Raw genomic sequence first — 72089 nt, forward strand, 5'->3', positions numbered from 1 at the left:
AAACCCCAAACAAGCACTCTTACAATTTTAAATAGCTTCCAAGGTGTTGTTGAACCTTTACACTCTCTAAGACTCATATTCTCTCACTAGAAATGTCTAGAAACTCAAGAGTGAATCTCTCGTTTACAATATGAAAACGTTTTAATAGAACAATAGAAAACTTTCTTAAGTGTTTAGCCCAAAGAAACCTAATCTATAAAGATAAAAGTGTGCAACAAGGGTTTGTGTTAGAATATGAAATTTGCAATTGAAAGTTCTAAAAGATTGTTTGATTGCTTTTGCTTTAAAAGATGTGAAATTTGAGAGCCTACAAAGTTGTTTTGAAATGGGTTTGGTTGAGTTTATATAATACAGTCGTAAAATATAGTCGCTAGAAGAAATTTCAAGATTTGAAAACAAAATATTATCACAAATTAACAAATCTTTCACAAGAAAAAAAATCCCAACATAAACTGATTTTTTGAACAAATTAAAAAACATTTAAATCTAAATCTAATCTTCTATACTAAACATCATCTAAGTCAATAAAAAAATTTCAATATTGCATCTCACTCCAAACATTATCTAAAACTTGAACACAAATTTAAATTAATCCATACTCCTAATCAAAGTAAACACGCACTTAATAATATATGAATCAAGGTAACACCCATTTTCTGAACTCCAAGTCTTAATCAAATTTGCTGAACGTAATGAATAGCACCCACTGTCCTAACTCCATGCCTTAATGAAAGTAAGAACCGGAACTCAGGCAGTTAACAATTGCTTTTGCGTGTGTGTGTGTGTGTGTTTTTTTTTTTATTAATTTAAAAAGAAGAAATCAAGAGGGAAGGAGGAAGTGAGAATAGAAGAAAAGAGAAGAACAAAATAGAGAGGGAAAAGGAACAAAAAAAAAAAAAAAAAGATAAAATGAAGAAAAGAGGGAGAAAGCCGCTGCTACCCTTTCTCTCTCTTTGTAAATAGAAGGTAAGTAATAAAAGAAAAGAGAGAGGAAGAGAAAAAAAAAAAGGGAAGGGAACTGAAGAAAAGAATAAGGAGACGTTTGGTTCAGAGAATGTTATATTAATAGGAAGATATTTAGCCTTGAAGAATACTGAAAATCTTATTAAAAATATGTTTGGTTAGATAAGATTAAATTGAAGAGTATGTTATATTGATATACTTGATTGGAAGAATAAATTTGTGTGTATGTTATATTTTAGGGTTAGATTACTAAATTGTCCTTATATTTTAATATTAATATTAATTTGGATTTTATTATTTAATCCCAGCATTTCAAATTTAGCTAAAACACCCCAACAACCAAAAAAGTTTAAAACTTAACAAAAACACCCCAGCCACCTTCATAGGACTGCCGGCCGCCAGCCACCACCATCGGCCGCTGTCGACAGTAGTCTAAACGGCAAACGATCAATCGGATCTAGTCGGTCATGCATCGATAAGATTGTTTTCGGCCATGGATCTATGATTCATGGCCGGAAACGATCGTATTTGGCCGTTTCACGACCACTTCTTTGGTTGTGAAACGGCCATAGATCTTGTCATTTCGTCACGGCCACAAATATGGCCGTGAAACAACCATAGATCTAGCCTTTTCACGGCCAAATCTGTGGCCGTCCGATCATAAATCACATATCCAAAGTCGAAAACGGTCATTCCAATGACTGATGGCAACGACCGGTAGCCCTCTTAGGTGGCTAGGGGTGGCTGTGGTCTTGGTATTTTGGTTGAAGTACAAGGTTAATTCTATCTTAAAAATTTTGAGTATAAGGCTAAAATTTTCCATAAAATTCTTGTAAATTATTTAGATAAAAAGGGCATTACTGTCCTAAAATTTTACTAATAAGGGGTAAAATTGTAACAAAATTAAGATTACCAAGTAATTTTAAAATACCTAAGAAAATAGAGATAATTAGATTACCACCTATATAACCAACAGTAATTACCATTGGTTTTGGAAGATTACCGAAATGTTATATTACTTGACAACCAAACGTAGTAATCTAAGTAATATAAGATGACATTATCTTAGTACTGGGGAATTACCTCCAACCAAACACACCCTAAGAGAGATGACAAAGAGAGAAAAGAGAATTTACTTATTTTTATTTAGGAAAAGACCATAATATCCATATATTTCGGGTTGTAGATATTTATTCTAGCAAAATGACCAAAATGCCCTTGTTTTCGTTGACTTTTTAAAAAAATGTTTTAACATAAGGGGTTATTTGATACCTTTTTATTAAACTGGTCCGCTTAAAATTAACTATCTTTCATAAGGGTGGATAAAAAAAACCTAGTTTCATTGGTAAAAAATTAACTGAAAACAATGTTTATAAAAAAATTTATCAAATAAAACCAATAATAGAATAGGTTTGTGAATTATAAGGGTCATTATTTACCAAAAATGTAGCTAATTTTCATTTTGTTGCTTCACTTTTCTTTCAACTATTTTAAACAAAAGACTAACAATGATAATAAGGGTTTGTATTTAAAAAAACCCCATAGTTTTCACGAACTCGTAAAAAACATCTGCTAATATCAAAAATAGAAGGTTAGCTCCTGTTTTTGTTAACAGAAAATAATGTTTTTACCCTTCTAACCCTAGAACCTCTTCACTATTACCCCTCTAACTCTAAAAATTGAAAAATTCACTCCCACCTACGAAGATGCAAAAACTAGTAATGCCATTAGAGTGGCACAAGGCCAAATTAGGCCTCATTGCCCTTCTTATCAAAGGGACGAGGCCAGATTAGTCCTCATTGCTCGACTCACTAAAATCATTGCTCACCTTGTCGATGGCATAATCTAAAAAGGGTGTTCATCTAAAATTTTTATCCTTAATCCAGTTATAAAATACTATTACACAATGACTATTTCTCACATATATAAAAATAATAAGATTCATTTTCTAATGAACTAGAAAGCGTGAAGATGTTTTCTAAATATTATCACTACAAAAAATACATACATAAATCCACATTAATTCTCTCACTGAGACAGTGTATGCAACCCTCTCGCCAGCTTGACGTCTCCCGACAGCTACAATCTAATACCTGCAAAAATAAAGAAAGCAACAGGGTGAGCTATAAATACCCAGTAAGTAAATCAAACCTAACTGTGCTCTTACTCTACTGTCCCATTTTCGCTGTACTGCTTCTAAATTTCGGCTTGTTTTCTCTCTTTATTCTCAGGCGTCCTACTTAGTAGTCTTCTATTTTTTCTCAAATCTTTCTAAATCTTTCTAGTGTTGTGTCATTCTTTATCTTCTCTACTAGATTACATCTTTCTATTTCCTTCTCTGCTCAGTGAATCGCTAAGTTTCCTTGCTATTTGTCATGTTTCTAATTTTATATTCTTTTCTAGCATGTATCTAATTTCTGTTCTTTTCTTGTATATCTTTAATTTCTTTTCTATTCTCGCAGGCTTCTATTTTCTTTTCTTCTCCATTCTCATGGGCTTCTATTTTATTTTCTTTGCTAATTGAACACGCAATGATAAAATAAACTCTTTAACCTATGCATAAATGCATAAAATGCAATGCACATAAAATGTCTGATGCATAGGCAAATGATCATGTTTGTATTCTTTCTAAAAATTCTTTTCTAATTCTTTCTTAAATTCTTTTCCTTTCTTTCTGAAATTTTTTTTGTTTTCTATTTCTTATTCTATTTTTCTTTCTTTTTCTCTTTTATATTCTATTATGGTTTGCCGATCGGACTAGGTTGAGGCATGGATTTGGAACCCTAGCCGTGTGAGCGTATTTTGAAATTCTTTCTAGGTACACTCCTAATCCACATGCACTTCTAGCAGACTGTACAATTTTGTTTTCTATTCTGAGGCCGCTCACTGATGGTGGCGTGCATGTGGGAAACTTTTGCATCTCTGTCACTACTAACTAACACAGCGAATGCTCCAGGTTCCCCATCGCAACAGCCCTCTGAAAACATGCTCTGTAAATCTGAAAAATAACTAGCTAGACATTTTACAACAATTTTAAAATTTCTGAAATGCATGCTATGCTATGTCATGTATTTATATGTTGTCTATGCATGATCCTAAAATACGTGTCTGACTCTGGCATGTATTTTATTAATTCTAAGGCTTTTATTTCTATATTTTTCTGGAAAGCCTAAAGTTCTATTCTAATAACACGTTTAACTTAAACATTTTCTGTGTTATTCTTTATTTCTGAATTCTATGCATCGTGTGTACGTACGCGATTCTATAATTTCTAAATAATTCTGTAATTCTTCAATTCTATCATGCTATGTAAAATGTACACGTACACAATTACATTATCTCTCACAAATTCTAGTCGTCTATAATTCTATTAGTGAGATATTAAAACGGCACAATTCAACTAGGGAATGAATTCTACATTTTGGGCAATCTAATTTTTTCTATAAAAATCTATGCCACAACTTATATATTAAGTCTACTAACTTGCCCAATTATGCTACAAGATTTTCTCAAATTTATATATATATCACATAACCATGTTATTAAACTACTCTCTAATATTTTCTAATGTTACAAACATGCCTTGTACAACTTTCTAAATACAAATTTTAATGCCATAAATTTGCATTCTCTTAACATGACCATCAACATTGTTATATATACCCTTCTTTCTTCTTTTCTTTTGGCTACATTCTATACATTAATCTATATTGCCATATTAATCATTGTAAATACAATCTAACATATGACACAACATATATACTTTGGCTAAATTCTAATTTCTTTCTGACATTCTTAACTAAACTTTTGGCCAATACAAAATATTCTCAAGATCTTCTAGCACAATTCTATAGCTTGTAATATATAATAAGGCATGAAAACTATACTCATACCAATCAATTTCTAAAATGGTCATGTATTTAATACATAAACCAAACTTCTATTTCTTTGAAGTTTCTTTTGATATCTATACTTGGGAAAGTTTTTCTATTCTTTATACAATAAAATCACTTATTACATATTGTTTGTAACTAATCTCAAAACAAGAAACAACAATATACTTATTTGGCTAAGCCATTATTTTGATGATCTTTCTAATTTTAAGCACGCAAGCTTGACAACTTATTGTGACATATTGTAATTTTATAATATAATCACCTATCTTTTACTATCATCAATACTACACTATTGCAACAATTTAATATGCAATTCTTGCCATCGCTTTTCTAAAGTCATAGGTTTCAAAACTCATAATTCAATGACTATATACAATATTTCATTCAAACTAATGCTAAAAGTTCAAGCAACTTGAACCATGCACTAAAGGCCATTCATTTCATTAAACTAACACAACCAAGTGTTATTCGAAATTTTGGCATAACAAAATGCACTCTTAAACACTTAAAACTTATACTTGGTCAAGTCTAATACAACCTTTTAACATCAATTCTTTCCTTTCTCAAACAATATCTTCAACGATATTCAACAAATTTATGCATGCATTTATTTTTGAATTTTCATCAAATAATTTACATGCAAATACAAGTACTTGGTTGGCCACACTTCCACATCTCTCCAAATACCTCAAAATTGGAACAAAACTCACCAAAAACTCAACTCCTAATCTGGCCGAATCATCATTCCAACATTCCATCAATACTTCTTCCATATTTCATCTATAATTCGCCAAATCATCACATACAAATGAACTACTCTTCATGGCTGAACTTTTTCACATCATTCAAGCATTTAAATGGCTAACAATTCTCACCATACATCATATATAACCATACAATAATCAACAATTACAATTATGGCTCAAAACAAGGCTTAAGTTTGATTCACTTACCTTTTTCTTGCAAGAATCCTTTTCTTTGCTTCCTTTGCTCACTTTCTCCATTGATTCATGCTAAAACACATAAATTCATGAGAACTTATACTTATAAAGCAAAAATCATAAACTTTTGCTAAAATTCTTACCTTAGAAAGCCATAAAATGAACGTATATTCACTTAGGCATGAATTCTCATGTAATTCTCTTAGAAGACTTTGAAGAAATGGAGGAGAAATGGAGGAAGAAGGTGGTTGGCGTTTTTGGTGTGCAAATGGTTAGGGTTTTATCAATTGAAGTCTTATAATTAAATAAATATATATATTCCCATTTTGCCCTTGCACTTTTATGATAATTTCAATTATGCCATACATGCATTTACAGATATACCATCACCTTCAATGGATTTAATACATTTTCTTGGTCATTTTCACTTCCCATCATAAACTCTAATTATGAGTGAAAAGACCATTTTACCCTTATTCTTTAATTTCTTCCTATTACTTTACAAACACGTATTTATCTCGGCATCAGATCACGTGTATTTTCCATAACCTTTCTACCACTCTATTCTTATGGCTAGCACACTTAATACATTATATTTATCATAGTCACTTTTCACTTGAACACGTGATTCTATGTGAAATGACCATTTTGCCTCTATTGAAACTTTTATAGAATTCTTCTCTAAAACTAGTTAAATATATTCACTATGACTATAAAATAATCCCTACCATATTTCTGAATGTGGGTATTACATTCCCTCCCCCCCATAAGAATTTCGTCCCCAAAATTCAAGCACTTATCTTGGGAACATATTCTTTCATCTCTTGCTTTACCCATTGCGTAGCCTTCTCTACTTTGTGATTCTTTCAGAGGACTCTCATTAGTGGAATATTCTGGTCTCAGACTTTTATTATCTTTTTGTCCAGTATCTGAACCAGTTGCTCTATATACACTAGATTCTTTTCTAATTTCCACTTCATTGTTCTCGATACATACGAAGGATCACTCACTAACTTGCCAAACTACACAACATGGGATAGATCAAGTATCATATCTATACTTAATGATACAATAAATCTACAGGTTCCTTTGTCCATTCTTTGCGATATCTCAATTGGGCTTAAATTTCTTATAATGATTTTCTCATTTATGCTGAATCTTAAGGCATATTTATGGGGGCAATTCTTAATAAAAACTCTGTTACCCACTTAGAATTCCACATTTCTTCTTTTAAGTTTGCATAACTCTTTTGTCTTTCTGGGGCTTAACGTATCATTTCCTTGGGTATATCGGATATCTTGACTATCCTTCTGGTGTATATTTGGGCTAACCATTCTTATCTACTTCTATGGTCACTCATAGAGTAATATATCTCTTTTGCACTCGCCAACTTATTATCTTGTGTCATCACTTGTGAACTAATTATTCCTCTAAATTCTTGGCACCACTTCTATTTATCCATATGAAGCCATGGGAATTTGATTCTTTCCTCGTCATCTTATTCTGCTTTCAGGGGGTCCATACACATCTGGAGTGATCCATTATTTATTTATTTTTTTCTACTAAATAAGATTGGTGCACCCTAGGGAGACTGGCTGGGTTAGAGGAAACCCTTACTTAGAAAATTATTAGAAATACTCCTTCAATTCTATTGGGGCCACTCAGTACGGAACCTTAGGAATTGGTGCTATCCCAGGTGCCAGTTTACTGCTAAACTCTATCTCTCTCTCTCTCTCTGGGAACCAACCTTGGTAACTTATCCGAGAACATGTCTGAAAACTTCTGGACTACTAACACATCTTTGATCTCTAGATTGGGAACCACCCTGCTATGCACCATCTGGGCAAAAATACTCCATACATCTTTTTTTCAATTGCTTTCTAGCCCTCATATTACTGATCATCACACTTAACTGATAACCCTTTCTAAAACTGAACTTATCACAGTAATCTAAATTGAATCTCACTCTTCTCTAACGGCACTCATTCTCTATTTCATGTCTCCCTAGGAAATTTATACTCAAAATAATCCTCTTAATTGGGGATATTTAATATAACTAGATTCATACTTACCTCTCCCCGTTTTAACAACTTTATCGGGATCGGTTAACTAACCATGGTTCTCTAAAACCCCACAGATCTGTAACTAATGTTAGTGTCTGGCACGGTACCATTCTCAAGTGCGAGTTTCTTACTGTACCATATCTCTAACAAGCTACCATTCTCTTTGAACCACTATGCAGGCCTTGCACCCATTTACCTTCAAGTTTTTCTTTCTAGGGTTAACTTCCCAATGGGTTTGCAGTCATTGAATGCCTCCCCAATGGTATGAGGCTAGATCTATCCTTATTAGTTGCTAGTAAAGTGACGCAAGGCAAAACATTTATTGAATAAAACCTTCTCTTGCAAAGGGGACAATTGCCCTGGGCAAAAGACTTACATGGGCAACACCTCAGCACCATGCACATACAAGGTAACACTTAACACTTAAGAAACCTGACCATAAATTAGAGCTCACAATGGAGTCTAAGGTAACTTTTTTTAGACTCATTATAGATGCTAAAATCTACGATTACGGAAATAGGGTTTGATCTCGTGAGGTTAAGGCCACTGACAATCTGTTGGGCCTGCACACACAAAGAGACAAACGTAAAGCTTACGGGAAACACCGGGGTGATGTTTTCCGTAGGCACTTCGACACTCAAGTTAGTAAGGTTGACCAGGACTACGGTGTAGGTGTATAACTCTTAGGAGTAGGTAGGTGGTTTTGAGTAGTAGAGAATGAATATCCTCCCCTCCCCTCGCGGATGAGAGGGTCTGTCTCTATTTATATAGTGAACCCAAGGGGTTGGAATCCTAGTAGCACACTTAGTCCTACTTTGGGAGATAATCCCTATCAGGAAAGAAAGATGATTTCTTGTCTTTATCAGATTGAGTTTACTAGTTTCAGTAAGATTCGGGATCTCAGTAGAAAAAGAAATAGAATGAGATTTTGATTTCCTATTTATGGATTGTTATAGGCTAATGGGCCAGAACCCAGTTTTAGCTTAACTTGTAGGATAGCCCAACTCATAGAGTAAGCAGTTCACAAGGTGAATTTAAGTGTAAGCCCAACAAGAATTGGGCTAAGGCCATGACATGTTTATTTTGTTATTGGGCCCCATCAAGCCTAAGACGATTTTTTTCCCTTACAGTTAACCTCCTACTCTCTAAGTTAAAGGGTATTTAGCTTAGAGAGTAGATTTAATTGAATAAGTGTAGATTGAGTGGATCAGTGCTAGTAGCTTGTCAGGTTAGATAGACTGTTGTTTAGAATGTGAAAGCTCGCTCGACCAACCTGAGTTGGGAGGAGTTTGGTTGACCAACCTGAGTTGGGAGTATTTGAGTATCTTGGAGAGTATGTTGTTCCTTCCGTAAGTGTAAGAATGTGTCCTCACTCGGTGCATCGAACTAAGTAAGAGGATATAAGACACATCCTATGAAGGTGTCCCACTCAGTGCATCGAACCAAGTGAGAGAATGTGACACATCCTATGATGGTGTCATACTATGGAGGCGTGAGATGGAGTGAAGTTTACAAGTCCATGAAGGTGTTTTGGCTGAATGGAGATGCAAAGTGCCAAATAAAAGTGCTTGTATGGAAATGGTCCTTGAAGCTGGAGGTTGCGCACATGAGGCTGTCGATGGTCGTTTGAAGGTGACTTTTCCTCTTCAAGTGTTGCCACCCATGCTTGTTGAACTGAGTGGAGCATTTGACTTGGACTTTTGAAGAAGTGATACAAAAGTATCATTAGTCCACTCGACAAAACTCACACAACCAGAATGAAGAAGTAGCCCCAACCTTGAATAAAGATGTTCTAAACAGAGGTAGAGTTGTAGTCCCACTAGAATGATCGCCATCATTCAGCTCCAAATAATCCTCATGTGTACTCATCTAGAACAAACCGAATGGAAAAGAAAAGACCAAATGGAGAAATAACCAATGATCACATGGTGTTATGCATGGCATGCGTGTCAACAAGTTGAATAAGCCAAATGGAGAAACAAAGAGTCGAATGGAGAATAAAATGAATGGGATGCATGTGCTAGGCAATAAGCCAAATGAAGAAACAGAGAGCCGAATGGAGTAAAATGCATGGGATGCATGGGTTGGGCAATAAACCAAATGAAGAAACAGAGAGCCCAATGGAGTTGATCTGAGTGAAAGTGTTGAGCTGAGTCACACAATGCTGGGTAGTGTTATGCCCACTAGTTCACTCAGCTTGTGTGGCCCAGTGGAGATCATAGCAGCGAAGGATCATATTGGTCCACTCAACTTGTCCGACCGAGCGGATATTACAACGTTGAATGTCTCAATGGGTCTACTCGGCTTGTCCCGCTGAGTGGAGATGAATGACTCGAATGGAGGTGACCGAGCCATATGAGACGATAAATGACTTGATGTTACTCTTGGGAGTCCATGCTGTGCTGAGTTAAGAATGTGGATTTGTTCACCTGGTGAGGTAAATGCTGTCGTGGATCAAATATATGCAGAAGCCGGAGGAAAAGAGGTTGTGTCTAATGGAGATTACTCTTTTAGTACATTGACCGAGTGGACGATTGAAAGAGTGACCGAGTGAGTGGCGGTTGCCGCCACATTGTATCCGCAAATACTCACTCGGTTATTAATGCCAAGTGGGGTTTTTGATGGTGTTGATAACCCTCATTAGCCGAGTAAAGTTGGTTGGAGCCGATTCGAATGCAGATCAGTATCAGGTAGGTAGATATTTCTATATATGCTCCAGTCAGTGTGCAACGCCGAATGACTAGTTATTCATGCAGGCAGGAGTCTTTTACGATAAACGCCCTTCCATCACATGAAATACTCATATATCTATACCTAGAAGAATCTTTGATGGATACCGTATATCCCCAAGTCAATGCAATGTTGCGAACATTTTGGGAAGGCCTTCGTGAGTTTGGAAGACACCAACTGATGGAGGTAGCATATTTGAATTTGACTTGAGGGGATTAATATTGGCGGTAGCATAATAACTCCACTTTGTGATGAAAAAATATTCATGTTTGCTTGTAGAGGAGTACCCACATGCTGTTGTTGCTGTTGTTCTAGCTTAAGGACCAATTGTGGGTGTAGTAGAGTCATGGATTATGTTGGATTGTCGAACGGATAACTACTAGTTCTGCTGAAGACTTTAGAGAGAGGTTGATTGGGTCAAAGAAAATCGCATAACAAATGATGATTGCATATCTGATTTCTAAGAAGACTACGATAATCAGGCTATAAGTTTTTCTGCCGCCGTTGTTGCTGTGAATGGTAGCTTACTTTGTGTGCTCCTTCCGTCTTTTTGTTACTCTCTCACCAAACGTTAGAGAGAAAGAAAAAGAGTCAAAAATTTGAAGAAGGGAAAGAGAGGGTTAGGGCATGAGGTGTTTAATGATGGCATGTGTCCCTTCTAGCCATTCTTGCAGAAGATTACTAAAGAAAGCATGCAACAATGAAACTATGTTACCAATGGCTGTTGACGTATTATTTTGAGCAGCCCCTGTTGGATCCAACAAAGCATAGCCAACAACACAGTTTAGTTCAACCAGCAACCCTTTCCCATCGGCAAGCCACTAACTATCTTTTATAACACATGATGCCTCCGTACAAAGTTGTAAGTGAAATTCTTAAGGAAGCTGAGCCAATAGGAGTTCGCAAGCTTGAATTAATAAGTAAGACAATCGTTGGCATGTGTAACAGCTTATGGCAACAACGCTGGAGGTGTTAATCTCTGAAACTGAATGAGTTGATCTGCTTGCACTCAAGGAATCTGTATTATCCCCCGAAAGGAGATTCCGGTAAAACTAAACCTTGTCCCACACTACTTAAAACTCCACGCGGACCATTGCTCAATGATTGTTGTTTCCAGAACCAACTGAGTATATGTTCCAGGATCCTGAATTTGATAAAAATACTCCTTTGACTCTCATAAGCATTTGTTGGTCCTGAGTAAGATGTTGTTAGAGTCTTGTTATGAGTAGCACATACTGAAGCATCTACCATTAACCTAGACTTAAGAGTTGCTATATAGGTATACCATTATTCACAAGACCCAATAAGAGAGTAGCAAAATAGTCCAGGGTGGGCACATGGCAGGATTTAGTGAACTAATAATTTGCAAATGACTCAAAAAAAAGGAATTTTTTTAGACCAAGCTGAGCCGAGTGGTAGAAATGGCTTGCCGAAAAGTGAGTGAAACAATGAACTTGGAAGGGGCCAAAAGAGATCCATAACTTCAATGGATGATCCAATGGAGTCGTATGATCCGATTGGAAGCACATGGCCAATTGGAGAAAATGCATGAGTAAACAACTTCGATTGTTTACGTGAGTGCTATCAGGGGCACCAACAGGAGAAATAAACAAACTGTAGTTGGCAGCAGAGGGGGCAGAGGGTTTACACGCGATAGGGAGAGTGAGGCTTTTGTGACAGGTGTGCTAGAGATTATGGCAACAAAAGAAGCCGAAGTAGCTTTGCAAAAGCTAAGTGAAGGTTGAGAAACTGGTGTTCCAAATGATAAGCTAGAAGAGTTCGCTTGTGATGAAGACGATGTAGGCGAAGATTAGGCTTTGATTAGAATAGAATGTTTGATCGACTGGTTTTTTAAGAAGAAGAAGAGGAATAGACGGAGAAGTTGGTTAAGTTTGGTTCAAAAGAAAGAAAGAGCAAAGATGGAAGGAGAGAGAGAGAGTGAATAATGATAATAATAAAGACTAAAGGGAGAGAGAGTGTGTGTGTGTGTGTGTGTGAATGAAAATATGGATGGGATTGCAAGAGGATGTTGGTATCGATAACAGAAAGTGCATAAGCGACTCATTTTCAAAGGGAGAATAGATGGCTGCCATGTGGGCGCAGTAGTAGGTGCAATGGAAAGGGTTCTCTATGCTTGTCATTCACCAGGAGTGCCAACTTTCATCTTGTTTTTGGATGGTGGAGAAAGGGGTAAGTGGTTTGTGGTTGTGTTTGACGGTTTCTAGTACTTGGCTTCTAGCGGATTTTGAGAAGGTTTACAAAGGTTTTTCTTGTTTTTCATTCTGGCTTCCTGAAAGAGTGGATTCTATTTCTCATAAAGTGGATTTGATATATCCAACCTTTCTATTTGAATCTTTTTTGCTTGGATACTATGGTGGGACCGAGCAATAATTTCTAGTAGGTGGGGTTTCTTTGATCTGCTAGTCCATCTTGAAGTGTTGATGGAGTCGAGTGAAACCCCTGGGCTGGTTTCCTGAATGTTGGTTTAGTGGTCAGAGTTGAGAAAAGTAAAAGACTCGATTGCCCAACTTAGTTGGTTGAGCCGAACAAGTTTACTAAGGTGCAGGAATTGAGCAGACCAAAAGGATTGGTCAAATCACATGTTGAGAGTAGAGTGCTTGGTGAAATTTGGTGGGCTTTTCGTTAAGGGACAGACACGTTTCAGGTGCTCTCTGCTTGATTCGACTTGGCGACGTTAACAGAGTCGAGTCACACTTGTTGGGTGAGTCATTTTGAGCGGTGCTAAGTGGTCTCAATCAACTTGGGATAGAGACTGAGCTAAGTGGATTTTTGTTTTCTTTGGATTGGCTGTGAAAGTCGGTGGACTTCCAGACAAAAAAGTGTACTTTCTGCTGTGCACGACAGAGTTGAGGAGCAGGTGCGACCGCCGGTTGTGGATCTGGTTTTGTCCAGCAACGACGATAAAGTAGACAGATGAGACTAAGCAAGCCATTTGTGGTTCGGACCATGTGTCCCCTTGAGATTTGCTGTATTTAGATTGTTTATTTATGAGACTTATTCCTGTATATTTGGCTGAAGTTTTCCGTTGTCCTTATTGTAGTTGTTTGAGGGGTTGGTCTTTATGCAGCTTTTGGAGGTGTTTTGACTCTTTTCACGTTGATGGCGTCTTTAACGCCAGTGTTGATCCTTCCTCTAGGGGATGAGTCTGCTCACCCTAGTGTTGAGTTGAAAGGGGCTGAGGTAGGACCCATCATCTCGGGCCACTCGGATCACTTTACTCTGCTCGGCTTACACAGTTCGTCTTCTTTGGCCGAGTGGATACGTCTTGAGTGGGAAAAGGTTTGAGTGGTAGCTAGCATCTTAATTCATCTAATTGGACAGAATGCCCCTAGGCCGAGTGGTGCATGTAATTGTCATGGAATGTTGGTGGCTTTTTGTATTGACTCTCAAGGCTTTGGATTGGATCGAGCCGAGTAAAGGTATGGTGACCGACATGTTCCACTCCTGACCCACATTGATGGCTGAGGGGTGAGTGTTGCTTGACAAGGCTGGTAGAGTCGAGCCAATTATATAGGATGATCGGAGGTTTGGATGACCGGAAGAGTGGTGATGATCAACGATGTTGGTCGAAGGGAGTTATGTGCCTCTTCTCATGTTGTAAGTCGTTTGTGGATGGATGATTGTCAAGGCCCCACGATGGGCACCAAACTGTAGATGTTAAAATCTATGGTTACGAAAATAGGGTCTGATCTTATGAGGTTAAGGCCACTGACAATCCGCTGGGCCTATACACACGAAGAGACAAACGTGAAGCTTACGGGAAACACCAGGATGGTGTTTGCCATAGGCATTTCGATGCTCAAGTTAGTAAAACTGAAAGAGACTATTTAATAAGAGTTAAAGGAAAAAAGTATTACATGGAGTTTTGTCAGAGGCCAAGACTACAACGTAGGTGTATAACTCTTAGGAGTAGGTAGGTGGTTCCCTCCCCCCCCCAAAGGGTTTGCCTCTATTTATATAGTGAACCCAAGGGGTTGGAATCCTAGTAAGACACTAAGTCCTACTTTGAGAGATAATCCCTATCAAGAAAAAAAGATGATTTATTGTCCTTATCAGATTGGGTTTACAAGTTTCAGTAAGATTCAAGATCTTAGCAGAAGAGGAAATAAAATGAGATTCTGACTTTCTATGTATGGATTGTTGTAGGCTAATGGCCCAAAACCCAGTTTTAATTTAACTTATAGGATAGCCCAACTCATAGAGTGTGCAGTTCAAAAGGTGAATTTAAGCATAGGCCCAACAGGAATTGGGCTAAGGCCTTGGGCCGTGACATATTTATTTCGTTATTGGGCTTCGTCAAGCCCAAGACGATTTTTTGCCCATATACTCATCCACCTCTTGATTTGAAATATACATCGTTTAAGTCTTTCTTTTTACATTTTAATACAAAAAAGGGTAAGACTTTGGACCGGCGAGTCCAAGGCCAACGATGAAAGTCTGTAGTCGAAGAAAGTAATTCAAAGTTGACCTTTAGGATGAGGAAAAGTTCAAATCTAACTTTAGCGTTGAAGGGTTTCACAATGGCACCCCTACTGGCACCCTTTTGACTTTATGGTTGCACTATAGAGTCCAGGTGGCTGTAGAATCCCAAGCCAAGTGAAAGGACAATATTCCTGTGGACGAAAAATTAAATAACTACTGTTGTGTTTAGTAGAGTATTTATAGGTACGTGTGGTTTATTATTTTGGATAGGATTTTGGGGATAGTATTAGATAGTTGAATAGGGGAGTATTACAAGATAAAATTTAAAAATTTATGAAAAAGCCCCCAAGGTTTGCTAATTTAATAAACACCCCAATATATTAAAATATTGTAAAATGACAAAAACACCCCTAACACCCAAAGTGCCAAATTCTGGCCACCACCGTCGGAATCTGGCCGAAAAATTGGATAACCACAAAATCCGGTCGGATCTGGCAGGCATTCGATCGCTATGGCCTTTTCCAGCCATATCCACCACGGATCTGGCCGGAAAAGGCTAGATCTAAGTCAGGATGTGGCCTTCGATGGTCGGAAAAGGCCAACTTTGGCCGTCAGCGATGGCCAAAGATATGGCCATCGTTGACAATCAACGCCGGCCATTTCTTTGGCCGTTGCTGATGGCCAGATCTGGCCTTTTCCGGCCAAATTCGTGGCGGATCTGGCCGAAAAAGGCCAAATCTGGCCATTACCGACCATTTTCGGCGGTCGTGTGACTGTTGTGACAGATTTCGGCTACCACTGGCGGTGGTTGTCGGAATCTGGCAAGTATTGTGGGTGGGGGTGTTTCTGTTAGTTTTTAAACTTTTTTTCTGGGGGGTATTTAATGAGATTAATAAACTTATGGGGTCTAAAAGTAATTAAAAAAATAGACTAATATTTTGGGAATAACGTGCCAAACAACATTTGAAGAATAGGATTGGGAATATAGATAAAAACAATAAGCCAAACGTACCCAGTATTTTTGAAAAAGTTGAGCTGGGTTGTTATTATGAGAAAAAGATTTGAATTTGAAAATGTGTTTGGTAAATTTTTGGAAAACATTTTTTGAAAATATTTAGATTATTTTTTAATCCCCTACATTTTTTAATTTAGCTAAACACCCCTTACAATAAAATATTGAAAATTAACAAAAACAACCCACCCATTAAATGTTGGATTTGGCCGATCGTGCATCGATCTGGCTCGAAAAGGCTAGATCTATGCAGGACCACAACATTTAGCTAGTCGTGCGCCATTCTAGCCACCTTTCGACGGTAATGGCCGCCTGTCAGGAATATGTGGGTGGGTAGAGGTGTTTTTGTCAATTTATAAACTTTTATTGTTTGGGTTGTTTAGTTAAATTAACAAACCTCATAAAAAAATTAAATATTTTGAGTTGAATAGAATATGATTGAATTTTGAGAATATTGAAATAAATAGGTATTTTGGGTAGGATTGGATTGGAAAAAATGAAACAAACACAACTACACTTTTCAAATTCTAAAAATCTCTCAGAAATCATTTTAGTCTTAAAATACTAATATTTACGGCTCAAGCGGCAAAATTATTGTATTACCCTCTAGAGACCCCATATAATGTGTTTTTTGTTATATATATTTCATGTACTTAAACACATGTATATCTACAATTCCAAATTTCACATTTTTAACATGCATATTCTATTTTATACAAAAAATTTAATATTTTTGCATATACAAAGTTTTTACGTTCTTCAAAATTCTGATTTCAAATATTTTTTAGGCATGGCCCGAGCCTCCCAAACTATCAAACAAACCCTCTCAAAGGTTTTATTTCCATTAAAGTCATTTTGGTTAATTAAACAATTAATTGAACTTTGTCCATATGACAATTTTACGTATTTACCCTGCATGAAATATTAACAATTTGAGTTGGGTAAACTTATCGAAATACCCCTCTAAGTTATATCTTGATCCCATGAGTTACAATTTCTTGTCTAATAGATAATTTAAGATTTAAATATATTTAAATGTCAATTGATAATGCATATCAATTTGTTTGGTCAAAACTGTTATCCAAGAACCAGGAAAATACTACATAGGATATTTTCTACTTATGAATTTCATATTTATGAATCAAAGCTCTCCTCAATTAGGGGTGTAAACGAGCCCAGTATCACCCTAAACGAGTCTGACTGAGTTGAGCATTAGACGAGTTTGAGTCGAGTCACGAGTCAGGAAAATTCAACTCGTGACTCGACTCGTTTATAATCGAGCAAGTTTGTGACTCGACTCGAAAAGCTCGATTATGACTCGATTAACGTGAGCTCGAATTGGCTCAATTACGGTTCGTTTGACCCTTTTTTTTATATATAACTTGCAGATCTTGTTTTACACAAATCAGATCCAATTTTTGGTAAATTTGCATCCAAATCAACATAAACAATGTATTACACAACAAATTATTCAATCCAATCAAAAAAAAAAAAAAAAAAAATTGTGTTTGCAGTTGTCAGCGATTGGGTAGTTCTTATTTTTGTGGGTGGCTGGGTATGATTTTAGGGAAATCGTTTTGGGGGAAATCGGGGTTTCTTGATGATTAGTAATGTGAAAATAGGGTTTATGATTTTGGGGTAATCATTTATGCAATTTGGGTAAGGGTTAATTTGCAATTTTTTTTAACCTTTTGCGTGTCAAATTACAAACATACCTAAAACTTGTATTTTTTGCAGAAAAACCCTAAATGAGCCACTATTGACTCGCGAGCCAAATCGAGTCAAGTCGGGGTAGACTCGAACTCGGCTCAATACCTAATTCGAGTCTTACTCGAGCCTGCTCGGCTCGATTAAACTTGAGTTGAGTTCGAGTATTTAACGAGTCGAGCCGAGCTGACTCGGGAGCGTCTCGGCTCGGCTGAGACCCCTATCCTCGATCATAAACATATTCTCCCAACTAGTTGAGTATGTCAATCAACGTCAATCAAGATCTCACCATTTATTCTAATAAAAAAGAACATAACATAATCAAAAATTCTTTATTCACTCAGGATTAAGGTCCATATACCTTGTTGCCAAGGTGTGAAATTTTAAGCTTTAGTTTCGATATTTGCACATAAGCTTTAAATTTCATGCGATCCTATTCAATGCATTCCAAATACACAAGTGTGTTTACCCAAACTCAACCCCTTGATGACTTGAGACTAGTGACTCCCTTAATTGAAGTAAACGACACACCACCCTCCTTATAAAGTGTCCAACTTTATTTATAGGTTTTGAACCCTTTCGGACTTTAATTAAGAACTATATCTCCCTTATATGAATCTCTCATATAAATAGTTCCTATCATTATTATAAGTTCTAGAACCTTACGATATGGCTTTATCAATGCATAAATGAATAATGTCTTATTTATCTATATTTATCATATTTATGGAAAATGAATCTGCTTGTAAAGCATAAATCCAAACAATATATGTGTGAAGAAAAAGAGAATAAGAGAATGAAAAAGGTTTTAGAATTCTAAATTTTTTATTGGATTAATGTTTACTAGAAAGAAGATCCTTATTACATAAATTCATAATGAAAATATTTTCAACAATTACCAAGCTAACTGAACACTACTACACATAATTTCAACAGATCAACAAGTATCCATCAATGTTTTAGAATTTTTGTTCACATTGATGTGGCGTAAAGAACGGTCATAACAGTGAAAGAGAAATTATTTTTCTTTCATTAGTTGTAGTTGGGCCTTTTTTTTTTTTTTTTTTTTTTTTTGATGATCAAGGTGTCCAGGCCAGCTTGCGCGCATCTTGACTAATCCTTGTGATCTATTGAATACCCTACAAATCTAATATTCTAAGGTAAGTCACATTTGTGGTAGATGCCCCAAGGTTCAAACATGGAAAGAGAAATTAATTTGTTTTCATTATTTGCGGTTGGGCCATATTGCCCAAAATCTTTTTTGCATGCTTATCAGTTAATTACATTATTTTTTTTATTATTTTCATGATGAATTGGGATATGGTAAAAATATGGCTACGTTTGGTACACTTTTTTAAATAGGATTTCTAAAATCCTATTATGAATATATAGGCGTTTGGATCATATAATGTTTTATTATAGAGAAATGTTATATTAATAGAAATATAGATTACTTTGAAAATTACTAGGAATGTTTAGGAAATATGTTTGGTTGGTTCGAATAAATTGGTATGTAATATGTTTGGTTGAGAAGATAAATGAGTGGGTATGTTATATAGATTATTAAATTGTTCTCCTTTTTAAATATTAACATAATATTGTTTTTTTATTATTTTTGGGATCATTTTTTTAACCCCCTACATTTGAAATTTTGCTAAAACACCCTAACCATATAAAACTTTAATTTGTAGCAAAATCAACCCCACCCACCCCAAGCCACTGCCAGCAGCCAACCACCACCAGCTGCCGCTGACAGTTGACTGTATATGGCTGGTTGTGCACCGGCAAAGCCATTTCCTGCCATAGATTATAGAACCATGGCCGTGAAACAGCCACAGATCTGGGTCATCTAGCCGTGAAAAGGCCAGATCTTTGGCTGTGCAACGACCATATTTCTAGCCAGATTTGGTTGTTTTTGGCCATGGATCACAAATCCATGGCCGAAAACAGCCTTATCGGGGCACGACCGGCCAGACCCCGCAGGTTGTGCGCCATTACAGCAACTGTTGCCGTCAGCTAGTGGTGGTGGCCGACGATGGTCTTGGGTGGCTGGGGGTATTTTGTTAACTTTTAAACTTTTTTGTGGTTGGGTGTTTTAGCTAATTTCTCAAATGTAGGGGGGTTGGGTAATTGTTATTTGGTAGACATTTTAGAGCAATTGTATCGAAATGGCATTTAATTAAGGGCCAAATAGGTATAAAAATCATGTTACTCGGTAATATTTTAATAACAGCCTCTAGGAGGGTATCTGATTACCCCCTACATTACCAATAGTAAACACTATTTGCAATAAAAGATACTCGTAATATTTTATTACTTGCAAACCAAATACAAGAATCTTGCAAAGTAAATGAACATTACCTTTGTTATCTTATATGCCCCGATCCAAACTCATGTGTGTTTGCTTCAGGGAATGTTGGATTACTGTGAATGTTATATTAATGGAAAGTTAGATTACCTTGAAGATTACTGTGAATCTTTAGGAAAATGTGTTTGGTTAGTTGGAATAAATTAGTGGGTTATATAAATGACTAAATTGCCCTCATTTTTAAATATTAATATAATATAATAATTAATTTTTCAATAATTTCTTTTAACCCCCAATATTTCAAATTTAGCTAAAACACCCCAACTTTATAAACTTTAATTTGTAACAAAATCACCCCCACCCACCTCAAGCCACTATCGACGGTGGTGGTATGCAATTTGTTTTAAATATAAGGGCATTATTGTCCAAAAACTTAATCAAATAGGGTAAAATTGTAATGGCAGATTAAAGTAAATTGTTTTTAAAACAAGGACATTATTGTCCAAAAATTTTATTAATAAGGGGTAAAATTGTAACAAAAAAAAAATTACCAAGTAATCTTAAAACACATAAGAAAATGAACGTAATCAGATTACCTCCTATGTTACCAATAGTAACTACTATGGTTGCGTTTAGATTAGGGGCATATAAAGGTGGAAAAATAACCCGCCCGGCTCGGCTCGGCTCAGCCCGTGGCGGGTTAAGCAACCCAGCCCACCTCTTGGCCAAAAGGGTTATCCCAGCCTAGCCCGCCAACCCTAACCCGGCGGGTTTTGGTGCAGGCTGGCCCGAATTTTTTTTTTTTTTTATTTCTTTTCTTTTGTGTAATTTTTTTTAGCTAACTTTTCAAATATCAATAATTCAATTAAATTAATTTTTTTTGTAACATTTGAAATTATTTTTTTTTACCTCCTATGTTACCAATAGTAACTACTATGGTTGCGTTTAGATCAAGGGCATATAAAGGTGGAAAAATAACCCGCCCGACCCAGCTCGGCCCGTGGTGGGTTAAGCAACCCAGCCGGCCTCTTGGCCAAAAGGGTTGGCCCAGCCTAGCCCGCCAACCCTAACTTGGCGGGTTTTGCTGTGGGCTGGCCCGAAATTTTTTTATTTTTTTTCTTTTGTGTAATTTTTTTTAGCTAACTTTTCAAATATCAATAATTCAATTAAATTAATTTTTTTTGTTAACATTTGAAATATTAATTCAATTTTAACACAATTAAATTGTAATATGAGAAAAATTAGATTTGTTCATTTATCAAAAAATAAAATAAGAAATTACAACAATTATTGCCTCGTTAAAAACCTTACCAAGAAAAACCCAATTGGGACAAAAACTTGGTAAGGAAAAAAGAGTGCAATAATTAACAATTAATTTACAAATTACAAAGTTACAATTTACAAAACAACTAATTTGAAGGTTCAGTAGGACCTCCCTCATTTGTATCATCTATATTACAAAATTGAAATGATTCTATTAAAGTATTGTCGACAACCTCGTATTGATCCTGATGGTGCGACTGTTCCCAATCTCGAAGACATGTGAGGACTTCAATCATTTTTTGTGAAAGTTTAGTCCTCCTTTCATTTAAAATTCTTCCACTTGCACTAAATATTTATTCGGATGAGACTGTTGAGCCAGGAACTGAGAAAACATCCAAGGCAAGTCTTGATAATACCGGAAAAATACATTTTCTGGTTTTCCAATATTCTAAGACATCAAAGTTGGCTCTTTGTTATGGATCTGCTGGTAGCACGTTGGGGGTTCCCAAATATTGGTAAAGCTCATTACTCAGTAGCTACATGGAGGACAATACATTCATTGTTGATGCTTCTGAAGAGGAGGCTGTGTTTCAGGTTCGGGTCCTCTTCGGCCTATTAAGTGCACTCCAGGAGTCGAAGTCTTCATTTGTTTCTACTGATGCTACTTGCTCAGGTATTTCGCTTTTTCGCTAGTTCCCATATATTTTCATATTGCAAATATGCCTCTGCAAGACACTCTCTTATCTCTCCTAGTTGATTGGCATATGCTTCGTCTCGTAAATTTTCACTTAACATGTCTAGACCATTTTCTAAACGTGCTAATTTAATTCTAGGATCAAATATGGCAGCTAAAGAATAAAGAAAATGAATGGGTTTCCAATATTTTTTAAATTTTAATTCCATTGCCTCTATTGATCCCGCTAAAATTTCATTGTTTCTGTTTTTTTAAATAAATATGAAATTTTTATAATTGTATGTATTACTAATGGACTAATAGGATAATACACATCATAAAGTTGTAAGGTGGATTGATAAAAAATTTGAAGGAAATGATGAAATTTTTAAGCTATATGCCAATCACTGTCTACCAAATAATGAGGACCCCTATTATTTGTTACAAAATAACTAATTAAATTTGCATAAGGTAAACATGAATCAAACATTAAATAAATACTATTCCATCTAATAGGCATGTCTAATGCAAAAGTTCTAGAAGACATATTTGATTTTATATAAGCATCTTGAAATTTAGTACTTCTTCTATTACTACTAGTAATCCAAGCTAAAGAATTCTTAATTCCATCAATATTATTTCTAATTTTTTTTATATCACTTTTCGCAATTAAATTAATAATATGACATGCACAGCATTGGTGAAAAAACTTCAAATTGTCATAAAAAATAAAATTTATTTTAAAAAAATCTATAGTTCTACTATTAACACTTGCATTATCTAAAGTTAAACTAATCACTTTGTGAACAACATCATAATCTTCTAAAACTTCAACAATTTTATTATAAATTTGTTGACCACTATGATCCACATCCATTAATCTAAATCCCAATAAAGAATTATTTAATTTACATTCGTTAGAAAAATAATGACTAGTCATACAAATATAATCTTGTTTAGCTCTACCACTCCAAATATCGGCGATTAGAGCCACACTAACATGACAACTATGTATTTTATTTTTTAATTCTAATTTCATTTTCCCAAACAATTTTATTAAATCATTTCTTGTTGCAGTTGTAGAATAACTTTTAAATACTGGAAAAAATGAATGTTTAATAAATCTTTCAAAATATTTATCTTCAGCCATATTAATAGGTTGATCAATTGCAGCAATATATAAAGCTAATTTTTCCCTATATACATCAGAATTATAATGCCAAGTAGTACCCATATTAGTTATTTGAGTTTGATTGATTTCTCTATTTCCATGTTAAGTAATATGTTTATTAGCATGTCTTTTTAAAGTACTAGTATCATTACCTGCATCAGCTTTATAAATATTTCCACAATACTGGCATCTTACTTTCTTCACTAAACTCCATTTTTTATCTCATAAAACTTATTGAAATGCACCCAAATGTCTGATGTGTGCCTGTCGTCAATTTCGATTGCAGTTGATGAACTCGCTTCTGCTTGAGATAGAGTTGGACGAGGACGACGATTACGAGGATGACTTCTAGAACCACCGGGTGCTGTAGCAGCATGGGAAGGAATGGTGGGGATATTATGAGGTGTATCGGATTCCAAGAATGGGATAGCGGGACTATTTAAATCTACTACATTTACGTTAGTAAATTCATGGGGACTAGGATAATTTCCTTTATCATCGAAATTGATGGGATGGAAATATCTATCCATTCTAGTTTAAAAAAAAATAATAATAAATAAATAAATAAATAAATAAAATTGGATATAGAAGAAATAAAGAATTAAAGAAGGAGAATTGGAATTTGGAAATATGAATTGAAAATTGCAAAAACTAATAAAAATTAAAATGAGAGCAAATGGACAACAAAGAGAATAATTGAGAGATTTCAATAGAGAGAATGAGAGAATTTGGGATGTGAGGAAATATGAGAGTTTAGGTCCTATTTATAGAAAAAAATGGGAAAAGAAAATGACCAAAAAGACCTCTCCAACTGCTAAAAAACGGCTATCTTTCAAGGGTAAAATGGGTATTTGCAAAAAAATTAATTTAATTTTTTTTAATTGTTTTTGTACAACCTACGGGTCAACCCGACGGGTTGGACGGGTTTTTAAAAAAAAAAAATATATATATATATATATAACCCATCGGGTTGCTGGGTTGGCCTATGAAGGCCCAACCCGCCCCGCGGGGTATACATGGGACCGGTTACGGTTGACCTGCCTAACCCGGCCCATTTGTTCCACCTTTAGCATATAAGATAATAGGGGTAATCTTTGTTTATTTTGCAAAATTCCTGTATTTGGTTTGCAAGTGATAAAATATTACAGGAATCTTTTATTACAAATAGTGTTTACCATTGGCAATGTGGGGGCTAATTCGATACCCTCCCCTAGGGGTGTTATTAAAACTTTACTGGGTAATCTGATTTTTAAACCTATTTTGCCCTTAATTAAATACCATTTCGAACACAATTGCCATCAAAAGTCTATCAAATAACAATTACCCAGCCCCTCTACATTTAAGAAATTAGGTAAAACACCCCAGCCACAAAAAAGTTTAAAAATTAACAAAATACCCTCAACCACCCAAGACCACTACTGACTGTTACTCACCATTGTTGGCTGTCAGCGTTAATCGCCGTAATGGCGCACGACTGGCGAGATCTAGATGGTCGTACACTGATAACGCCTTTTCCAGCCATGGATCTATGATCCATGGCCATTTTTATGCCGGTTCATGACCAAAGATGTGGTCGTGAAATGGCCAGATCTCTAGCCGTGAAAGGGCCATGGATTTGTGATCCATGGCTGGAAATGGTCAATCTTGCGTCGATAAGGCCTTTTCCAACCATGGATCACAAATCTATGGCCGAAAACGGCCAAATATGGCCGTTTCTATGGTCGTTTCACGACAAAAGACGTGGCCGTGAAAAGGCCAAATCTTTGGCCATGAAACGACAATGTGATCCATGGCTGGAAATGGTCGGTCGTGTGCCGATAAGGTCTTCTTCGGCCAAATCTAGCAGTTTCTATGGTCGTTTCACAACCAAAGATGTGGTTGTGAAATGGCCACAAATCTAGTCGAGAAACGACCATGGATTTGTGATCCATGGCCGAAAATAGCTTTGTCGATGCATGGCCGACCATATACAGCCAGTCGTGCGCCATTCCGTCGATTGCCGGCGGCAACCAGCAGTGGTGGCTGGCTGCCTACAGTGGCTTGAGGGTGAGTGGGGGTGATTTTGCTACAAATTAAAGTTTTATATGGCTAGGTTGTTTTAGCAAAATTTCAAATGTAGGGGGTTAAAAGAAATGATTCAAAAAATAATATTATATTAATATTTAAAAGGAGAGCAATTTAGTAATCTATATAACATACCCACCCATTTATTCTCCCAACCAAATATATTATTCACCACTTTATTCGAACCAACCAAATACATTTCTTATACATTCCCAATAATCTTCTAGGTGATCTATCTTTCTGTTAATATAACATCCCCTTATAATAAAACATTATATAATCCAAACGCTTATTGGTTTTAGAAGATTACCGGAATCTTATATTACTTAACAACCAAACATGGTAATCAAGTAATATAAGATAACATTACCTCAGTAATTCAATATTACTTCCAACCAAACACACCCTTAGAATCTTAACTCCATCCAACCTTTGATAAATTCAAAAGGGTATAATCGTATTTTCCCTCGCCTATATTCTTTTTTTCTTTTCTCCCCCTCTTTTTTTTTTCCCTTTCATTCTCTCCCTCACCATTGAATTACCATCACAACATTTGAACCAAAAACAAAAAAACTATAGCTGCGTTTGGTACACTTTTCATACTCTATTATATTCTATTATCTTATCCAATCCAATGAAAAACGTGCTTATTTTAATATTGACTATTCAATTCAAAATCCAATCATATTCTATTCAACTCAAAACATTTAACAATTATCTTTCACAATAAAAGTTTATAAATTAACAAAAACACCCCCACCCACCGAAGCCACTATCACTCACCAACAGCCACTACCACCGCTGGTGCCGGAACGACGCATGACCGACTGAATCAAGCCGATCGTGCATCAATCTTTCCTTTTCCAGCCAGATCCACCATGGATCTAGCCTTTTCCGGCCAAATCCATCGACTAGATTGGTCGGTCGTGCGTCGATCTTTCCTTTTTCGGCCAGATCTACAGTGGATCTAGCTGTAGATCTAGTCAAAAAAGGCAAGATCGACACATGACCAATCAAATCTAGCGGGTCGTGTGCCATTCCAATGACTGACGACCATTGTCCGATGATGGTGGCTGACTGCCAACAGTAGCTTGCGTGGGTGAGGTGTTTTTGTTAATTTATAAAATTTTATTATGCGGGGGTGTTTAGCTAAATTAACAAATATGGGGAGTTAGAAAATAATCTAAATATTTTTAGAAAATGTTTTCCAATAATGTACCTAACAAATTCTCAGAATCTATTAAGGGATAATTGATTAATTTTTGAAACAATTGGGAGAGTTGTCCGTGAGGGAGGATTTGGAAACTATAGGGGGCAAACTGATTTTTAGTCTTAAAGAAAGCATGGTGACATCACATCCAAATTTCCAAATCTTAGAGGCGTGTCAAATGTTCAACTAGTTGAGTGTTGTGTCGTGTCGGCTTCCCCTTACCAATGGTTTCAGTTTGTGTTACTATCCATCCCACAATAGAGTAAAAAGAAAAATCATCTGACAAGTAATCAAGTTGTTTCAAGAAATGGAAAATGAAGAGAAATTTTACAATGAGAGGCGAAGCTTGATAGGAGGCAGTAATAAAACTTTGAAGAAATCTTGTTTTGCCCTAATAAACAACCTTGATGATGGCTGCCTTATGCATATTTTTAGTTTCTTATCGCCTATTCCAGGTGAATTCTCTTAACTTGGTTTAAATTCTAGCTTATTTGTCTTTAATTAAGCTATTTATGTACTGGGAATTTTCGAGCTAATTGTTTGTTTTCTAGCATGTATGGTAGGGTTTTCTGTTGGGAATGTGATTTTGGAAAATGGGTTTTGAAATTTATCTTCCTTTTGAAGATTTTGTAGTTTGAGGATGATATATATTTGATAATTATGTATTCCTCCTGTATTTTAAGGGTTGGAAGAAATCTAAATGTATATGTTTGAATGGGTTTGTGGTAAAAGTTGTTTATTCTAGGGCACTAAGCTTTTCAGGTAAAAACAAAAAATCTGTCTCATATACTGCAAGTTTTGAAGTTCTAGGAGCAGTGAAAGTATTTTAGTTGTTTAGTTGATTAGTGTGACTTTGTTATTAATTATATATTTTTCCCATTACCTTGAGTATTTTAATGGGTGCTGCATTAGTATCAGGTTCTATCTTGGTGCGTTTAACTTCTACGAAAGATAATAGCTTCAACATTTCTGTGATTGAATAAAATACTGTTGAATCTGTAATATGATATGTTTTCACTGCTGGGATGTAAGATTGGTCATTTAAATTGGAGGAATCTAATCCAGTAAAATAACTTCATACTGAAAAAATCAATACCATATATTTATAATTTTGTTATGCAAGTGTGCTTGTGATGATTGTTTAGCATAAGATGTGTGTTTTGAATGTTAATATGGTAAAATCCCTATCTCTTTAAATTGTCTAAATCAACTTCATAACTCTGAAATTATGTATAGCATCATTTTGTGCAATCCCTTTCACAAATTACTATGGAGCTTTGCAGATCGATATAACACCGCCCTCGTTTGCCACAGATGGCATTACTTGGCGTGTCATCCTCGCATGTGGCTGCGAGTAGATCGGTTCATTAAAGATTTATCAGAGCCCGGAGTTTTCCCAGATCTACAAAAAGCTGTAACTGCAGCAAGGTTTGTAAAGCTGCAAATTGCCTCTGCATGATTCTTGAGATATAATAGTCTAAAATAACTTGTTTATCACATTGTTCCTCTTAGACCTGGCGACACCATTTTAATTTCATCAGGCGGCAGTCATCTTGCCTGTAATATTCAGATAAGAAAACCACTGTGCCTGGTATGTTACTAGTTTATTTCTTCAAAAATGGTTTCATGTTTGTATTTTTAAAATAAAATACAGTGTGGTTCGTTTCCTATAAAATTTTTAGAGCAGGTTTAACTTTGCATTATTTCCATTATTATTTTTGTTACCAGCTATATACCCTGTTAACTAACAGGTCTGTGTTACCTTCTATTGTACACTGAAAAATTGGAGAGGTATCTCAATTTAACTTTTGAATGGCATGAAAATTAAGTTTGAGAGGAAAGCATCTCGCTATAATTGGTTCCATCCATTTGTTATGTCTTTTTTGTAACAAGCTTTAAAACATGTTTGAGCACAAAATATAGTTACTAGTTCTAAAAATATGAAATGGGAATCTTAAGTCCGGTCGATCATTATGCTTTCCATGATTCAAACTTGAATAATTGAATCAATTAGCACTGACATGAGCTAGAACCATCTCTGATGTTCTGGGTGATTTTTGCCTTATGGAGCTACTGCTAACATTCAACCCTATCCTATTTGCTGGAATATGTCTGTAGATGTAAGTTGAATGTTTCATTGTTGCCCTGAATCTCTTCTCTCTATTATTGATAGGGGACTTTACTAATTACTAACTATTCTGGTGTTGCACTTGAAATCGTATTTGCCTGTCAATTGTGCATCTATGCCAGAACTGTTGAGTTCAATTTTCCAAAATTTAGTTGATTTAGTTACAGGGTACTGCATAGCATGAATACATTCATGGTCTATTCCCATTTTTTTGTGAGCCTTAATTCTTCCGTGGTGAAGGAATCAATTCATATATTCCATAATATTTGAAAAATATTTAATTTGACTAAAATCACATTGAGGAACAACAAATTTGCTTTCAGCTGGAAGTGGACTAATATTACTTGTTTGCTCAGTTTCTTGCCTATTGGAAGTTGGAACCCACTTCTTTGTTTTATTGCAAGAGAGAAAAAAAAAAAAAAGACTTATTTTGAAATTTTTATCGATTTCTTTTTCACTGTGACAACTTATCTTTTTTAGATTGGAGGAGGTGAGCTTCCGGATGAAACAACCCTCATATGCTCTCGAGGTTCAGACAGGTTTGTAAAATTTTTTGGTGATTATCTACTTTCAGGAGCATCTAATATTGAAGGGATATGCCTATAGTGAAAGGTGATGCCTTTTAATGTATAAGACTTAATCATGGCTCAGAAGTAGGCAGATCTAGGGATGTGTCATACTGCAAGACTTACATTATGTACACAGATTATATTTACATAAATGATATAACAAATCAAGACATAATTTGACATGCACTGGCTACTCATTGCATGGCATTCCTGTATATTTTAAGGTTAAGTGATTTTATTTCAAACTGTATCTCTAGAATTTTAATCCAAAAAGCTTAGAGTGGGATCCAACCAAAAACACTATACGGTTGTCATCATAAGCAACAAATTTTAGTTCCCACCACTTGTTTTGTTTAAGCAGTGCCTTGGAGCTTCTATCGACCTGTAAGCTAGCAAACTTAACTGTGAAGGCAGAGCTTGGTTGCTGCTTGCTCCATAGGGGTGGAAGGCTTACCATTGACGGTTGTATACTTCAATGTGAGTCGAATCCTTTGGATTATCTCTCGTGCCCAATTGTCAGTACAGCTAAAAGCTGTGTAACACAGTCTCTGATGAAAAGTAAAGGTGATAGTGTTTCTGTTCTGCAAACTCGAATTGAAGGAGGTGCAAAGGCAGTTTTGACTAGTGGAGATCTAGTTCTGCAGCGAGTTCGAGTTATTTATGCTAGAACTTATCTGTATTTCTGGTTTGATGTAGACCATAAGTGATTACTGTATTGTATTTTCTTTGCATTGCATGTAAATTATCCATTGTTCAAAAGTTACTTTTGATTTCACATACTGGTGTCATCTTTATCATACTTTTAGAATTACTTTTAGAATTATTTTGTAACTTATTATATTAAAGTGATTGATCTACCTCATCTAATTACATACTTATTTCATCAATTTCTGCTCTTAAACTTAGTAATTGGTGCTTTAATTATGTGTTCCAAAGCTTATGTCCATATCTTGTTTTTGTGTTGTGCATTAACACAATGAATTGATTATGCTAGGAAATGGTATTGGCATTTATAAATGGAATGACGTTGTAGGGGTGAGCACAGGTAAAAGGTAGAATCAGAATTGACCCTATTAGGGTTCAGTTTCGGTTCCAATTCTGGAAAATTGGAATCGAGAATCGGAATTGGAACTAGAACCGGAATCGAGTTTCGGGTATTTGAGTATGAATTAGGACTAAATTATAATTTTTGTAAACTATTGGGGGTATATTGTAATTTTTGGGGGTGTATTTGCATTTTTTTAAAAGTAGGGGGTAATAAATTACTTGGGTACCCAGAACCGAAACCGATTGGTTTCGGTTTCGGTTCCTAATCTTAGGAGCTGATCAGTTTCGGTTCCAATTTTAGTTCCTTTAAAAAATGCAGGGTACTTAAAACTGATCACCGCTAGTTATTGGCACTCCTTAATACCCACCAAACTAGTTTTCATTAAACCATTGTATTTATATTTATTAAATTGAACATTAACTTTTATTACAATACTCCTAATTATACTAATGAGTTATTTTCATCTTTGCATAACAGATTTTTCGAATCTAAATGATAGCAACCATTGTAAACAAAGTCTCTACATCAGTGTTTTAAAACTCGGTTTAGCCCAACTGCTTGAACAAGTTCAACTGGGACCTAGGGCTTTCACCAAGCCAGGTTATCAATTTTACTATTCATCGAAAGCCTAGAAATTATGACAACAATGAATGAACAATTGAAGGTTGGGATGCTGAGGGTTTTAAAGAGGAAGAGCTGGTGAGTGCATGGTGGCGACGGAGGTGCTTTTCGGTGAGTGAATCGACTGAAAATCGCAAAAATAAATGGCCAGGCGAAATGGGGAGGAGTGAGATGTATTTTGGTCAGGAGGCTGAGGGGAGTGTTTTCGTCGCCAGAAACAAGCCCTATTTGCCCTGGTTTGTTGACGCTGGTGGTGGTGTTTGGGGTGTTTTTGCAAGATTTTAAACTTATAGGGACTTGTAGAATTTTCAAGGTTGTTTTTGTTTAATTTCAAATTTTAGACACCAGGTGGGTCAAACCGGTCAACTTGAGATCCGACCACTTTGCCAGGTTTTATCCCCGATTGGTTATTAAAGCATTGCTCCAAAGCAAAAACTCAATTTTGGCATTTACTTCGTTGAATGATGGAAACGGGAACAGAGACAGGTATGGGAAATGAGAATGGGAATGGGAATGTGAATGGGAATAATATGAAGAAATAAAATATGATTACGTCGTTTACTTTTACAATAATGCTAAATATACAAAGAAATCTTACAAAAATTTATGTACAAAGTGATGTGGCAAGAAATGAATGGAAGAGTAAATATGATAAGTTTGACTTTTTGTGTTCACTCTTCCTTTCATTTCTTACCACATTACTTTGTATATAAATCTTTGTAAGATTTCTTTATACATGTAATATTACTCTTACTTTTAACCATGAATAGTAATGGAGTACAATAAAATCTTGCTATTTTAAATTTTTTGGGCGAAAATATCATCCAATGGAATTCATTAAAAATTAATTAGATAAAACTTAGCCCATAGTTTAAAATTATTTCATAAAACATTTATATTAAATTTAGATGATATCATTAGAAATAATATAATATTAATTTATTTAATTTAATATAAATATAATTTTTTTTATGGAAATAAAATATAAAATTATTTCCATAAAAAAAATTCAAAATCGATCAACCGTCAATCAACAATTTTGACCGTTGGCAGAATCTTTCGGATGATGTCATAGCTAGCACATGATGGACAATCAGCCAACAATATATGGATTTGACTGGCAAAGTCGCTGGAGATGATGTCACGTGCATGGCAGAAATAGAGGTGGAAAAGGGGCCCGGCCTGTGGCCTATTTGTATAAAAGGGTCAACCCAACCCGACTCGCCAACCCTAATCCGATGGGTTTTTGTGCGGGTCAGGCCGAGCTGGCTAGACAAAAAATTATTATTATTTTTTTATTTTTTTAATGTTTTTTTCTTTTGTGTAATTTGTTTTAATTAATTTTTTAAATATCAATTAAATTAAATTAATTTTTGTTTAATTAACATTTCAAATATTAATTCAATTTTAATACAATTAAATTGTAATATAAGCAAAATTAGATTTATTCATTTATCAAAAAATAAAATAAGAAATAAGAAATTACAATAATTATTTCCTCGTTAAAAACCTTACCAAGAAAAACTCAATTGGGACAAAAACTTGATAAGGAAAAAAGAGTGCAATAATTGACAGTTAATTTATAAATTACAAAGTTACAATTTACAAAACAACTAATTTGAAGGTTCATTAGGACCTCCTTCATCTGTATCATTTAAATTATAAAATTGAAATGATTTTATTAAAAGTATCGTCGACAACCTCGTATTAATCTTGATGACGCAACCATTCCTAATTTCAAAGACATATGAGGACTTCAATCATTTTTTGTGAAAGTTTAGTCCTCCTTTTATTTAAAATTCTTTCACTTGCACTAAATGTTTATTCAGATGAGACAGTTGAGACAAAAACTAAGAAAACATTCAGGGCAAGTCTTGATAGTACCCAAAAAAATACATTTTCTAGTTTTCCAATATTCTAAGACATCAAAGTTGGTTATTTGTTGTGGATCTACTGGTAGCAAGTTAGGGGGTCCCAAATATTGGTGAAACTCGTTACTCTGCAGCTGCATGGAGGACATTATATTTGTTGTTGATGCTTCTAAAGAGGAGGCTATGCTTCGGGTTCGGGTCTTCTTCTGCCCATTAATTGTACTCCAAGAGTCGAAGTCGAAGTCTTCATTTGTGTCTTCTGCTGGTACTTCCTCGGGTATTGCACCTCTTTGCTAGTTCATATATCTGCTTTCATATTGTAAATATACATTTGCAAGACACTATCTTATCTATCCTAGTTGATTGGCATACACTTCTTCTTATAAATTTTCACTTAACATGTCTAAAACATTTTCTAAACCCACTAATTTAATCATAGGGTCAAATATGACAACTAAATAATAAAAAAAAAGGAATGGATTTCCAATATTTTTAAATTTAAATTTCATTGCTTCTATTGGTCCCGCTAAAATTTCATTGTGTCTGTTTCAAGCAAATAAATTTGAAATTTTTAAAATTGTATGTATTACCAATAGACTAGTAGGATAATATACACTTGAAAGTTTTAAAGTGACAAGATAAAAGGCTTTAAGAAAAGAATGAAATTTTTGAGTTATATGTCGATCACTCTCTACCAAATAATGAGAACCCCTTTACTTGCTACAAAAGAACTAATTAAATTGACATAACGTAAATATGAATCAAGCATTAAATAAGTATTATTCCACCTAACTGGCATGTCTAATGCAAAAGTTTTAGGAGACAAATTTGAAGTTTTACAAGCATCTTGAAATTCAAAATTTCTTCTATTAGTACTAGTAATCCAAGCTAAGCAATCTTTAATTCTATCAATATTATTTCTAATTCTTTTCATACCAATTTTTACAATTAAATTAATAATGTGACATGCACAGCATTGGTGAAAAAACTTCAAATTGTCATAAAAAATAAATGAATGAATAACTTTTTAAATCCTGGAAAAAATGAATGTTTAATAAATCTTTCAAAATATTTATCTTCAGCCATGTTAATAGGTTGATCAATTGCAGCAATATATAAAGCTAATTGTTCCCTATATACATCAGAATTATAATGACAAGTAGTACCCATATTAGTTATTTGAGTTTGATTGGTTTCTCTATTTCCATGATGATTTATATGTTTACCAGCATGCCTTTTTAAAGTACTAGTACTATTACCTGTATTAGCTTTATAAATATTTCCACAATAATTGCATCTTGCTTTCTTCACTTGAACTCTATTTTCTGTCTTGTAAAACTTTTTGAAATGCACCCAAACGTCTTATGTGTGCTTGTCGTCAGTTCTGGTAGCTGCAGTTGATGAACCTGCTTCTACTTCAGATGGAGTTGGACGAGGACGATGATTACTAGAACAACCTCTAGAACCACCGGGAGCTGTAGCAGCATGAGGAGGAAGGGGGGAATATTATGAGGTGTATCAGATTCTGAGAATGGGAAAGTGAGATTGTTTGAATCTACTGCGTTTATGTTAGTAAATTCAAGGGGACTAGGATAATTTTCTTCATCATCGAAATTGATGGTGGGATGGAAATATCTATTCATTCTAGTTTAAAAAAAAAAATGGATATAAAAGATCTAAAGAATTAAAGAATGAGAATTGGAATTTGGGAATATGAATTGAAAATTGCAAAAACTAATAAAAATTACAATGAGAGCAAATTGACAACAAAAGATATTTGAGAGATTTTTATAGAGAAAATGAGAGAATTTGGGATGTGAGGAAATATGAGAAGTTTAGGTCCTATTTATAGAGAAAAATGGGAAAAAAATGACCAAAATGACCCCTCAAATTGATATAAAATAGCTATATTTAAACAGTAAAAGGAGTTTTTGCAAAAAAAAAAAAAAAAAAAAAAAATTAATTTTTTTCGCCAACCTGCCGGGTTGGATGGGTTTAAAAAAAAATGACATGTCGAGCACTGTTTTAAAAACCGGACTGGCCGGTCCAACTGGTTGGACCGTGAACCGGTCACGTGTCCGGTTCAAGTCACCCTCAAACCCGTTAATATGCATTGAGCCATTTTAAACCGGTTGAAAACCAGATAATATGAGTGAACCGTCGGTCCAACCGGACTGGCAAAAAAACCGGTCCACAATTTAAATCCCTAATACGCGACAATCGTCTTCTCTTTCACGCAGCCCATTCTTCTCTTCTTCTTTGTCACGCAGCGTCGCAGCCTTTCTTCTCTTCTTCTCTGTCATGCAGCGTCGTAGCCCTTTCTCATCTTCTTCTCTTTCAGTCTTTCTCACGAAAATTTCTCATCAAACACTCTGATCTCTGCGAAAATTCTCACGGTTTCGGCTCTGTCTTCTGTTCTCTCTGAAATCCCACCCAAATCGCATCTGAACTCGTCGGAAATCGACGACGACGTCTTCCTCCCTTGTCGAAAATCGACAACGTCTTCCTCCCTCGCTGGAAATCGACGGTGACAGCTCCATTCGTCGATCCAGGTAACGCCATTCCTCGCTCCCTTTACATTTAAGTTAACACCCTTTTCATTTTTCAATCTATAGAACTGTGGTGGTTGTATTAACATGATCTTGAGGATGGTTCTGCTTTGATTCAAGTATATTTGCACAAAAAAAGTGCAGGGAATTTAATTAGTGCATTGCACCAAACAGAGCCTAATCAATAATGTCACTTTCCATGATGTTACTTGCCTCCAAAGATCATTCTATCTATTGGATCATTTAACATAAAGTGTTTTTTGGCAATTTTTTTCTTTCATTAAGATTAATTTTAAATTGTCAAAAGCGTCTTAGCTCATGTGTTACGTTTCTAAATTTGATTCCTATCGTATCATATGATCTATTTGAATTTTAAAATAAACTCTCAGTTTCTTCACACAAACTCCATATCTGCCGGCATTTGAAGCTCTCTCTTACTCTTTCTTAGCATGAAGCGATCACTATTTGAAAGTAACAGCAAACTGGATGGAATTAATGACAACGTTAATTGAAGTCTCAACTCCATTGTTTCAAGGACTATATATGTGATATGTTCCCCACAAATAATTAGAACCAGATATTATAAGTGTTGGGATCTTTTAATTTCTGTAGAACTAGATATTGATGTTAAAAATCAGTCCTTGATTGATTCCACTACAGAAAGTTCAATGCTCTACCATTGATTGGATGTAGAGTTTGCAATATTTTTTTGAAAATGCTAATACATGACCAAGAGTTTAAACAAAGATGAAAATTGCTTTTGGTAAGAGACTGTAGATGATTAAGTAATTGGATTAGCTAGTATAGATAATCAGGTCATAAAAAGCTTCCCTTAGCCGATAGTTGTTATGATAGTTTTTTTTGCATTCTGAGGCTTGCTCCTGTTAGCATAAGCTCATGAAAGACTATCAAAAAGTAACTTGAAGGAAGAAGCATTAGGAGCCTAACTTCTGACTAGACCTTGCCTGTGAATCTGCATTAGTGTCTTTTCAATCAGCAGGTTTTGGTGGGGCACTGGAGATGAATTTGCGTAGATGGTGGTGATGGTTATGATGATGATGATGGTGATGAATTTTGATGCTAGTGTGTGAAGCTCAATCAATATAGAGACAAATCAAAGAAAAAACACTTGCATCAAATGTTTTGTTATTAATTAGTATGTATTTTGACATTTAATATGTAAATACAACATCATATTTGGATTTGGACTTTAAATTGTTGTTAAATACTTAAATTATGTTAGGATTGTTGTTGAATTTGAACTTTGAATCATATTGGATAGTAATTAAGTTGTTATTGTCTTATTAAAAAATAGAAATCTAAAAAAAAAAAAAAAGTTTTTTTTAAAAATGTGCTGACGTCATCATGATGTGTGATGACATCACCGGTCCAATCGGTTGGACCGATTGAACCGTGACTTGGCCATCAGAGCGGGTTGCCTGTCGGTCTGGTTTTTAAAACAATGATGTCGAGTCGTCTGGTTAGCCTATGAAAGCCCAATCCGTCCAATGGAGGATACCCGAGCCGGATTAAGATTGACCCACCTAACTAAGCCCATTTTTCCCACCTCTAGGCAAAAATAAAAAATAAAAAATAAAAATAAAGATTTCAATGACGATGACGATGTTGATTGAGTCAACAATGGTGGCCAATCGGAGATGGTGGTGGTTACAGTGGTGTGGCATAATAATAATTTAATTTTTTATTTTAATAATTAATAAATTATAAAATAATTAGAATTAATAAATTATTTTAAGAGCAATAGTGGAAAAATAAATTAAAACAGGGGCAGGAAAGAATTTTAGCCTTTCCCCTGCCCTTTAAATACCCATTCTTTCCAAATTTGGGACGGAATTCCCCCTCCTCCCTTATCCCAACAACCCCACCCCCCACAATATTTGGGGAATGAGCATTGCCTTGAAATGCTTGTTCCCCAAAACTCCGCTAAACTAAACGGTGGAACGAGACACTCCCATTCCACCAAGGTAAACATGCCAAATGAGTTTTGGACGGCCGAATGAATAACGATTTCGAAATAGTTGAATTGACAATAAAATAATTATCTCTAAACTTCCTCTCAAATTAATTGGATTGAATTTATCAATAACCAATAATTTTCTTTATAGTTTTCATTAAAAAAATTATATATTATTTAAACCAAATAAAAAATCTGGTCATCAATGGCTTAGTAAAATGCTTCGTATTCTTATCTATACTGATTACTGAACAGCATTTTAGATGAGAAAATTAACAAAGTTCGATAATTTCCATTCTTCTGATCTATCACTTCACCATGAAGACAGTCCTCATACAAAATTTAAAGAAATTTTTATAACAAAACCTAGGGATAGGAAAAATACATGTCCTTCAAATTGTTTCACTTGCTCNAATGATTTCGAAATAGTTGAATTGACAATAAAATAATTATCTCTAAACTTCCTCTCAAATTAATTGGATTGAATTTATCAATAACCAATAATTTTCTTCATAGTTTTTATTAAAAAAATTATATATTATTTAAACCAAATAAAAAATCTGGTCATCAATGGTTTAGTAAAATGCTTCGTATTCTTATCTATACTGATTACTGAACAGCATTTTAGATGAGAAAATTAACAAAGTTTGATAATTTCCATTCTTCTGATCTATCACTTCACCATGAAGATAGTCCTCATACAAAATTTAAAGAAATTTTTATAACAAAACCTAGGGATAGGAAAAATACATGTCCTTCAAATTGTTTCACTTGCTCAGGTTTCTCCATTAATCTTTTCAACATAGATAAAAGGAAAAAGAAAGAAATTTGTCCTAAGTTTGTCTAGGATGTTTTCATTAAGGAAAATAATAGAGTTACCGAAAAGTTTACACCGAATTTGTGCACCGAATGACGTGACAAAATCCTTACCGTTGATTAATATTAACTGATAATAAATAAACGGTCAAGATTTTGTCACGTCATTTGGTACACAAATTCGGTGCGCACCCATCAGTAACTGTAACATTACTCTTTCATTAATAGATTAACAAGAAGTAATCTCTACAAATAACGATTTTATTGTCCAGAAACGATAAAATACAATTTCTAAAATACTTTTCAGATTTAAAACTTTTAAAAAAATCTCAGCAAAACAAGTTTTTTTAAATCACGAATAAGTCCTATTAATTTGTAACCAAATGAAATAAACAAAATAAAAAGTGCTTAAAATTAGACTAAAATGCAGCACTAAGATACTAGAAGATTACCAACCCAGACACAATCTGCCATGAAATTTTCAGCTACACACTATATAAACTATCCATATGTGATAATTATTGATACAAAATACATCGCTTGGCCTTTCGGCACTGATACAATCACAAAAATTACCTCCTATTAGTTCACTTCTTTCTCTCACTTTAGATGTTCCTCTCCTTTTAACTTAGTCATAATCACAAAAATGTTCATCCCTTTCTTTAACTTTGTCCAAGTTCACGCCATCGCGTATCTCTGGACCTGCATCAACACTCATTCTCAAGTCGATGATTTGAAACTTCATCCTCAAAATCAAAAGTTCTTTTTGCAGTAAAATCCTTAACAACCTGAAAATCCACAGCACTATGAAGATTTGAACGGATTAAGCTCATCATAATTCAACTTTTTTTTTTTTTTATAAGAAACTATAAGATTGTATTAAAAATCAAAATGCAAGGAAAATTGTCTTCGGACCAATTGTCCACAAAGAAACCCAAAAGCAAGGGAAACAAATTATAATTTAAGGAATAATCATCCCTCCCTGGATGAATACTAAAAACTATACAAGATCAACACAACGTCACAACCCCTTTCCAATTCAGATGAATCTTGAAACGTCCAAGGCAACTACAACCCAGAGGCAAGCAAGAAAGCAAATTCTATCCTATTAATTACTACTGTTTTCTTCTTTTTAGTTACCAGCAAAATTGTTTATTTCTTTCAAGCCAAAACATCTAAAAGAATAGCTGAAAGAGCACATCTCCTAAGAGTTTTGACTCTCTTTCCTCTTCCAAATTCATAAAGAGAGCATTACAAGAACCAAAAATAGCCCACATTCAATATAGGCTCTTGCTCATAAATTATAGGCCACAACACAGGTAAAATATTATGAGAGAGGCTTATGTATTCGAAATTCTTTGAATACATAAATTATGGGAAACTTTCTTTGAATAACTTCTCTTGTATTGATTTTTCCCAGAGCCAAGCCCAAACAAATCATTGAACCTTGGGAGTGTATTTCACCTTTCAAATCATATTGAAAGAACTTAACATTAGAGGCACGAGCAGAAGATTACCTATCCAATATAGGGTAAAAAAAAAAAGTAATTCAAGCTCAATTCCCAGCAGTAGGTCTTCGTTGCACAACCAAATCATCAGCCGAATAATAATCAGCAATAAGTCGATACATGTATGAAGGATTATGCCCTCCTCTGTGAAGTAAAGACAGATTAGTGACAGTTTATAGCAAATTAAGTATAGAAGAAAATATAATTGAGAAATATCAATAGTTACAAGTAGATTATAAACATGAAGCATCCACAACAGACATGGTATTCTTTATGAGGAAACAAGTTCACATGAGCTATCAAAATCAGTATTTACTAGTTTAAATGTATAAATATGGCAGTTTAAATTATAAAAAAAAAAAAAAAAAAAAAATTGCAGATTACATAAAAAAACATCAAATATACATCATACAGAAAAATCACATAAAAATTCTGGATTTCTCAAGTCCCATGCAGTTCTAGAAAACAGTCGGAACTTACGTGTCAGTAATAAAAAGACTAACAAGCTTTGGTGGCACATAATCAAATGTTGGATTGACAACATGAAGAAGAGGGGACCCCGTGCCACTTCCGAAATCCAAGCAATCTGAGAATTCTCCAAAATCCAGCAGTTCAGAAGGAGATCTCAACTCATTAAGCAATACTTCAGGATTGTGAGGATACAGGGGGCACAACTGTCACATAGTCCAAAAAGCACTAATCAGAAGGCCAGAACAAAACACAATTTAAAGTATAAGGTTTCAGAAAGTATCCAATAAGAGAGTTGGTACACATAGTTAAATGAAGATTAAGCAATAAAAACATTATTTCCATACAGGTATGTTGATATATTTGTACATTATTCACAGATACATACATAAAACCAGGCATGCTTGCAATACAGACCATTGTCTCTAAATATGTTTATGAATCAATGAATGTATTTGTATGCATACATGCAAAAGCAGTGCATTACATTCAAACCAGAGATGGTAAATTTCCATTCCCTGTAAAATAAGCATGCCCTAAGACAAACATAACTAAAGTTACTTAATTCTAAGAAAAACCTAATTATAAAAAATAAAAATTCTAAGATAAAGTTAGTCAAGATAAACTTTACTCATAACACGTTCTTTCCTAAATAAATTTCATTATTTCAACATCAGTCATGTCCATATACCAATCTCAAAATCACATGTCCATATACTTGGTAAAGATTTCCAACAGATGAAGAACTTAGCACTACACAAAAAGCATGAACTGTCAAAATAAAATTTATATGTATATCCACATTTTTCTTTATGAAATTTTTGCACCACATAAACAATTAATGAGCATCTTCATTCCAATCTAGTATACAAACAAACAAGAAAATTCAGCAATGGCAACCAAACAAAATTGCTTTGCATTATTTTACTATAATTTCCAGTGCAATTTTGTTATCATGCCAAATTACCTTGTGACTGCCAGCAAGAACCACAAAAGGTACAGCATGCTTCTNAAATATAATTGAGAAATATCAATAGTTACAAGTAGATTATAAACATGAAGCATCCACAACAGACATGGTATTCTTTATGAGGAAACAAGTTCACATGAGCTATCAAAATCAGTATTTACTAGTTTAAATGTATAAATATGGCAGTTTAAATTTTTTTTTTAAAAAAAAAATTGCAGATTACATAAAAAAACATCAAATATACATCATACAGAAAAATCACATAAAAATTCTGGATTTCTCAAGTCCCATGCAGTTCTAGAAAACAGTCGGAACTTACGTGTCAGTAATAAAAAGACTAACAAGCTTTGGTGGCACATAATCAAATGTTGGATTGACAACATGAAGAAGAGGGGACCCCGTGCCACTTCCGAAATCCAAGCAATCTGAGAATTCTCCAAAATCCAGCAGTTCAGAAGGAGATCTCAACTCATTAAGCAATACTTCAGGATTGTGAGGATACAGGGGGCACAACTGTCACATAGTCCAAAAAGCACTAATCAGAAGGCCAGAACAAAACACAATTTAAAGTATAAGGTTTCAAAAAGTATACAATAAGAGAGTTGGTACACATAGTTAAATGAAGATTAAGCAATAAAAACATTATTTCCATACAGGTATGTTGATATATTTGTACATTATTCACAGATACATACATAAAACCAGGCATGCTTGCAATACAGACCATTGTCTCTAAATATGTTTATGAATCAATGAATGTATTTGTATGCATACATGCAAAAGCAGTGCATTACATTCAAACCAGGGATGGTAAATTTCCATTCCCTGTAAAATAAGCATGCCCTAAGACAAACATAACTAAAGTTACTTAATTCTAAGAAAAACCTAATTATAAAAAATAAAAATTCTAAGATAAAGTTAGTCAAGATAAACTTTACTCATAACACGTTCTTTCCTAAATAAGTTTCATTATTTCAACATCAGTCATGTCCATATACCAATCTCAAAATCACATGTCCATATACTTGGTAAAGATTTCCAACAGATGAAGAACTTAGCACTACACAAAAAGCATGAACTGTCAAAATAAAATTTATATGTATATCCACATTTTTCTTTATGAAATTTTTGCACCACATAAACAATTAAGGAGCATCTTCATTCCAATCTAGTATACAAACAAACAAGAAAATTCAGCAATGGCAACCAAACAAAATTGCTTTGCATTATTTTACTATAATTTCCAGTGCAATTTTGTTATCATGCCAAATTACCTTGTGACTGCCAGCAAGAACCACAAAAGGTACAGCATGCTTCTGTGCGGCCAGTGCTACCATATTCAACCCAACAGGTGCTATAACCCCACCATTGGCCATAACAGCATGTGCTCCAACTATAACCTTTACATTGAAATTTCAAGATGAAGATGAAAATAGTCTCGACTATCGCCAAATAAGAAAATAGTTCAAACATACCATGTTCACTCGAGAAATCATGGCAAAAACTGCGGAATCAGTAATCAGCGTGGTCTGTAAACCTCTTGAAACCAAATCTTTTGCAAGAAGATGCCCTTGATACCTAATTGATTACCAAGTAGAAAACAAAAAAATTAGTCCAGGCAAATAGAGTTCCTTTGCCTGGCAAGAGACAAAGAGCCCTTTTACAGACCTTGGAGCACCCTCTGCAACAAAAACTCGAAATGATCTTTTCTTCTCCTTTGCAGCACAAAGAAACTCCAACACTGTCCTTGAACTGCCTAAAGTTAATATTACCTCACTGAAAATACATTTAATAGCAAAAATTAATATAAAGGTAAATTGTAGGAAGAGATCTAGATGGAAATAAATAGAGATTAAATTCATATGGCTGAATAAGGGCCTTTTTCTGCAAAGATAAAGCATAATGAGAATAAATTAGCTGAAACAAGATAAAACATAAAAACCATGCATCAAACACATTCAGTAGAGATAACTGAACCAAAACTTTAGTATGTTAGTCATTTATATATCCTTACTACCAGCAATTTGACCCTGAATCTGCAGATTATGCAACATTTGCAGCACTAAAAGTTGGCTGTACAAATTACTGCCTCTAACCACTCAAAAACCACCCAAAACAAAAAATAACTTAATTTTAAGTGATATTGTTGAGTCTTTCCATTAGATAAGATTATAATCTATTAGAAAGAGCCTTGAGTCCATTAGCATATGATTAGTGGGAAGCAGAAGTTCAAGTAGTTTGGAAATTCATAAATCAAGGTATAATGATTATCATTCTATTCTAATCTCAAGTTGGTTGATAAAAATGGTGGCAAGATTCTATTTTAGAAGGATAATTAGATTGGTTCAGCTACTTTGGCATCCATGTTTTCAAAGTTAATTAGATTATCCTTTTCTCATGATATGACAACTCCAAGAACTTCAATGAATAACACTTCAGTTAGCGGGTGGAATTTTAATTTTCCAGAAATCAGAATGAAAGAGAAGCTGCAGACCTTGCTCCTTTGGTGTTGACTGATATTATTTCAACTTTCCCAACACAAGGATAGGCGATTATGGGAAAAGATACTGTTCTGGTTTTTTTTCCTTTTTCACAGTAACTCCTACTTTAATTGCGTAAATGACACCTTGATTATGTCTATTGAGCCAGCAAACAAAATTTTGAATGCAGGAGGACCAAGTAATTTGCAACTTCTAGATTGGACAGTTGCTCATGGTAAATTAATTACCTCTGATTTAATTATACAAAGAAGATCCAACGTTTGTTTGTCGCATAATTGGTTCGTCAATTGTACAAGTTTTTTGGGTTATTTGGATGGAAATGAAAGGACTTTTAATTATACAAAGACTTTGACCATTTGTTTCTCTTACAACTTTTTTGGGTTATTTGGATGGCAAAGAAAGGATTTTTAATGAAGCTGACAAGGAAGATGATAATTTGTAATGGACTAAGAAATACATTAGTCCAAGCACAAAAAAAGTAGCTCAAACATTAGACTTTGCTCTCAACAGTGGACTTGAAAAATATGTCCTATTAGTTTCAAAGCTCCTAAACTTTTTTTTTACAAGATCCTGTAAACATGCCAAAAGAGCGAGTAGTTGCCATCAAATTTTGTTGTTGAATGACTATTCAAGGATAAATATTTATCCAATACAAGACACAATACTGGACCATTCTCTCAAGCCTACATATTTGAAGTCACTTATAAATTATTCAGTCAGTGACATCTTTTTAGACAATGATAGAAAGAAGAATAAGAAGTATGATTATTTCTGAGTTTCAAGGAAGATTGATGATGAAGATTATGTGTTTGTTCCATTGGATAAAGTATTACCTATCAAATAGCTCCACTCAAGGAAGAGTTTTTCAGAGTGTAGAGAACTGAAGTAGGACAGTTTTTTAGCATAAGCTTAATTTCTTAATTAATTTACCTTTTATCATTAGGATTTAATTTAGTTTTCCTAATTGGTTATTCTTATGTTGGTTTGATTACAATTTAAGTAGGCATCCTTTTCCTATTATATTTTGTATTCCTTATGTTTTAGGCCTTAGAATTTAGTGTTGTAAATAAGGATTCTTTTTTGTCTTTCTTTTCTATCTTTGTGTTACTACTTCTTCAGTTCTCTTGTAATTCTCATACATCAATTGGAAATTATGCCTGAACAACCAATTATTCCTAAAATACATTCCACACAAGGAAAAGAAAAAAAAGGATAGAGACAAAGCACATTCAATCATCAAAGTTCAAGAGGAGAAAATTACTTCTGATGGATATGCTCCACTGCTTGCTCAGCTATCTGCTCATGGCAAGTGGCAATATCTTGAATTAGTTCATTAACCGCTTCAATAACATCATGCTTCAATTTCCTAGTTTTTGAATTTTTATCAGCAGCTGTCACAGAAATAAAACCTCCGCTATCAACTATTACGACAATATTAGATTTAATAATTAAACAATGCCATAACAAGCAACCAACAGCAATTAATCACTACAAGCTGCAACACAAAGATTAGACCATTTGTCTGGAAAACCAATGTCAACCAACAATTAGCCACACTTATCTCTATTATAAAGCATATAATTAAAAGAGTAAAAAGGAAAAAAGCCCTAGACTGAACTGAAACCTACAAGCAATAACTATAGAATTACTGAAAAATCTACCAAACTAAGAGATGCTTACATTTGCTTTTCCCTTCAGAATCACCCCCAGATGAAGAAGTATGAGGAATAGCAGCTGAGGCGGGTGAATCCTCAAGGAGGGTCTGCAAGGAAGGTGGACGCAAAGTACTTCTAGCAGCAGCAGCCACAGCAGCAGCAGATAAAACCGGGTGATCATCTCGATTATCATCAGTTTCATCATCACTTACAGCTGATAAGTTTAACCCATCAATAGCAGCTGTAGTCAGAGACAGATCCTCCTCCCTAATAATGTGTAATACACGTCTCACAATATTACCCACAGCAAGCTCTGCAATAGTATTCAAATAATATTGTCACAGAAGAAAAGAAAACATAAGGAATATAGGAAAGAAGACAGATATCATTTTTGTAAAAAGCAAGTAGTAAACATAGCGATATTTAAAAATTTGTATACCTGAAAAAGGGATGAAATGAATCCACCATAAATAAGCCATCAAAATAATGCCATTGTAATATGTCCAATTACATTTTGCCCGTTTGGAATTGTAAATATTTTCCTTTTACACAAGCCATGAGAATATACTTCTGAAATTATGGTTTTCATTGTCTACACTTATGCTATTGCTTAATTTGCTCTTCAATGCCCTATAGTTTTAAGGCATTTACATAACACATGCCCTGATCAAAAGCAATTCTGAGTATAACACTAATTATTTTACAGTGCATTGATATCACATATGCATATTCAAGGGCTAAAGCATTTTTTTAATACCGAAAATCCCTCAACCTTCTCCACATGTTCACCGAGTTTTAAACCATGGTTACTTCCACTTTATAACCTTGTAAACAAGGAAACTTGTGGTTCCCAAGTAGGTAGCCAGCAGGGATTTTAACCCTTTACATCGTATTTGAAATCAAGGGCTTTTCACCACTAATCCCAACCCTTTTGACCAGGCTGAAGCACATTCACAGCTAGAATAATACGTCTTTGATGGCAGATAAGCTATATTCCTAAAATTACTAATTTTCGCTTGCATTAAGAACCTGAAATTGATCACACAACAGCATAATCTAGATGTTACACAACTCTCAGTTTGTGGACATAGGAATAGTCCTCTGACTCTTTTCAAGAAATGGCAACCTAAAGCTTTGACAGAATCTCCCTCAAACCAACATGATCTTTTCTATTTTGACAAAAAGATGATTAATTAAAACTAATCCCAATATTCGAGCAAGTAAAATAACAGAGAAGCATAACGGCAAACACTTGCTAAGAAATCAAAGCTCCAGAGCACTATTCCAACATTTTTTTTTTTTTTTTTTGGTTATTCTTAATTCTATTTTTTGCCATAAAGACAACCACTAGAGATGTGCTTGGGAGGTTTATTCATAATAGTAGGCTTTTACTTAATTCTTAAAGTGCTTTTATATATAATGGGACGATTCTAAAATATAGAGGACGCTGTAAACAAAAATGTAGACCATTGGATGAGGATATCTTATTCTTATACAAAAATACTCCTCCAAATTTAGTCACTATTTGGTATGTGGGATTTGGATTGGACTATATTTAGGACTATTTCATCTTTGGTGTGGTTGGGATCAAATTAAATAATAATATTAATGAGTTATGTTGACTCAAATGAGGGTATTTTCGCAATCTGATGAGAACTCAGATTGCGAAAATACATATATTATGATTTGATATGAACAAAAATTATATTGTTGTTACATAAAAAAATGATAGAAAAAAGCTTATTTAAAAAAAATTTGTCAAAGTCTTTTCAACAAAAAAAAAAAAAAAATCAGAAAAAAGACAAAGAAAAATGCTCAATATGAATTGATTAAAAAAAATCAAGCATGATATCGTCTGGTAAAGCTTGATTCAAGAAAGAGAAAAAAAAAATTACTTTTGATTACACAATCCCATGGTTGAGCATGGGAATTGTAATACCATGATATAGAATTAAATAGTCAACTCTTAGGGGTCTCACAAGTCAAGTGCCATTATAGTTTAACATTGTCAAACACTCAGATTAGGATAAGACAGAAAATTATCATCCAACGCCATGGCTTCCCCCACATAGCAAATAAGCCCTAAGAGCCCAAAAGGTCTTAGTGTAACACCCTTCAAGCATGTAAGAAGTTTCCTATTTGGGGGGAATATAGACAATATTCTACAAATAAACTCTTACACTCTATCTTTGCAAGACTAGTTGTTGAAGAAAGAAATACCTGTAGTTTCACACTAGAGGTGCGATATGCAGCAGTTTACTTCGTATAGAGCTTAAGACTTAGAGAGAAATATTAGTTTAACTTTATTCACTATTAAACCATAAACCTTTAACTAACATTGTCCATCACTCAAGAGACTCTTATAATCAAAATCAGTAAAACTTTCTTTCAAATTATCCAAACGCATGATACTAGCTCAAAAATGTTACGGGATCAAGAATGACAATTTCTACAAATCACATGTGGTAACCTACTAATATTACAATTAATATTCATCAACATTTGTATCCAATGAAAATTACACATTACAAATACAACAATTTTTTCACTAAAGCCTTAACATATCACAAAATTTACACCCTTGTAGTCAAATCCTAATCACTACATTTATATGTAACAAGTAAGTTTTAAAGAAGCAACAGAAACAACAGTTATGATATTAAATTACCAATTAGTTAATAATTCAACAAAGAAATTATCAAAAAAAATTACCAACAGGATTAGCAGCAATGAGCTGCTCGCCCACAGCCTTGACAGCATCAATCAACGCGCCAGCCTGGTTGGTGTACGACACGCGCTGCTGCGAAATCACAGACCGAAGCAGCTCCGCCGTCTGCCTCGCTGTCGCCTGCGACCCCTCAATCTTACTGCCACCACCACCACAAACAAAATTAGTTCATAAAAATACATACAAAAACTCTGTTAAAATAGAAACGAAAAGAAAAACTTCACCGTTTCTTAAGCTTGTTAAGAAAGTCATTGACGAGGGCCTGCGTGTCCGGCATGATTTCTTATTCTTGTTATTGGTATTACCTAAATCGGTAACCAAATAGAGAAGAAAGACAAAAGAAAAATTATAACACATCTACTGAGAAAATAGAGATACTAAATAAAAATCAACAAAGTTCACCTGAAGTATAAGCTGGACACGGTTTGAGAGACAGCAGAGAGGGGTTTACTGTATTGTTCTTCGTTTTGCTTTGTTTGGAGGAAAGAATGTTATTTACGTTTGGGTCAAGGTCCGATTTAAAGAATCCCGGTTCCCAGATCCGGACCCAATCCATCCTTTAAAGTTTATATTTTTTTGTACCCTGAGAGATCGCTTTTATTGACGGCCCCAGGATTTTCAGAAAGTCTCGAATTCCCCCCACCGTCATAACACCGTTTGACCAAGTTAAACGTGAGTTGACTCAAATGAGGGCATTTTCGCAATCTGATGAGAACTCAGAGACCAGGCTGACTCAGTGAAGCGCATCTTGGTAACTTATACAGACAAGCTATTTAAAAAAAATGAGGAATGTAATTAAAAATATTAGAAGGCAGTTGAGTAATTTAACAAATATAATAAACAATGTTATGGCACCAGGAGGAAATTCGAGACTTTCTAAAAACCCTAGGGTTGTCTTAGATAAGCCGATCTCTTAGCGAAGTTTAACAGCTAAACCTAAGGCTCTGTTTGTTTCACCACTTTTCTACTATCCTACCTTAAAAACTCAAAAATGCATTTGTTTTCATATTCTCAAAATACAATCATATTCTATTTAACTCAAAATATTTAGATTATTTTAACCTCCTATGTTTGTTAATTTAATTAAATACCCTTAAAGATAAAAATTTATAAATTGACAAAAACACCCCCATCCATCCACATTTGTAAGATTCCGGCCACCACATCCGGAAGGTGACCAAAATCTACCGTAATGGCACACTACCTACTGGATCTGGCTAATAGTGCGCTGATCTGGCCTTTTTCGATCAGATCTACTGTGGATCTGGCTAGAAAAGACCAAATCTACAGTACAAAATCAGGGGCATTAGCGGCCAAATCTGGCCACATCTGACCATTGACGACAACCATATCTTGGTCGTCGTTTGGACATCAGCAACGGCCAAATCCACAGTGGATTTGCCCAAGAAAGGCCAGATCAGCACACTATCAACCAAAACCAACCGATAGTGTGCCATTACAGCAGATTTCGGCCACCTTCCGACGGTGGTGGCCAGAATCTGGCAAATTTGGGTGGATGGGGGGGGGTTTGTCAATTTATAAACTTTTATTATTGGGGGCGTTTAGTTAAATTAACAAACCTAGGGGGTTAAAATGATCTAAATATTTTTAGAAAATGCTATTAAAAAATGTACAAAAAAAATATCATAAAACTATTCAACTCAATTTTTCCAAAAGACTATTCTAAAAACTACCAAAATAATGAACCAAACGAACCCTTACCAATAAACAAAATATTTGTAATTAATTAATAAATGTGATTTATGTGTTATTTAGGGAGTTAAATGATATTAATCCCTAAGGTACGATAAAGTAATACAAACCACCCTAAGGTTTCAAAAATAATAGAAATCTCTCTATCTTTAAGTTTTAGGTGTTAAAACAAATGGTAAGAGTGTAATTTAGTAATATTTATTAATTCATAACAATGTAAATTTTAATGGTTTAACGATCTATTAATGGTAGAGGAGTTTTTGTTATTATATCATACCTCAAAGGGATCTATGTCTTAACTCATTATTAGGCTTGTTGTATTTCTAAAGAATAGAACTAATAGGGACTAAAGTGAAAATTGCATAATTATTAGAGCTTAAGAGTCTTTCTTTCATTTAAGGCACACACTAGAAAGACATGGGGGCTTGTTTATGGCCTTTTTTTTAAGGGAAGGTCAATACATAATCAAAGCCTAATCACGCAATTAAGGTACAAAGCTACAACTTAAATTTTGGAATTACACTTTGGGCCCAAATGACCACTTTGTGGATCCTAAATGAAGTCCATGACATTTTCCAAATATAAGCCCATGGCATCCACAAAATGATAAGTAGACTTGGCAAAACGGGCGGGTTGGTTCTAAACGAGCCCAAAGTGTTAGACCCATACCCTACCCTATGCGAGTACAGGTGGACCAGCAGGTATCCTTACTGTTCACTCTAATTTTCAATGTTTACAATTACACCCCTAAAATTTCTGCAGTTTTCATTTTTTACAGTTACACCCATACAATCAACTCCTCCAAATTCATTTAAACTATTGCAAATTTACCATTTAATATTAAAGCATTTTTAGATGCATTCTTATTCAATGAAAGGCAAATTGGTACAAACCTCAAAACACACAGTCTGGTGTAATTTACAAAGAGGTTGCCATGGAACAGATCTCAAAAACATAGTCTGATTCTTTGCATGAAATTGAATTCTTCAAGATCAACCAATGCACAATTATCAAGCAACTTGCAAGAGGTTTTTGATCAACTTTGTACAAGTTAGCTTGATTATTGAAAGTAATATACCGATACCAACTTCACTCCAAAGACTTTATTTTACTTCATACAAAACCAGGTAGAGAAGAGAAAGAGTTGTTTAAAGTGGAGAAGAAAGAAAGAGTTGGGATGTTGGCAGAGAATGAAGAAAGGAGAAGGAAGAGAAGGTTAAGAATGAGAGCGAAAGAGAAGATGAAGATTAGAAATGGTGATAAGATTGATGGTGGCATGAGAAGTGGCAACTACAGATGGAGAATAGAAATGGTTATAAGATTAGAAAAGGGTCGGGCCAGCTACGAGTTGAAAAAAAAAAGGCCCAAAATTATGGACTCATACCTTATATTATTTTGACAGGTACAAGTCCAAATTGCTAGGTCTAACTGTAATACCCACATTCAGAAATATGGTAGGCGTTATTTTATAATCATAGTGAATATATTTAACTAGTTTTATAGAGGAATTCCATAAAAGTTTTAATAGGGGCAAAATGGTCATTTCACATTGAATCATTTGTTCAATTTAAAAGTGAGTATGATAAATATAATGTATTAAGTGTGCTAGCCATGAGAATAGAGTGGTAGAAAGGTTATGGAAAATACATGTGATGTGATGCCGAGATAAATATGTATTTGTAAAGTAATAGGAAGAAATTAAAGAATAAAGGTAAAATGGTCTTTTCACTTATAAGTAGAGTTTATGATGGGAAGTGAAAATGACCAAAAACATGTATTAAATCCATTGAAAGTAAGGGTATATCGGTAAATGCACGTATGGCATAACTGAAATTATCATAAAAGTGCAAGGGCAAAATGGGAATATATAGATATTTATTTAATTATAAGACTTCAATTGACAAAACCCTAACCATTTGCACACCAAAAAGGCCATCCACCTTCCTTCCCCATTTCTCCTCCATTTCTTCAAAGTCACATGAGAATTCATGCCTATTTGAATATATGTTAATTTTATGACTTTCTAAGGTAAGAATTTTAGCAAAAGTTTGTGATTTATGTTTTATAAGTATGAGTTCTCATGAATTTATGTGTTTTAGCATGATCAATGGAGAAAGTGAGCAAAGGAAGCAAAGAAAAGGATTCTTGCAGGAAAAAAGTAAGTGAATCAAACTTAAGCTTTGTTTTGAGCCATAATTGTAATCGTTGATTATTGTATGGTTGTATATGATGTATGGTGAGAATTGTTGGCCGTTTAAATGCTTGAATGATGTGTAAAAGTTCAGCCATGAAGAGTATTCATTTGTATGTGATGATTTGGCGAACTATAAATGAAATATGGAAGAAGTATTGATGGAATGTTGGAATGATGATTTCAGCCAGATTAGGAGTTGAGTTTTTGGTGAGTTTTGTTCCAATTTTGAGGTATTTGGAGAGATGTGGAAGTGTGGCCAACCAAGTACTTATATGTGCATGTAAATTGTTTGATAAAATTTCAAAAAGAAATGCATGCATAAATTTGTTGAATATAGTTGAAGATATTGTTTGAGAAATGAAAGAATTGATGTTAAAAGGTTGTATTAGACTTGACCAAGTATAAGTAGTGTTTAAAAAGTGCATTTTGTTATGCCAAAATTTAGAATAACACTTGGTTATGTTAGTTTAATTAAATGAATGGTCTTTAGTGCATGGTTCAAGTTGCTTGAACTTTTGGCATTAGTTTGAATGGTATATTGTATTTAGTCATTGAATTATGAGTTTTGAAACCTATGACTTTAGAAAAGCGATGGCAAGAATTGCATATTAAATTGTTGCAATAGTGTAGTATTGATAATAGTAAATGATGGGTGATTATATTATAATATTACAATAAGCCACAATAAGTTGTCAAGCTTGTACGCTTAAAATTAGAAAGATCATCCAAATAATGGCTTGGCCAAATGAGTATATTGTTGTTTTTTGTTTTGAGATTAGTTACAAACAATATGTAATAAATGATTTTATTGTATAAAGAATAGAAAAGTTTTCCCAAGTATAGATATCAAAAGAAACATCAAAGAAATATAAGTTTTGTTTATGTATTAAATATATGACCATTTTAGAAATTGATTGGTATGAATATAGTTTTCATACCTTATTATATATTACAAGCTATGGAATTGTGCTAGAAGATCTTGAGAATATTTTGTATTGGCCGAAAGTTTAGTTAAGAAAGTTAGAAAGAAATTAGAATTTAACCAAAGTATATATGTTGTGCCATATGTTAGATTGTATTTACAATGATTAATATGGCAATATAGATTAATGTATAGAATGTAGCCAAAAGAAAAGAAGAAAGATGTGCGTGTATAACAATTGAAGTTGATGGTCATGTTAAGAGAATGCAAATTTATGGCATTAAATTTTGTATTTAGAATGTTGTACAAGGCATATTTATAACATTAGAAAAATATTAGAGAGTAGTTTAATGACATGGTTGTGTGTGTGTGTGTGTGTGTATATATATATATGAGAAAATCTAGTAGCATAATTGGGTAAGTTAGTAGACTTAATATCTAAGTTGTGGCATAGATTTTTATAGAAGAAATTAGATTGCTCAAAATGTAAAATTCATTCCCTAGTTGAATTGTGCCGTTTTAATATCTCACTAATGGAATTATAGAAGAGTAGAATTTGTAAAAGATAATGTAATTGTGTAAGTGTACATTTTACATAGCATGATAGAATTGAAGAATTACAAAATTATGTAGAAATTATAGAATCGCGTACGTACACACGATGCATAAAATTCAAAAATAAATAATAAAATAGAAAATGTTTAAGTTAAGCGTGTTACTAGAATAGAACTTTGGGCTTTCCAGAAAAGTATAGTAATAAAAGCCTTAGAATTAATAGAACTAGAGTCAGACATGTATTTTGGGATCATGCATAGACAACATATAAATACATGACATAGCATAGCATGTATTTCATAAATTTTAAAATAATTGGGAAATGTCTAGCTAGTTATTTTTCATATTTACAGAGCATGTTTTCAGAGGGCTGTTGCAATGGGGAACCTGTGAGCATTCGTTGTGTTAGTTAGTGGCGATAAAGATGCAGAAGTTTCCCACATGCACACCACCATCAGTGAGTGGCCTCAGAATAGAAAAAAGAATTGTACAGTCCACTAGAAGTGCATATAGATGAGGACTGTACCCAGAAAGAATTTCAGAATACGCTCACACGGCCAGGGTTCCAAATCCATGCCTCGGCCTAGTCTAATTGGCAAACCAAAATAGAATACAGAAAGAAAAATAGAATAAGAAATAGAAAACATAAAGAATTTCAGAAAGAAAAGAAAAGAATTAAAAAAGAATTTTCAGAAAGAATACAAACATGATCATTTGCATATGCATTAGACATTTTATGTGCATTGCATTTTATACATTTATGCATAGGTTAAAGAGTTTATTTTATCATTGCGTGTCTGACTAGCCAAGAAGAGAAAATAGAAGCCCATGAGAATGGAGAAGAAAAGAAAATAGAAGCCTACTAGAATATAAAAGAAATTAGAGATATACAAGAAAAAAACAAAAATTAGATACATGCTAGAAAAGAATAGAAATTAGAAACATGACAAATAGCAAGGAAACTTAGCGGTTCGTTGAGTAGAGAAGGAAATAGAAAGATGTAATACAGTAGAGAAGAGAAATAAAATGATAAATAATGGCACAACACTAGAAAGATTTAGAAAGATTTGAGAAAAAAATATAAGACTGCTTGAGAATAAAGAGAGAAAACAAGCAGAAATTTAGAAACAATACGGCAAAAACGGGGACAGTGGAGTAAGAGCACAGTTAGGTTTGATTTACTTACTGAGTATTTATAGCTCACCCAGTTGCTTTCTTTATTATTGCAGGTATTAGATTGTAGCGGTCGGGAAATGTCAAGCTGGCGAGAAGGTTGCACACACTGTCTTAGTGAAGGAATTAATGTGGATTTATGTATGTATTTTTGGTAGTAATAATATTTAGAAAACATCTTCATGCTTTCTGGTTCATAGAAAATAATTCTTTTCATTTTTATATATACGAGAAATGGTCATTGTGTAATAGTATTTTATAACTGGATTAAGGATAAAAAATTTGGATGAACACCCTTTTTAAGCTAACAATTCTTTGGATTCTCTCTATAAGATACTCAATGAATACTTGCCTAGTGAGAGATTACACAAACGGTAAGGCCTTGACATTCTGTGACATGTAAGGTAAGTAACTCTAGTATTCTCTAACATTTAAGCCTAAAGCATTTTGGCATTCTTTTACATGTAAGCCCAAAGCATTCGAACATTATTTGAGATGCAAGCCCAAGGCATTTTGGTATTCTCTGACATGTAAGCCTAAGATATTCTAAAAAGTCTCTAGCATTCTCTAACATATAAGTCCAGGGTACTTTAGCATTCTTTCACATGTAAGCCAAAATTATTCTAGCATTCTCCGACATGTAAGCCCACGACACTCTAGCATTCTCTAACATATAAGCCCAAAGTATTCTTGCATTCTGTAATGTGTAAGCCCAAAGCACTCTAGCATTCTCTGAGGGGGCGTTTGGTTCAGGAATGTTAGATTACTGAGAATATTGGATTACTGGAAAGATAGATTACCTTGGAAAATTACTGGAAATCTTTAAGGAAATATGTTTGGTTAGTTGGTGGGTATGTTATATTAATATGTTTGGTTATGGGGAATAAATTGGTGGGTATGTTATTTAAATTACTAAATTGTCCTCCTTTTAAAAATTAATATAATATTATTTTTATTATTAATTTTTGAATAATTTTTTTTAACCCCCAATATTTCAGATTTAGCTAAAACACCCCCGCTTATATAAACTTTAATTTATGATGAAATCACCCCCACCTCCTGCCGCCACCGTGAACCATCGCCGGAAAATCGCCGGAGTCCCTAAAAAAGAAGAAAATTATGTGGGAGGCTCCGGAAAGCTTCAATATGGCCGTTTCCGTCCATATTGATGGCCGAAAACGGCCATATCAGGCCAGATCTGGCCGTTAACGGCCAGATCCCTGGCACCAGATCTGGCTGTTAACGGCCACAGACCTGGCCGTTAACGGTCATGTCCGTGGCTGTTAACGGCCAGATCTGGTCCAAACCTGGCCGTTAATGGCCAGGGATCTAGCCGCTAACGGCCAGATTTGGCCTGATATGCTGTTTTCGGCCATCAATATGGCCGGAAATGGCCATAGCAAAGCCTCCCGGAGCCTCCCACAGAATTTTCTTCATTTTTAGGGACTCCGACGATTTTCCGGAGGTGGTCCGTGGCCCACTGTCGGTGGTGGTGGCTGGGTGGCAGTGGTGGTGGCGGCTGGGTGGCAGTGGTGATCTGTAAATAATTTTAAATATAAGGGCACTATTGTCCAAAATTTTAATTAAACAAGGGTAAAATTGAAATAAGATATTAATGTAAATTTGTTTTAAAGTAGGGGTATTATTGTCCAAAATTTTTATTAATAAGGGATAAAATTGTAACAAAAAAAGATAACCCTGGTAATCTCAGAATACCTAAGAAAATAGAGGTAATCAGATTACCTTAGATATTACCGATAGTAGTTACTATTGGTATTTGAAGATTACCGGTATCTTATATTACTTGACAACCAAATATGGTAATCAAGTAATTTAAGATTACATTATCCCAGTAATCCCACTTAACCCCCAACCAAACGCCCCTAACCAAACAGGGTTATGATGTGGCAGTTTTAGAGCATCCAAAGAGGCCAGTGGGTCGAGATGTTTCTATGCATTAGGCCCACTTTGGGGTACCTAATTGGACATCTCAAATTAATAGATTGGAAAACCCATTTTTAAAAACCCAAGGAACAATACTTTTCAAACTCCAAAAAACTTCCAAAAAATCATATTAGTCATAAAACACTAAATATTTACTGATCTGGGAAGCAAAATAACGATTTTACCCACTAGGTAGGTTAATACCTATTAGAACATATAACAAAGCACCTACCACATTAAGATATGGTACTTCGAGACCAAGTATCATTTTGTCATATTCTTTGGGACAAAATTGATCTTTCTTGAGATCAAAAGACTAAACAACCATAAGTCTATTCATGGGTAAGTGTTATCCATGCTAAAACGCTTTAGAATCTTTTCTGTAGATTGGTTGATAAATAAGTACTCCATTTGATCTATGGTCAATTTGTAAGTTAAGACAATACTATGTCTTCTTGAGATCTTGCATTTCAAACTCTCTTTTTAAGTATTCAGCGATGATTAAAAGTTTTTCAAGAGTTCTAATAAGATTTATGCAATTGACATATATCACTATGATGACAAATTCAGATTTTGACTTCCTTATGAATATGCAAGGATAGATAGGACTATTAATGTATCCTCTTTTTTTTTTTCTCAAGTACTTATTGTTTTAGCCCATATAAAGATATTTGCAGCTTGATTGAGTAGGCATCTATTGGCTTTGATTCATGCAATATGAATCCTTCAAGGATTCTCATGTAAATATATGTATCTAGTGTGCCATATATATATATATGTTATGGCAACATCCATAGGACACATCGAGTCCTTCCAAGACTTACAAATTGATCAAGTACTTGAATATGATTGTGTCCATGATAGCAAAGTGTGTATCATTAAAATCAATTCCAAGTGTCTATTGGAAACCTTGAACCACAAGTCGAGCTTCGTATCTTGCAATCTCATTCTTTCTATTTTGTTTTCTCATGAAGACTCGATTGTATCCGACAAGCTTGACATCTTTAAGCTCTAGACTACTGGTACAAATACTTCACACTTTGCTAGAAAATTTAATTTTGCTTGGATTGCTTTTTGCCATTTAGGCCAATCATGTCATTGACGCATTCATCAACTATACGTGGCTCACAATCATTTATTATAATTTTAGTAGTTATTGTAAATGAAAATATATCATCGATAATCATTGTTTCACGAGTCCACATTTTTCTCGTGAATGCAAAATTTATAGATATTTCAATATTTCTATGGCAACAATTTTAAAATCTGTTTCTCTTATATTTTTATCTAACATGTTTTGGTTGCTAATGTTAGTGAATGCAAGCATGAGAGAAATGTTTGTTTTCATTGATGGAAAACAATTAGGGATACAATCCTTTTATAGAAGTTTACAACAAATAGGTAAAGATCTAATCCAAAAAATATGACAACAAATCTGATCTTACATCCATTATACAAATAAAAAAATGGTATCTGTTTGGCAGTTACCACACACACACACACACATAAAGCAGTTAACAAGGTAACTGCAAGTTGACTTCAATATTATAAAAGGAAAGGTCCGAAAAGAGGAACCATTTTTAATAAGTTATTATTTTTGGCCCAAAAAAAAAAAATGAAAATGAAATCCTTCTCTTTCTTTCTTAAAAAAAATCTATGTGGTTGGAAAAATAACTTGGGCATCTACAAAAGTTATTTATGCCGTGAATTATATATATTGCAATTCGTTATTTTATATATAATGTGATTGCAAATGAGACTTTTGCATGTTTATAATCTTGGGAATTGCTTCGATTAAATCTCGGTGATTTTGTGGTTAATTTATAACACTATCATTGTCTATCATGATTATATCATCAACATACACTATAAGACAACTGAAAAAAATGAGCCGTTTATTAATAGGCTTTTTGCTACAGTAAAGAAGGATCAATGCTTTTTATCCTCTTGACGAATCCTTAATAGACCAAAATTGTCAAATAGTTTGATGATAATTGGCTATAATAAGTCACTAAATATTTTCTTAAATTTTTATCTAATTATTATTAAACTAATGGGTTATAATTATATTTATTAGAAAATTTATTAAATTAAAATAATAAATTTACAAATAATAACATTTGAGTGGTCAAAGCTTTGACTATTAATACAATGAACTATCATTATAAGAGGAAGGTAATTTGTATGATTGTAATAAGTTATTACAATTTTTATATGAATTTTATCTAATTATTATTATATCAATTAAACTAAATATTAGATAAATAAAATACAACTAAAAATAAGAAATTTTAAGTAATCAATGATTTGACTATTATATGAACTAACATTATAAATTTATAATGTCAATTAGAAATATAATATCAATCATATAATCATAATATGTTGTTAGAAGTTTACATACTAAAATAACATAATGATAATTTCTGATAACTTATTATGTTTACTAAAACCGTCAAGGGGGATTTTTCCTATTACTTTTACTGATTGAAGAAGTGAGAGTAATTTTTTTTATAACATTCTTAATACAAGCAATGGCTACATCAGAATTCCTTATTAATGGAGGTTTGATCAAGTTCCGAAACAGTGTATGTAGATGGCAGGAGGAAGGCTAGGCTTGGCATCTCTGAGTTTAATGATAACCCATTCAAGTTATATATCTATCGCCACAATCGAGTTTGCTGATATTATTCGTTTCGATTGCCTACTGAAGATGAAATTTTAGTAGTCGATGTCCTAAATGCAATGCAAGGTGAGATTGATATATTGAAAGTGAATGTTAATGATATGATAGGGTTTCTAGCTATATCGTTTCGCAACATTGGACTTGTCCTACAGCAAAAGATCACCATAACAAACCAATCATAGGTTAAGAACATTACAAAGAAAAACCAAATGCCAATATTTACCCACGTTCTTAGGCACTCATTTGATGCTTCAATATACAAAAGCACGCATAAACAAGTTACTATGAACTGTTTATCATACTAATATATCAATAGGTGTTGGTAATGTGATACATGCAAAGGCTTTGCATAAAGGCTTTGCAATAGGTTTAATATGTGCATTCTTCAAAAACTAAAAGTAAATAAAAGTTACTCTATCATTTTAAATCTTTTTTTTTTTTTTAAATTATCTTATTGCTGTAACAATGTTAACCCTTCAGGGGCCGTTTGGATCGGGGGTATATAAGATAACGGGGGTAATCCTTGTTTATTTTGCAAGATTCATGTATTTGGCTTGCAAATAATAAAATATTACAGTAATCTTTTATTCCAAATAGTATTTACTGTTAGTAAAGTGGGGGGTAATCTTATTACCTTGTTACGGGGTGTCATTAAAACATTACTGAAGTAATATGATTTTTCTACCTATTTTGCCCTTAATTAAAAACCATTTCCTACACAATTGCCCTTAAATGTCTACCAAATAACAATTACTCAGCCCCCCTACATTTGAGAAATTAGCTAAAACACAAAAAAATTTAAAAGTTAACAAAATACCCCCAGCCACCTAAGACCACCGTCGGCCATGACTCACCACCATCGGCCGCCGGCGTCAGTCGTCGTAATGGTACACGACTGGTAGGATCTGGCCGGTCATGCATCGCTAAGGCCTTTTCTAGTCATGGATCTGTGATCCATGGCCCAAAACAGCCAGATTTGACATTTCTATGGTTGTTTCACGACCAAATCTGTGGCTATTTCACAGCCACATCTTTGGCCATGAAATGGCCATTTCCGACTTTGCCAGCACGCAGCCGGTCATATATGGCCAATCGTGTGCCATGCTGTCCACTACCGCCTGTGGTGGCTGGTGATTTTGCTACAAATTAAAGTTTTATATGGCTACAGTGTTTTAACAAAATTTCAAATTCTGAGGGTTAAAAGAATGATTCAAAAAATAATAATAAAAAAGAATAAGTCTATCCTTACAAAGAACTCTACAAAGAAACTTACAAAGTGAAGAAAAAAACAAAGGAAAAACGGAAAAAGAGAAAGAGAGAGAGAGAGAAATGATGAAGATGAAGGGTGGAGGTTAACTTTGTATGCCTCCTTTGTAGGCTTCTTTGTAAGACTAGCACTGCTGAAAAAAAAATACTATTATATTAATATTTAAAAAGGAAGGCAATTTATTAATCCATATAACATATCCACCATTTATCCTCCTAACCAAACATATATATTATTCACCAATTTATTCGAACCAACCAAACACATTTTCTAAACATTCCCAATAATCTTCAAGGTGATCTTTCTTTCCGTTAATATAATATACCACTATAATAAAACATATATAATCCAAATGCCCCCTCAAAGGTAAACTTGTGCTGAATTTACAGTTTATGAATCGCTTGATTCCCTTATATTGCATCTAGCTTGTACACAAAATATGAGTTAGAAAAAAAAAATATTATTTCCAATATATATATTAAATCAAGTAAACATTACATTTAATATTAAAAACATTAAATCTAGGGGGTATTTGGATCATATAATGTTTTTTTTTTATTTTTTATTTTAGTAATAAGATTATCGGAAAGATAGATTACTTTGTAGATTACTAGGTTTAAATTATAACTATGCTTGGTTCAATTGGGATATATTAATATATAATGTGTTTGGTTGACAGTAATAGCAGATGTCCTAAAATGACCTTTTACTATAATGCCCTTTAGAAGATTACTTGTATTACTAATAAATCTGTTTGATTGGCTATAAGAGCAGATGTCTTGATTACATTTTACTAAAATGCCCTTTAGATAATTATTGGGTATAAATAAATAACGTGTTTAGTTAATAAAACAAATGATCAATTAACAAAATTCTTTTTGTTATATTTTAGCCAAGTATTTTATTGTTAAGTCATTTATTGACAAATTTACACAGACTATTGAAACTTCAGAAAAAAAAACTATTGTATTTTCTGTTGGGTATACATTCAATACCTCACCCTGTTATTGCAACTAATATGGTTCCCATCTCCCAATTTAAACTCTGACTTGTGTACTGCCCCAAATTATAGTTCCTACATGTTGATTTCTACTTTAGTCCAATTGAAGCCTTTTTTTTTTCAAAGCAAAAGAAAAATTGTATTTTTTTGGTTTACACCATGGCTATAATTCAGATGCAAGTTTCCAAATTTGAGGAATTTTATTAACTTTTTCCACTTATCCTAGACTGAAATTATGTGTGAAAAGTGTGAGAATTATTAGGACATTTGTAGTACTGTCCGGAAATGGCAATTGGAGTGATGTCCGGATCAAACAGGTGGAGATGAAGACCCGAGGTGCTACGACGAAGATGGTTGACCAACGGCAGAGGCAAGAGCGAGATCTTTGACTAACGAACTCAAAACAAACCAAAAAGGAAAACTACAATGGTAAGAGGGCATTTGACTTACCGGAAAATGGTGATCGAAGTGATGAAGTCGCAAACGAGATCGAGAAGAAAAAGACTAGTGGCGGTGATGGAGGTTTAGGGCAGAGTCTTGGGTTGAGAATTTTTTTTCTTTTTATATTGTAGTTTTAATGAAATAAAAGGGCATATTGGTCACAATATGCAAATATGTGATGATAATATGGGCACACCAATATTTCGTGGCATTTTTGAAAATATTGATAATAAGTAGGGCAATTTTGTTCGAAAAATTAAAAAAACTGAGGACAAATCCGTCTTCTTGTGCAAATTTGGTGTTTTGTAATTATTAACAAAGGCAAGGATATTTTCGTTCACATTGTCCACTGTTTAGGGGCAAAATTGGACAGAAATTTGGATTACCGGAGCAATATTTTAATAACACCCTCCCCCCAGGTAATATTATTCCCAGCGATTTACTCCCAATTTGGCACTGTTTGACTTTTTTTTTTCGGAAATGTTTTTTCACAAAACAACCAAACATGGTTATCTACCCAATTTAAAATATATTACCCCCGTTATATACTATCAACACGATCCAAACGGCCTCCTAATATAAAATACCACAAAAAATAAATTAAAAAACAACACAAAAGTTAAATTTCATATTGATAGTAATATAAAAGATATTTTGGTGTGGATGAATAGTGTCATTCCAAATAGGTGTGGCTTTTAGAATTTGGTTGGAGCAAAATTGGACACCATTTTGGTGTTTTACATCAATTTGGTGTCCCAGTGAAGATGTCTTAACATAGACATACATCGCAAAAAAAAAAAATAAAAATAAAAATAAAAATTAAAAATAGAAAACTATTAAATAGTATTTGAAAATGCAAAAGATAAATTTTGTGTCAACAAATAATGCATGCAACCAAGTTACAAATATATGTCTATATGTAATAAATCAATAATAAGATTATATATATATTCCTTACACCCACTATTTAAATAATATGTTTTCATGATTCTTCATAATGCTAAAAATAATTACATATGATTAATATAATTCCAAAAAATTAGTCTTTGATTGAATAGAAAAATGTTGTGAACAAAAATGAGGCCGAATGACTTATTAAAGAACAATCATAACAAACCACTTTTTAATCAATTTTTAGTAAATCTTTATTTTATTTTTAAACAGGAAGGTTGACTAGAGATTTTTTGTAAAAACATATAAGGATGTTTTGGTTAAAATATTTTTAAAATTTTTAATAAAGCTTACTTTGTTTATGGTCTTTTTGGAATTTAAATTTTATTAGGAAATTACATTATAAATAAATTATAATTACAAAATAATTAAAGCAAAAAAATTAGTAGTAGTAGTCTAATATGACTCTGTCAGGAGCAATTGGCCTGTTGCATTGTTTTCTTCTATCCTGGCTACATGTTTTAAAGTGTAGTTGGTGAGCCACCCGCGATCTTCATGCGAAGAAATCCTCTAAGAAAGGTCTCGTTGCAGCCTTGCACCACTAATATCAATTGAAGAAAAATCAGGGCAAATATGTCATGAAATGATTAAGTATAGGAGCCAAATATCCAATTGGTATGTGAAAGTTATGTTTCAGAATGTTTGTGAAAGTAAATTGAAAATAAAAGGGAAATAGAAAATCCGTGCTGAAATAAAGCTTTGTGACAAGCAGAAAATTGGCAAGAAGCACCCCATGTCTAGAGTACTTGACTAGAAGCAAATCTGCGGTAAATATCTACTTTAGGGTGTTGCGGATTTTGTGGTTTTGACCTCAAAATGTTTCATAAGAAGTGAAATTTTGGTTTAAAAAAGTATGTAAGACATCCAAGAGTATGAATAGGCAAAGAATCCTCCCAAAGAAACCATTCAAAGACAGCAAAAGACATATTGAAAGCACAAACAGATTTTATAAAAAGATAAGTGGGTTTAGAAAATCACATCTCATTCAACCAAACTTAGAATTCAATGATTTTTCCTTCCATGGATTTGTCTCTATCTTGGCTTTCATCGAAAATGTTGGTGAAAAAATGAAATAAAATAATCCCTGCGTTTGGCACACTCTTTTCCCACTATCCTATCCTAAAAAACCAAAAATGTATTTGTTTTAATATTCTTCAAAATCCAAATCATATTCTATTCAATTCAAAGCATTAACATTTACCTTTCTCAATAAAATCTTTAAAATTAATAAAAACACTCCTACTCACCCAAGCCACTATCACCGCTAGTAGCCACCGCCGGTGCCGCTAACACCGTTGGCCACTATCGTTGTAACAACACGTGACCAGTTGGATCTGGTCGGTCGTGCATCAATCTGTCCATTTTCAGCCAACCAAATCTACGACCAAAGATCTGGTCATCGTTTGGCCATCAATGACAACTAGATTTGGCCAAATCGACGCATGACTGACTAGACTCAGCATGTCGTACGCCATCCCGATGACTTTTGGCCACCGTCCAGCGGTGGTGGCCGGCTGTTGGCAATAGTTGGATGGGTGAGGTGGTTTGGTCAATTTATAAACTTTTATTATGGGGGGTGTATTATTAAATTAACAAACCTATGAGTTAAAATAATATAAATATTTTCTAAAAATATACCAAAATCATTCTCAAAATCTTATCCTATTTTCCAAAAATGCTATTCTAAAAAACTAAACAAACGGAGCCAATTTTATTATAAAGAGATACAACAATGATGAATAATGAAGATTGCATGAAAACTAAAAGGTTGAGACATGGATATCTCGCTTTCTTTAAGGAGATTCAAGCCCTTAATAGTTACCAAAGTTAAAGCAAGCTGTGTAATAGAGAAACACTTTGACCTGTCCCCTCCAGGATACAACAGCCAAAAGTCTCGTGGTTTGGTTGACATCAACTCTACACAAATTGCTCAACCCAAGCTGCTTCAAAGGAACACCTTTCTCTAGCTAATTTTTTTTTTTTTTTTTTTCTCTCAATAGAATGGATGAAGATAGAACAAATGTGTATAATGAATAAACATAAGACATATACAACTCTTCACATACTCCACCTTTTCATATTCATAACCCATCCTTTAATTCAATTAAAATCACCATAACCACCTCCAATTCAATGACTCAACTGTCATATCTTTAATCTTTCAACCTTCCGTCTTCCATCTTCCAAACTTCCAATAATAATAAATATAAAAGAAAAAATGCAAGTTACAACAGAAAATATTTAAAAATCAACAGAAAATCTCAAAAGGTTAACACTATACTTTGTATTTTTAGTTAACAAAGATGTAATGGGTTCAAAAAATCATATCTCATTCAGTCAAACTCGAAATTCAATGATTTGTATTTATGTGGATTCTACCATGTCTTGGATTTCATAAACAAATACTGAAAAATCGAAATAAAATCTGGACAAGTTACTGTTTTGTGGTTTTGTCGCTATACTCTGTGATTTATATAATGTTGATGCTAATTTTATGCACCAACGAATTTTTACGTGTATAATGTTGATTGGTTCTTCAATACACACGAAAATGAAATATATAAAAGCGAAATAAATGTAAAGGGAGTTTTTTAAGTGGTTCGGATGCTAAGGTAGCAAGTCCTACGTCCACTGATTTGTATTGATATTAGTGCGGGTCAGGTCGCTGTTGCGAGCTGACTTACATAAGATGAAAAGGTCAAATAATGATTACAGGAGAGAGATCTCTTTGTATGAAAAATGGCCGAATCCCCTTAATGAAGGGGTCCTCCTCATTTTATACTGGATTGAAGCGTATAATCATCACTAAATCCATGGTTTGGTGTGATTGTCAGGATGTAATCCGGCTTTACGTCCCATTTCCCTTTTCCCAAGCTGACATCGCACGACTTGTTGCAGAAAAAAAGACGCATGTGGGCTCCATATCACTTGGCAGGTCTGACGTGTGCGTGCTGCTCTGACAGGAGCAGGTCACCCTTCACGTGACTTTTCCACGTCAGCCCTTTATTTTCTTGGGCATAACAGATAACAAAATTCTAGGATGGGTATGGTTCAAGGTTCTTTCTCTCCAGAATCAATAGGGGTGGTGTATGGACGTGACTAAGAGATGTTTAGGGTCTAGTTGATGACCTAAACAGACCATAATTGATGTGGGGGTATGGTAATGTGTTTGTGGCAACGATGTTTATGGAGAGTTTGAGTTTTACTCTTTCTCTAGGCTCTTAATATAAACGATTGATGTAAATATGGTGGATGATCATATCATAAATGAGTGAAAGGTTGACCTTTTTTTATGGAAAAAGGCCAATTTAAAAGAGAGAAACAGAAAAAGGAAGTCAAAAATGGAATTCAAATTAATAAATGTAAGAATGTGTCCAGGTTCATCTGAGGGAGCACTTAATAAAATAACAGAATATTTTTTATAAGATAAATCCTTATTGAAATAAAAATAATTTAATAAATAAAAGAGCAGCAAATGTACATGGATGAAAATTGGGTTAGATTCATTTAGAGAAATAATCAATAAAATATATTAATGTTTTGATAAATCAAATGCTTTTATCAAGAATAATATGTGAGAAATATCTTCAATATTTTATAAATAATTAATAAAAAATAAAATGCATAAATTATGAATAATATTAAGATAATCCCAAAAATTAATTTATAATTAATTTAATTTCGGGATTAATTGAGACGATTCATAACAAATGCAGTTTTATTGATACATAAAATTGGGATATTATCTACCATTTAAAATAATTTGAAAAAAATAAAAATATCTACAGAAAATGGAAATTTGGACTAAATTTTGATATAGAAAAACCAATAAAACTACCGTAGCTTTGAAGTAACTTGTTTAAAACTTGTAAACCATCTAACATAAGGTTATAATAGGTATTTCCCTATTAAAATATTAACGTTTTAAAAAATAAAAAAGGGGACGATATTTTAGTTTTTAGTTGAGATTGAGGACCATATTGTCAAATAGGAAAAATATTAAATAATTACTAATTGATCCCCATGAAAAATAATATGTTTTGAAGTGATTTTGATGTAAATAAAATATCCTAGGCATTTTTGGAAATTGGATTTGAAAATAAAAGCGGAAATTTGGCATTGTGTGCTAAAACTGTCGAATATCGGAAAAGGGAGAATTTCATAAAATATACTATTTGGATTAAAATTCTGGAATTTTAAATTGTACCTTTCGAGGGTTTTAGAAGAATTTTAAAAGTATGAAAAATTTTATCAGATTACGATTACTCATAATTTAAAGGTTGAATTACTTTTTCCACCCTATGTTTGCAAAAATTACAGGCCTGTTTGTTTTACTTTTTTTGTCCTATCCTACACAAAATGCATATTTGTTTCCATATTCTCAGAATTCAATCCTATTATATTTAACTATTTAAACCCCCATAGGTTTATTAATTTAACTAAACACCCCCAACAAAAAAGTTTATAAATTGATAAAAACACTCCTTCCCACTCACATTTGTTAGATTTCAATCACCACAACCGAAAGGTGATCGAAATCTGGCGTAATGGTGCACTGCCTGCTAGATCTAGCCGGTAGTATGTCGATTTGACTGGAAAATGACAGATCTTTGGTCACATCTGGTCATCAACGATGGCCAAGATATAGCCATTGTTGACGGCCAGATGTGGCCAAATGTGGCTTTTTCCGGCCAAATCCATAGTGGATCTGACTGAAAAATGTCATATCGATGCACAGCCAGTAAGATCCAGCTGGTTGTATACCATTACATCAGATTCCAGTCGCGGTGGCCAGAATCTAGCAAATGTAGGTGGGTGGGTGGAGGTGTTTTTGTCAATTTATAAACTTTTTATTATTGGGGGTGTTTGGCTATATTGATAAACTTAGAAGGTGTTTTTGTTATTTTCAAATCCTACCTATAATAAAATCTCAATTTTACTTTTTCAAAAATACTACTTCAAATAATTTAACAAGCACAGCCGTTTCGTACTCTAAGTGACTAAGTTTGAGAAACTAACAACGTTTCATTCGTCGTTAAAGTCAGTTAATAAATTTTGCCATCTTACACTGGTTCGGATCAGACAATGACAAAATTGCACCTAACGCATTGATTTCAAAAATTAATTAAAGATCTTTAACAATTAATACTAATAAAAATCAAATATCTCAATAAAAATATAAAAATTATGTAACAAATCCAAAATAATAATTAGAAAAACTTATATATTAATTTTAAATTATTCAAACCCTTTTATAGAACAAAATAAATTTATTTTCTCCATAATATGACCAAATTCTTTCCAATTTCATAATCAATACACCAATTCAAAAATCATATAATAAAAAGAAAACAAAAAGTAAATAACAAACCAGAATGATAAACTCAAAACCGAAACCCACTGCGCCAACAATTGCTTCAATCTCAAACTCTAACACCAACAAAAACTCAAACTCTAACACCAACAAAAACTCAAACTCTACCATCAACAAAAACTTAAACCGAAACCTACCGATTAAACCACCAATAAAAGTTCAAACTGAAACCCAACAATAGGGTGGGAAAAGTAATTTGGTTTAACTTAAATAAAATAATAAAAATATCATTCGCAATGGGTTTCTTTGTATTTTAATCAAACAACTGAATCTATCTTTTCATTTTTAATTGGATAGTCTTGTTTACATCACTTTAATATGAGCAAAACAATCATCTTTTTCCTTTTTTTGAGTTGAGAGTAATCATAACAGAATTCTTAATTCTCTTAAAGGCTATAGAAGCAGAAGTTTAGTAAAATCCTCAAAGTTTGGAAAAAGTGCTTTTGCAGAAGCATGATCTCGATCGGTTAATAAACAAACTTCTTTGATTCATAATCACCCTTAAATCACTTTATCATTTCAAAAATATTAATACACCAATTTATACTTATAATTAATGTGTTCAAACAAGGTTTTAAAACCCGACCCGGAGAGTAACCCGGTCAAGTTACTAGGTTGGCCGATCGAATCGGTTCAACCGCCAGGTTGAACCGTTATGTCATCATGCTGATGTCAGTGTAATGACGTCATTCCGACATCAACATGACATATAAAAAAATAATAAAAAAGCGGTTCAACCGCTGGGTTAAACCGACGGTTCGTAACAAAAAATCTGGTTAAACCGCGATTCAAACTAGATCATTTAAAAATTCTAGTTTCTTAGTCGAATCGACCTGGTTCAACCGATTGAACCGGCCCGGCCGGGCCGAGTTTTAAAACCATGTGTTCAAACTTTAAACATAGACATAATCCAAAATATAATTTAGGAGGGGCTAATTTAAATAATAATAAAATTACTGGTTGCTTCATTGGGTAGATCGATTGGCTATCTACCCAATGGACATGGAGGTGTCGTCAGACGTGCCTCCGACGACAGAGTCCATCCACCATCGTCGGCTGCCAGCCACAATCTTTTAAATTTTTTATATTTAAAAAAAAAAAACTATTTTTAATATATTTTAATAATTAAGAAACTTAAGTAAAAAGGAGAAAAAAAAAAAAAAAAAAAAACTTATGGCCATTTGACATTTGTCACCAATCATTTTTCAAAAGTAAATGCAATTTAAAATTTTAACAAAACAAACTCCTATAAACTTTTATCAATACTGGTTATCTATAAAATTAGTCCAAAAATGATTAAAAAGAAGCAACATCAATCCCAAAATAAGCCATAATATGTGATCTCACTAAATTATTATAATAATATTTTTGTCATAAAATTGTTCAATTAAAACTAATTATGTAAATTATAGTTTTTAAAACCATACATTATATCACATATATAATAACAATGAGATTAGTTTCTCGCTGTCTTACCATGTCTGTGGCATGGTAATGTAATTATAAGGTTTCATATAAAATTTTATTTAATAATACTTTAAACTAATAATATGTAAATGTTTATCTTATAATAATATTTTAAATTTTATTTTTAAAAATACTTTAACTACTAATAATATTAAATCAGTGAGCTACAAGTGAACAAGATAGAAATGTAACTGTTATGCCTAAAAAATATAAGGGCTGACGTCAGGTCCAGTCAGCCTACAAGAGTCAGATCATGGGTACAACCACAGCCTGCTTCCGTCAGAATAGTGGGGGCGCGTCAGGCCAACCAGAAGCTGTGGTGATCCCACGTGTCCAATCCCTGCTCTAAATCACGCAAATCACTCTGGAAGGTGGGCAATGTGACATAAAGAAGGATTTGCATGGATAATCCCACCAACTTACAGATTTAGTGATCATTGCCTCAATGCATCCCACTATAAATTGGGAGCTCCTCTCTCATTAAAGGGGATTCGCACATTTTTACACTTGATTAACTACTCTCTCTCTCTCTCCCTAGAATTACTAGCATTTGATACCTTGTAATATCATTGTAAAGTCAGTCCGCTAAAAGCGACCTGACCCTTATCATCAATATAAGTATCAGTGGACGTAGGACTTGCTACCTTAGCATCCGAACCACTTTAAAAACTGTCCCCATTGCATTTACTATCCTTTTTCTTTACATTCACGTGTGTCCTTTGAGCCTGCTCAACATTTCACACGTGCATTTCGTTGGTGTAAAAATCACGCATCAACAGTTTGGCACTAGAAGGAGGGCCCTGATTTAGTGTTCACCCTTCATCAGGAGAATCTCCAACTTATCGGTCCTACAACAACAAATGGCCCGCCAACCAGAACCTGAGCAAACCAACCAAGGCGCTGAGGGGCTCCCTCAAGTTCAGGGGGACACTTCTTCCAAAAAACCTTCAGCCCCGCAAAATGCTGTAGGAGATATCCCGTCAAGTTCACAGCTTGACCCCGCTATAAGAAGCTACCTGGAGAGGTTTGACAATACTCTCCAAACGGTCAATCGAAGGTTAGACCGTTTGGACAAAGGCGCGCCATCCAAGTCAGCTGCGGCGGTGCAACCGCAAAAAATGCCTGCAGGTCGCGCGAAAGCGCTGCAAAGGGAAATAGCTCGTGCCGCGAGCACTGCAGCGCGTAGACAAAAGGGTAAGCAAGTGGCAAAAAACAAGCCCACGGGCTCCAAAGGGCCAGCAAACACCGACTGCGTCCCAAACAGAATACCAGTCTTGTTGAGACTCGATGAAAAGACGCAGCCCGAGCTGTCCCATGCCACGTCGCAAGTACACACTCATAAAAGTGCTGGACGGGACGATTTTTATCACCGCCAACAAAACAATCCTGATCGTCACCATGTGAGAGGGTCTCACACTTCGCGGGGTGGTTCTTATCACCGCGAAGGTCGTGAAAATACCCTACACCTTTCATCGCCATCACACGCCTCTAGCCAGCATGTGTCGAGAGTGGCCGGAATCACCGGCCGAGGCGAAGAGGAACCCTACCTCCGGACATTCCTCAATCGTAACCACGAAAATCGAACTTGCATGGGTGAAAGCAACCCCCAAGCGGCTTCATTGCTGCAAATTGAGGAGCTGCAGCGAGCTTTAGACAGACTAAGAGCTCAACAAAATGAGCAGAGGCAGGTCGCATCTGCCTCCCCCTTCTCTCCCGAAATGTTAGCCGCTCCACTCCCACCAAGATTTAGGATGCCCGACATGCGGGCGTTTGATGGAAATTCTGATCCACAGGATCATTTATATGAATTTAACGACCTGATGGAGCTTCACCAGGTCTCAGATTTAGCAAAATGTCGCTGTTTGGTAGTGACGTTGACCTCCCATGCCAAACGGTGGTTCAGGTCGCTCCCAGCGGGATCAATCAGTTCGTGGCCTCAGATGAGCACGACGTTCTTGAGGCATTTTCAAGCGAATCGAAAGTTTTCGATGCCTTTGAGCTACCTCAGCAATATAAGGCAAGAAATGGATAAATCCCTCCAGTCCTACATTGACCGTTTCCACAGAGAACTCAACAAAGTGGCTCATACTCTCGAAGAGTCTGTTCGGACTCTCATCATAGTTGGAGTTCATCCATAAACCAACTTGTGGAAAGAATTACAGGCCGAGGACGATGTTTCCCTCACTGGATTCTATAACCTTGCGAAGAAATACCTCCGGATAGAAAATTCATTGGCAGCACTCTGCCATCGCGACCTCGGCGCTTTGGGCAGTATGCCTAGTCGAGGCGAAAATAGAAGAGCTGATCGCAGAGGGGACGCTAACGATCAGCGAAAAGGGAAGAAACCTCGCTACGAGCACAAAAAGTCTTATGCTCCTATTCCTCATCGCGATCGCGCAGAAACCAATATACTCCATTGAATGCGTTTGTATCGGCCATTCTTGATAAATCCGAGGAAGCCAGTCTGCTCGGGGAGCCCGAGCCCATGAAAACTCCTACGACAGCCAGAAATAATAAAAAATAATGTCGCTTCCATCGGGATAACGGGCAT

The 72089-nt window shown here is 34.3% G+C and overlaps 2 protein-coding genes across 4 annotated transcripts; one reads left to right on the forward strand and one right to left on the reverse strand.

Annotated features, from left to right (window-relative positions):
* The first annotated feature begins 26737 nt into the window (after positions 1-26737).
* LOC116109921 (F-box protein SKIP5-like) lies at positions 26738-29916 on the forward strand. Its single transcript, XM_031396155.1, has 5 exons — positions 26738-26899; positions 27728-27872; positions 27957-28035; positions 29053-29111; positions 29503-29916. Exons 1-5 carry the CDS (start codon positions 26752-26754, stop codon positions 29846-29848), a joined length of 777 nt encoding a protein of 258 aa, XP_031252015.1. The 5' UTR covers positions 26738-26751; the 3' UTR covers positions 29849-29916.
* An 8526-nt stretch (positions 29917-38442) lies between these two features.
* Positions 38443-48376, reverse strand: LOC116109962 (translation initiation factor eIF-2B subunit beta). 3 transcript variants are annotated; one of them, XM_031396206.1, is made up of 11 exons: positions 48254-48376; positions 48076-48156; positions 47836-47990; positions 45149-45436; positions 44730-44859; positions 42636-42743; positions 42443-42545; positions 42242-42367; positions 41287-41480; positions 39539-39673; positions 38443-38723 (listed from the first exon to the last, which is right to left on the reverse strand). In XM_031396206.1, the coding sequence occupies exons 2-10, from the start codon at positions 48126-48128 to the stop codon at positions 39577-39579; spliced, it is 1254 nt and encodes a 417-aa protein (XP_031252066.1). In that variant the 5' UTR covers positions 48129-48156; positions 48254-48376; the 3' UTR covers positions 38443-38723; positions 39539-39576. The 3 variants fall into 3 exon arrangements, with proteins under 3 accessions (XP_031252066.1, XP_031252064.1, XP_031252065.1); XM_031396204.1 differs by having other exon boundaries at positions 38443-38809; XM_031396205.1 differs by having other exon boundaries at positions 38443-38825.
* Positions 48377-72089: the final 23713 nt, after the last annotated feature.

Source organism: Pistacia vera, unplaced genomic scaffold (assembly GCF_008641045.1).
Source record: "Pistacia vera cultivar Batoury unplaced genomic scaffold, PisVer_v2 Contig591, whole genome shotgun sequence".
NCBI lineage: Eukaryota > Viridiplantae > Streptophyta > Magnoliopsida > Sapindales > Anacardiaceae > Pistacia > Pistacia vera.

Excerpts from the sequence above, each read along its gene's own strand:
- LOC116109921 (XM_031396155.1), top strand. The coding sequence starts at position 26,752 with ATGGAAAATGAAGAGAAATTTTACAATGAGAGGCGAAGCTTGATAGGA. Across the intron at positions 26,900-27,727 it reads TTTCTTATCGCCTATTCCAG|ATCGATATAACACCGCCCTC; the intron begins GTGAATTCTCTT and ends GGAGCTTTGCAG. Across the intron at positions 29,112-29,502 it reads TGCTCTCGAGGTTCAGACAG|TGCCTTGGAGCTTCTATCGA; the intron begins GTTTGTAAAATT and ends TTGTTTAAGCAG.
- LOC116109962 (XM_031396206.1), bottom strand. The coding sequence starts at position 48,128 with ATGCCGGACACGCAGGCCCTCGTCAATGACTTTCTTAACAAGCTTAAG. Across the intron at positions 42,744-44,729 it reads GTGGAGCATATCCATCAGAA|TGAGGTAATATTAACTTTAG; the intron begins GTAATTTTCTCC and ends ATGTATTTTCAG. Across the intron at positions 41,481-42,241 it reads TTCTTGCTGGCAGTCACAAG|TTGTGCCCCCTGTATCCTCA; the intron begins GTAATTTGGCAT and ends ACTATGTGACAG.